Source organism: Rhinoderma darwinii, chromosome 1 (genome assembly GCF_050947455.1).
Source record: "Rhinoderma darwinii isolate aRhiDar2 chromosome 1, aRhiDar2.hap1, whole genome shotgun sequence".
Lineage (NCBI taxonomy): Eukaryota > Metazoa > Chordata > Amphibia > Anura > Rhinodermatidae > Rhinoderma > Rhinoderma darwinii.
In genome coordinates, this window is record NC_134687.1 from 417,702,504 (window position 1) to 417,774,592 (window position 72,089).

General features: G+C 41.7%; 3 protein-coding genes across 3 annotated transcripts; 2 read left to right on the top strand and 1 right to left on the bottom strand.

Annotated features, from left to right (window-relative positions):
• Window positions 1–3,721: 3,721 nt before the first annotated feature.
• On the bottom strand, window positions 3,722–23,335 carry LOC142646579 (olfactory receptor 5V1-like). The gene is made up of 3 exons (XM_075825297.1): window positions 23,033–23,335; window positions 13,634–14,560; window positions 3,722–3,769 (listed from the first exon to the last, which is right to left on the bottom strand). Exons 1-3 carry the CDS (start codon window positions 23,333–23,335, stop codon window positions 3,722–3,724), a joined length of 1,278 nt encoding a protein of 425 aa, XP_075681412.1.
• Window positions 23,336–41,754: 18,419 nt separating this feature from the next.
• LOC142646736 (olfactory receptor 6B1-like) lies at window positions 41,755–42,702 on the top strand. Its single transcript, XM_075825310.1, has one exon. The coding sequence runs from the start codon at window positions 41,755–41,757 to the stop codon at window positions 42,700–42,702; it is 948 nt and encodes a 315-aa protein (XP_075681425.1).
• Window positions 42,703–69,724: 27,022 nt separating this feature from the next.
• LOC142646892 (olfactory receptor 2D3-like) lies at window positions 69,725–70,660 on the top strand. Its single transcript, XM_075825324.1, has one exon. It carries the CDS (start codon window positions 69,725–69,727, stop codon window positions 70,658–70,660), a length of 936 nt encoding a protein of 311 aa, XP_075681439.1.
• The last annotated feature ends 1,429 nt before the right edge of the window (window positions 70,661–72,089 follow it).

Here is a 72,089-nt window from a genome sequence, read left to right on the forward strand (position 1 = left end):
TTTAGGGACTGGACAACCCCTTTAAGCCTACGACGTAGCAGGCTTAGAGGGCCCATGAGACAGGATCACAGATTGTGTGATCCTGTCTGCTGGGCCCTGTATCTAAGACAATCACATGGTAGGCTTAGATACATGGCCCATGTGTGATCCTGTCTGTGGGACCCTGTATCTAAGCCTACCACACTGTCGGTTTAGATACAGGGCCCCAGCACACAGTAATCTTATACTGTATAAGATTACTGTCTGCTGGACCCTGTATCTAAGCCTACGTTGTGGTAGGCTTAGATACAGGGTCCCACAGACAGTATCACACATGGGCCCTGTATCTAAGCCTAACACACGTGTTACTAATCATTTTTTGTGTGTTTTCTTACAGGTTCGGTCGTTGGACTACGGCGGATTCCAGGACTACTTCGATGACGGCTTTATTTTTGTTATCAATAAAATGGTTAATGAGGGTTGTGTGGGTTTTTTTTTTATTTCAATAAAATATTTTTTCTATGTCTTTGTGTTTTTTTTGAAACTATATTACTACCGCCTTAGTAATGGCCGCCGGCTGATTGACAGCATCCATTGCTAAGGCGGGGCTTAGTGTTAGCCGATGCAGAGGCTAACACTAACCCCCTTTATTACCCCGGTACCCACCGCCACCAGGGGTGCTGGGAAGAGCCGGGTACGATCCAGTACTTGACCATCTGTAGTGATGGTCGGCCACTGGGGTGGCCGCAGGCTGCTATTATCAGGAGGGGAAAGGCCAAAAACAGTGGCCCTTCCCACCCTGGTGATGCTAGGCTGCTGCTTCTTTATTGTATCTGGCTGGTTATGAAAAATGGGGGGGACCGAACGTCATTTAAAAAAAAAAAAAAAAAAAAAATAATTGGAAAGAACGATGTGGGGTCCCCCCCAATTTTCATAACCAGCCAGATGCAACACAGCAGCAGCAGGCAGCATTACAAGGGTGGGAAGGGCCACTGTTTTTGGCCTTTCCCAGCCTAATACTACCAGCCTGCGGCCACCCCGTTGCCTGCCCGTCACTACAGATGGTCGGGTACTGGTTCGTACCCGGCTCTTCCCAGTACCCCTGGGTAATAATGGGGGTTAGTGTAGCCTCTGCACAGGCTAACATTAAGCCCCGCCTTAGTAATGGAGGTTGTCAATCAGCCAGCGTCCATTACTAAGGCGGTGATAATAAAGTTTAAAAAGATACAAGCACATAGAAAAAACATTTCATTGAAATAAAAAAACACAACCCTCATTAACCATTTTAATGAGAATAAAAAAAACGCCGTCATTGAAGTCCTCGAATCCGAAGTCCAACAACCGAACCTGTAAAAAAACACAAACACACAAAAATAATCAGTAACACATAAAGAAGCAAAATTATTATTCTTACCTATCCTGGGTCCAGCGCTGGAGCCGCAATGTCAGCGAGCTGGGCCCTGTATCTAATCCGATCATGTGTGATACTGTCTGCTGGGTCCTATATCTAATCCAATCATGTGTGATACTGTCTGCTGAGCTGTGTATCTAATCCAATCATGTGTGATACTGTCTGCTGGACCCTGTATCTAATCCTATCATGTGTGATACTGTCTACTGGGCCCTATATCTAATCCGATCATGTGTGATACTGTCTGCTGAGCCACTGTATCTAATCCTATCCATAGTTTATAGGGTCGTAGTGCTATAGATATGCTATGCTGTCTCCTATACACACTTTTTTTGGGGCGGACACATATGTATTGGGGCTATTTCCCTGACATTTTAAGCCCTGAGGGTATGTTCACACGGCAGCGTCTGTTACGGCTGACATTACGGTGCTGTTTTCAGGAGAAAACAGCACCGTAATTTCAGCCGTAATGGCATGTGCAGGCGTCTTTTGCTGCGTCCATTACGTAAATAGGGTGTGTGAACCCAGCCTTAGTGACGCCCCCGACTGCTAGTGCTGCATTGTTGGGTCACTTAGGAGACCCAGCGATGCAGCTGAAAGCTGTGGACCGTCGGCCATGAGAAGTTTGCGGCGGGGGGGGCCCAGTAAGAGTTTTTGCATCGGGGCCCATGAGCCTCTAGCTACGCCCCTGCACTACACACAACTTCTGCAGTGGGGAAAATACTGGCCAGGCTTCAGGCCACCTTGAGAACAGTTCTATACATACGAGCACATTTTCATACACACCCACCTTGGGTAGTTGTATGTTAACCCCTTAACGCTCCATGACCTACTATTAGGTCATGCTAACTGTAGCGTTCGCGCTCAGTGACCTAATAGTAGGTCATGGAGTAAACACGGCGCCGTTCGCGCGGGGCGCGTTCATGAGCTGTGATAGCTGCTGTTTCCGACAGCAGACTATCACTGCTCAATGTGCCGGGACCGATCGCGGAGCTCCCCCGCCGATTAACCCCTCAGAAGCCGCGTTCAATAGCGATCGCGGCTTCTTAGGGGTTAATCCGCCATCGCCGGCCTGCTACGCGATAGCGGCCGGCGATGGTGACTATGACACCAAACAATGGCGTCCGGCTATGCCATAGACGGAAGCCTAGTGGGTCCTGACAACGTCAGGACCCACTATGCTTGCTGTCAGTGAGTAGCTGACAATTCTAATACACTGCACTACGCATGTAGTGCAGTGTATTAGAATAGCGATCAGGGCCTCCTGCCCTCAAGTCCCCTAGTGGGACAAAGTAATACAGTTAAAAAAAAGATGTGTAAAAATAAGAAAATAAGAGTTTTAAAAGTAATAAAAGTAAAAGTCCCCCTTTTTACCTTATCAGTCCTTTATTATTAATAAAAATATATAAACAAACAAATAAACTATACATAATTGGTATCGCCACGTCCGTAACGGCCTGAACTACAAAATTATTTTATTATGTATCCCGCACGGTGAACGCCGTAAAAAAAAATATTAATAAACCGTACCACAATCACAATTGTTTGGTCACTTCACCTCCCAAAAAATTGAATAAAAAGAGATCAAAAACTCGCATGTACCGAAAAATGGTACTGATCGAAACTACAGTTCGTTACGCAAAAAATAAGTCCTCGCACGGCTTTATTGATTGAAAAATAAAAACGTTATGGCTCTTAGAATAAGGTAACACAAAAAGTTAATGATTGTTTACAAAACGTATTTTATTGTGCAAACGCCATAAGACATAAAAAAAACTATAAACATCTGGTATCACCGTAATCGTATCGCCACGCAGAATAAAGTGAATATGTCATTTATAGCGCACGGTGAACGCTGTAAAAAAAATTTAATAAAAAAACAATAGTAGAATTGCTGTTTATTAGTCACCACGCCACATAAAAATAGAATAAAAACTGATCAAAAAGTCGCATGCACCCCAAGAAAACTACAATGGATTCCTCAAGGGGTCTAGTTTCCAAAATGGGGTCACTTTTGGGGGGTTTCCAATGTTTTGGCACCACAAGACCTCTTCAAACCGGACATGGTGCCTAATTAAAAAGAGGGCTCAAAATCCACTACGTGCTCCTTTGCTTCTGAGGCCGGTGCTTCAGTCCATTACCGCCCGAGGGCCACATCTGGGATATTTCTCTAAACTGCAGAATCTGGGCAATAAGTATTAAGTTGCGTTTCTCTGATAAATCCTTTTGTGTTATAGAAAAAAAATGGTATAAAGAGGATTTTCTGACAAAAAAAAAAAAGTAAATTTCACCTCTACTTTGCTCTAAATTTCTGTGAAACACCTAAAGGGTTCATAAACTTTCTAAATGCTGTTGTGAATACTTTGAGGGGTCTAGTTTCTAAAATAGGGTGTTTGATAGAGGTTTATGATATATGGGCCCCTCAAAGCAACTTCAGAACTGAACTGGAACTTAAAAAAATAAATAAATGAGGCAATACTTCGCTTCTCACATTATACTGATAATGAGCTGTGCCCACCCCGAGATGACCCCAGTTTTGACCGTTTGTATAAACGGAGACCCCTATTAGACCGTTCCAGTGCCCGGTTTTCCCAAACATACACCCCCGAGAAGTGTATTTCTATTGATGAGTCCCAGGTACATTTTAAAGGGAGGGTTCAATTCCGCCAGTACCTGCCGGGTAAGAGGCCAAGGTATGGCGTGAAGATGTATAAGCTGCGAGAGTGCATCAGGGTATACCTACAGGTTTAGGATATATGAAGGAAAGGCCACCCCCAAACCAGACTGCATCCTGGACTACAATAGGTACATGGGAGGGATGGACTTGTCAAATCAAGTCCTGAAGCCCTACAATGCCATGCGGTGTGGTATAAAAAGCTGGCCGTGCACATCATACAGATGGCTTTGTACAATGCGTACATGCTACGTCGATGTGCAAGGGGAACTTTCCTGGAATTTCAAGATCTAATCTTTAGGGACCAGGAAGGGGGGGCACCCAGTACTTCTGGAAGCGAGGCCACACGCATCGTACCAGGGCAACACTTTCCAGGAGAAGTTCCCCAAACCGGTGGAAAGGGAAAGAGTCAAAAGAGGTGCAGAGTCTGCTATAAGAGGGGGATAAGGGAGGACATATTATACCATTGTGACACGTGTCCCGAAAAACCAGGGCTCTGTATAAAAGATTGTTTTAAAATGTATCATACATCCCTTGATTTTTAATTTACCCTGATGCACTCCGCACAGCTTACCCCCCTCATCTTTCCCTTCTGAGCCCTGCCGTATGCCCAGGCAGCTGATAACAGCCACATGTAGGGTATTGCCGTACCCAGGAGAACCCACATTACAATTTAAGGGGTGTATATCTCCGGTGGCGCATGCTGGGCACAATATATTGGACACTGAAATGGCATATATATATATAAAATTGCAAATCTCACACTGCACCATCTGCTGCGCATTATCTTTTACACAGTACCTGTGGAGTCAAAATGCTCACAACACCTCTAGATGAATGTCTTAAGGGGTGTAGTTTTTAAAATGGGGTCACTTCTCGGGGGTTTCAACTCTACTGGTACCTCAGGGGCTTCTGCATACATGACTTAGCACCAGAAATGCTCCAGTAGGCCAAATGGTGGTCCTTTCCTTCTGAGCCCTCCCATGGGCCCAAACGGCAGTTTATCACCACAAATGGGGTATTGCCGCACTAAGGACAAATTGGGCAACAAAATTGGATATGTTGTTCCTTGTGAAAATAAGAAATTTTGATCAAAAATGACATCTTATTGGAAAACATATAATTTTCTTCATTTCACAGCCCAATTCAAATAGGTGCTGTGAAAAAACTGTGCAGTCAAAATGATAACAAAAACCATAAATGAATTCCTTGAGGGGTGTAGTTTCCAAAATGGGGTCACTTCTGGTGGGTTTCCATTGCTTTGATACCTCTGGGGCTCTGAAAATGCGACATGGCACCCGAAAACCAATCCAGCAAAATCTGGACTCCAACAAACACATAGCGCTCATTTCCTTCTGAGCCCTCCCATGGGCCCAAACGGCAGTTTATCACCACAAATGGGGTATTGCCGCACTAAGGACAAATTGGGCAACAAAATGGGGTATGTTGTTCCCTGTGAAAATAAGAAATTTTGATCAAAAATGACATCTTATTGGAAAAAATATAATTTTTTTCATTTCACAGCCCAATTCAAATAGGTGCTGTGAAAAAACTGTGCAGTCAAAATCATAACAAAAACCATAAATAAATTCCTTGAGGGGTGTAATTTCCAAAATGGGGTCACTTCTGGTGGGTTTCCATTGTTTTGATACCTCAACGCCTTTTCAAACCTGGCATGCTGCCTAAAATATATTCTAATAAAAAAGAGGCCTCAAAATGCACTAGGTGCTTCTTTGCTGCTGGGGCTTGTGTTTTAGTCCACGAGCGCACTAGAGCCACATGTGGGACATTTCTAAAAACTGCAGAATCTGGACAATACATATTTAGTAGTGTTTCTCTGGTAAAACCTTCAGTGTTACACGAAAAAAATTGAATAAAATTGAAATTCAGCAGAAAAAATGAAATTTGAAAATTTCATTTCCACTTTGCTTTAATTCCTGTGAAATGCCTGAAGGGTTAAAAAACTTTCTATATGCTGTTTTGAATACTTTGAGGGGTCTAGTTTTTAAAATCGGGTGTTTTATGGGGGTTTCTAATACATAGGCCCCTCAAATCCACTTCAGAACTGAACTGGTACCTTCAAAAAAATGCTTTTGAAATTTTCTTAAGAATATGAGAAATTGCTGTTTATGTTCTAAGCCCTGTAACGTCCAAGAAAAATAAAATAATGTTCAAAAAACGATGCCAATCTAAAGTAGACATATGGGAAATGTGAACTAGTAACTATTTTGGGTGGTATAACCGTCTGTTTTTCAAGCAGATGCATTTAAATTCTGAAAAATGCTATTTTTTGTAAATTTTCTCTAAATTTTGCAATTTTTCACAAATAAAGACTGAATATATCGACCAAATTTTACCACGAACATGAAGCCCAAAGTGTCACGAGAAAACAATCTCAGAATCGCTTGGATAGGTTTAAGCATTCCGACGTTATTACCACATAAAGTGAAATATGTCAGATTTGAAAAATGGCCTCTGAGCCTTAAGGCCCAAACTAGGCTGCGTCCTTAAGGGGTTATGCAGTCACTGGAACGGGTAATCTGGTCAGGGTGCACTTTTCATAGGTAACTTTGCTGCTTTACCTATGTCATGCTGGTGCACTTTTCATAGGTACCTTTGCTGTTTTACCTATGTCATGCCGTGTGCATATCATGCAGGCTACTACAAACCTAGTGGTGGCATTATTGAAACCAGGGACAAACCAATTTTCTGTTACCTGGCTGCACATGCTCTCCATGCTAGGTCTGCCATCTCTTTCTCTCTCAATATGCTTACCTGATGATCCAACAAAGGTCCTACTACCAATGGGCCCATAATTGTGGGGGATGCTAAAAGTGTACCTAGAGTCAGTAAAAATGTTGGCCGGCTTACCTTTTGCCAGGTTACAAGCCTCAGCGAGCACCTCCAGCTCTGCTCCTTGAGATGAACAAGCAGGCGAGAGTGGTTTCTGGATGATTTACCTCATGCATCGTGACTACCGTGTATCCTGTCATGTACATACTGCATATGATGAAGTATCTTTACATTACAAATTTACATTGGAAACCCATGTTGAATATAGATAGACTATGTCAAAAGGGTGGAGTTTTATTTTCCCACAATCATCTGATAATCCAGAACACTTGTAAATCCCACCCCTATCAGGTCCTGTAAATACCTGATTAATACAAAATCAAACAAAAATAATTTTCACTAAAATCTAATGTTCAGGCAATTTCCACCTCCTTTCCTACTAAATCTGTAAAGACTCATCTGTGAGTGACATCACCTTGACCTCCTGTGTAGATTTGCTGGAGGGGAATGGTCTGTTACACAATATCTCATATTGGGTGGAGACTACAGCACAGCATACCTAGTGCTATATTTACCGTTCTCGAAGGATCTGGAACCATCTACACAGACAAACTCAAAATCTGGGTTACTCTCTTACACATTTAATCTGAATTACTCATTGGGGTCTCATACACATTTTGTGACCTCCTAGAACCAAATTTATTAATTCAAAACAAAATTCAAAACAAAACAAAAGTCAAAACAATACAAAATTGTACTTGATCAGTCTCATCACTACTCTCCCTTTTTGGACTCTGCGGAAGTAATTTAGCAGGGTGCAAAACGACATATCTCAACATAATAAGGCTGGGCACTCTAACTGGGGGCACTGGTTTGGTCCCATGTAATACACAATAGCCTGGAACAAAAATGAATTTCTCCTGACAAAACTACATTTTATCTATTCAATAACTAGCAACCATTTACTCTTAAAACATCATACATTTTAAAAAATAACATTAGGCAGTACTATACCACTTGCCTGCATATGTAAAAACAAAAATAACAATTGTAATTCTTTATCCAATAAAACAGAAAATAATATATCTGCTAATATTAATTACTGCAAATCAATAAACTTAATGTGGGAGTAGGGAACAGTAGGGGTACATACATCTTCAAGACCCCGTGTCTCACAATATCTGTATTTTAATTCATTTGAATTAACTTTAAAACATTACAACATGAAATCATATCATATCATAACACATGAATATGTAACGTAACTTTTATATTTTTTGCAAATTCAGCCTGCTGTAATATTTTATTCCCACTATACTTACGGACCACAGCGCATGCACAGAGATAAGAAACATTCCTAATCACTGCAACCAGCCATGCAGCCTGATTCCGCCTGTCTCCTCACATACAACCCCCCATTTCTTCAGACCAATACTTTTCTGTAATGACTCTAATTTAACCCCATACACAAGACACTAAGAATTTTACACAGTACTGCTGTTAAAAACAAGAGCATAGATCTAAAAATCAATGCAATATTGTCGTCACTTGTCTCATCAGTCCATGCTCAATGTATAAGCTTATATCAATGTGTTTTTCAGACTTCACACTGCAAACGTTACATCACACAGCCGCCTTCCCCCTGTCACAATCTACATTAGTTATCATCATCAATTCCTTACACACAGCACTGCAGATTAATTGTCTGTCTCTGTCTATTCACAAACAGCCATTTATTAACATCCACACAGCCTACATTTTAGAACAATCAACTTATTTGATCACATATATTTCATCCTCCCCACTCAACCATTCACTTTGTGGGTTATAGTCTGGGGATTTGCTACGTATGTTGGTGATTAATTATTTTGGGGCCCTGGGTGTGCACCAATACCAATGTCCTTCACTGTAATTTGTGTAGGTAGTTATACTACTACGACACTCTATATGCTGAATTATCAAATGCGTGCTAGAAATCAGTCTGTACCGATTCCTACATTATGTCAGTCTGACAATGCATACAACTGTATGTTTTTAAGGACCCTTACACATAATATTACAAGCTGGCAGTGTGTACTAGAAGCATATAAATTATTACTCAATACAACATTCAAAGTTTTCCCTATTATACTGTGTAATGGTACATACACAATTATCACACTTGTCACATACACTTTCATATATATTCATTTGACTACTACAATCCTGACAAAGGACCTGATTATTACAGGACCCATTTTTAGTTGTTATAGCGTCTTTCTTTCCCTGTTTGTCACAATAATTTTTGTCTGTACATCACACTACAGGGCTTCCCCTGTTGCTTTTCTCTCCGAGTTCTCCATTATCAGGACTACCAGAGAAGTCCTTGACGGTAATACAAGTTCTACAGCATATTACCTACAAATATCCAAACTCTGTCATCTACAGAAAGTCTTTATCTCTGCTGGGTTAGTAGTCTGTAAATCTGGTCAGTGGTCTGTAACGCTCAGCTTTGCCACCTACAGGCAGTTTGTAGTACATATCTACTGGGTTAATGTTCTGTAACTCTGGTCAGAAGTCTGTGACTCTCAGCTCTGCCACCTACGGGCAGTTTGTGTCACCTATGGACACATAGTACCTCGCCGAGCCAGGCGTCCCCGACACTCAACTATCTCAGAGCAAGTGGGCAACAGGATAACATAGCTTTTAATCCTTAACAGGTTACACAACAGCCAACAATAAATTACATTTCCAACAAACCTGTAACAATACACAAATCCAAACAGCACAGTTCATTGCAGGTTCACTACACAGCATTCAGCTTTCTCATCTTACACACAGACAGATGTATGCAATGGATTCACACTACTTCTGCACAAGTTTTTTCACTGACACTTTAATAGTTCCTCTTTTCCTCTTTTTTTCCTCACTACATCATCATATTCCAAAGGGGGGGGGGGTCACGCGCTCACTCCTCACAGCTTCTATTTCATACAATCTTAACAGTTTCAATGTTCAATACCAGCAAAAATTCTCTCATACCATGAACCTCAAGATGCACACATCTGCAACAAAAACTAAAGATGACATACATATATGTAATCATTCATTACACAAAAAGATTTCAACATACCACATACTTCTGGCTAAATTACTGCATTCAGGAGATGTGAGGTGATGACGGCTAATTCCAGCCTCGGCAATGGATGAGCGAAAAAGGTTTTGTAAGAATAAGCTTCTTACGTACCGGACGTTTTTTAATATTCACTGATGCAATGCCGCCCGACCTCCAATGACAGCTTCTCAGACGAGTAATCTCCTGGGTTTCGGCACCAAAATTGTTGATACAACAACTGAGTCAAAATATATTAGACTGAAATTTGTAATGGGTATATCAACCGATACCCGACCTCCAGTGATTTATCCAGTTTCAAATCATGTTTTATCGATATATGGAGAGAGGAATAACACACAGACACTGCTGGTATGCTCAAAATACTCCTCTGAGGTCTATTGCCAAATTCAATTACAATAATATCACTCAAAAGGGGTGTAGGCTTGCGGTTAACCAATCGGAGGCAATGTGACAATATTTCAAATACAGCCAATTACAGACATACAAAACATTTCAAATGTAATATTATAATTCTTCATACATCAGGGTTTGCGGGTGGCCTATCGCTCTTGGCAAGGATATAATAGATCATTCTTTTAAGATCGGGAGAAATACTCACATACATATGTGAATGTGTCTCCCTCTCCCATCTTACTCCCTCCCTGTTCCTTCTTTCCCAGCCTCGTATGGGATCCAAGGTCAAAGATAAACATGCAAACTTATATTCCGAAATATTCAGTGTGTAAGGTACATATTTAATTAGATATGAAAATACACTGCCTGTCTAAACATTTAAAAATACAGTTTATTAAAGATTTAATGTGAAAAATAGGGCACTAATTGCCAAGGATCTGAATACAGGCGTTGGCAACACAGATCATAGATGCTTTATGGAGTGTAAATGGAAGCCAACCACTGAAAACACTAAGTTGAAAGTGTATATGACACATAGTTTGTCTGGTTGTTTGTGGCAACTAAACAAACTATTATTTATTCACTACGTTTGTGGAGTGTTGTAGCGATGGGCTAATCATGTTTAAACTGTCATATACACTTTCAACTTAGTGTTTTCAGTGGTTGGCTTCCATTTACACTCCATAAAGCATCTATGATCTGTGTTGCCAACGCATATATTCAGATCCTTGGCAATTAGTGCCCTATTTTTCACATTAAATCTTTAATAAACTGTATTTTTAAACGTTTAGACAGGCAGTGTATTTTCATAAACATACAAACTTGTCTTAAAGGAGTAAGGACTTTCTTATTCATTACAAAAGAAACAAGATGAAGACTCCAGACAAGATGGCCGCTGCACAAAATTAAATCATTGAAACATTATTTTAATCACTTTCACAAGTAACAAATAAAATAAATATATGACATAAATAAAAGGTGTGTTTAGAAGAAAATAATCTTAGAAATCAAATATTAAGCAAATAAAACTTAATCCCAAGTTATACGTATTAAGAAGATCTAAAAACTAAGCGAGTCATAAAAAAACATTTTTTAATGGAATTATCTGGAACTTCTGAAATAAATATGAGATTCTTACAGAGACCATATTTTCATAAAACTGTAAATGTTTACTTATTCAGACAAATACACTGCTAAGTTGTACTGTTTATTCTACACTATATGCGGTACTATATTAATGCAATATTTCATTTTTGCTAGTTACTGGAAACATTCTTCACAAAATATTGTGATTCCAATTTTACAGGGAATACATACAATGGAACCATGGTTACTGTGTATGTAGCATACATATAAGGTCTGAATAAAGTTTGGTGGAGACCCCTGGTTAAAAACATTGTATGGGGGTCTCCCTTTCCCTTTCTTGAAAGTAGAGAAACAGAAAAGTTCAGAGAAATTATCCTTATAGCACAGTCATATTGTGCACAATAAAAACCATCATACTGTCTAAATAACAGTATCATACAATAACAAAAAAGACTTAGAAAACAATGATTGTGAATAAAGAGTTTGGGCCTGATGGGTTACACCCTTATATTCTTAAAGAGCTTACATAATTCCAAAACCATTTTTTTTATATATATATATGTTTAAGGATTTCTGACATATATGTAAGAATCTAGTGAACTGGTGAATAGATATTTATACTGCTTTCAGTTCCATTTATTGAAAATGCATAGTGAAGTCTCTGACACATGCTAAGTGTTTTGTTGGGAAAGGGACTTAAAAGGACCTACAATCTGTTGGATCCTTCACCAGTCCCCATGGCTTGTGGACCATAAAATCTGGGTTCAAATTTCTAGTGGCCCACTGCCTATGGCGGAGACCTGATTATGGAAGACCCTGGAGAAGGTCTGTTACAATTGCCCCTTATTGCGCCCTGCATGTGTCACACATACTATATCATCACTAAAAGTGGTTGAATCTGTAGAAAACCTCCTCTCAACTGATACTGCTCGGGATTGAACAAATTTCGTTGAAAATCTCTAACTTAGATATTTATGGTTTAACTTAATCAGGACATTATGCATCTTGATGATATGGTTCACGTAGATCCAAATTGGTAATTATTGAGACTTAAGAACAGCAATATTATTTCCACATTTTCTTCAAATAATCTGATTGTGAGTGGGCTCTGTGAAGATGAGAGCAGATGAAGTAATGACAAACCAGCTCCTGAAGCTACTGTACTGTCCCTACACGACATTAGAATTGAGCCTATTTACTCATTATTCATTAGTATATGTGCGATATATGTGAGAGTATATATCGAGAGGATTACATCTCCAATGAAACATATGCCACTTTATAGGCATACATCACCTATAGACTCCCAATAAAAGAAAAACAATATTCTGAGCGGTGTATGTTTTTTTTGAATGCCTCTCTATAAGATAGCGCAGCAGACTACACTTTCCTATACAGTTAAAAAAAGGAATGCCATTGCATACCAACCTGACAGAGGGCAAAATGACACTCTTTTGGTATCCGTTGGGTCAAGGGGGCTCTATGAATACATTGGGCATATGTGCCGTACGTAGATGAGAAATGTAATGTGAGAAAAGCCTTGTTAGTTGGATGCCACACAGCATTAGATATGGGGGCTCATGCCAAGTCTGTATCGGAAATTGATATCTACACAATGAATATAATAAAATAAGTGGAGATTTACAATAAGTGTTAAAAACACATAAATTGTAAGTAAAAATGAAATAAAACAATTAACAAAACAGATCACTTTGTTTTATTGCACTAAGAATTGTATTGAATTGTGTAAAACTTCAGATATATGGATTACATAAGGCAAATATTGTTTCTTGTCATGCATGTTTGTGTTGTAAGGCTGGGTTTACACCTGAATTGGTGTGTTCTGTTGTTCTGTTCCATCAGAGGAGCAGAACAAAGGAATAATGGAAGCAACGGATACCGACCGTTGCCGACGGAACCTGTTGACTTTAATGGGTTCCATCGGTTTTCAATCGGGGTGTCTGTGATTTTACCGGACACAATAGCACAGCATGCTGCGCTATTGTCTCCAGTAAACTCCGGCAAACCCTGCCGGATCTGTGACGAAAGCCCATAACGGAGCCTCGGATGCAGACGTGAACATAGCTTTAGTTGGTATTCATTGTGTGAAAGTAAAATTAAATGACACTGTATCTGGTCAACATTAGGAATTTTGAGGAGGACTATGCTTTCTAAGAATGACTTTTGTCAGAGCTCCATGTACTTCTTTATTTCTCAAACTATAAATGATTGGGTTCAACATGGGAGTAATGATCCCGTAAAGAACAGGAACAACACGATCTTGGTCAAGTGAATAAGTAGATGTAGGCCGTATATATGTGAAGACAATGGTTCCGTAGTAAAGTATGACCACTATCAGATGAGAGGCACAAGTCGAAAATGCTTTTTTTCTTCCTATCGCTGTCCTAATTTTTAAAATCGATGTAACAATCAAAATATATGACAAAATAGTTAACAAAAAAGATCCTAAGATCACTGACCCCCCAGCAGTATACACCACAACTTCATTAATAGTAGTATCAGCACATGATAATGCAAGAAGCGGTGGTATGTCACAGAAGAAGTGGTTGAGAGACCTAGACCTGCAAAAAGGTAACCGAAATGTAAAGACAGTGTGAGCAAGAGAGTTAAGTAAGCCAATAATCCAACATACTGTAGCAAGTATAGTGCACATCTTCCAACTCATTACTTCGGTGTAGCGCAGTGGCATGCAAATAGCCACATAGCGATCACCTGCCATAGCAGCCAGCAGGACACATTCAATCCCACCAAAAGTTATAAACGAATATAACTGTGCAACGCAACCAAAGAAAGAAATGCGTTTTACATCTGACAAAAAATCCAGAAGAAGTTTAGGAACGGTGGAAGTTGTATAGCACATGTCTACGATGGAGAGATTACGCAGGAAAAAGTACATTGGTGAGTGAAGAGCGGAAGACAGAGTAATAGTTATGATCATCAGAGAATTGCCTAGAACTGTGATGACGTAAACCAATAAAAAGAACACAAAGAGGATTAATTCACTTTTAGCATTGTCAGTCAATCCGAGCAGGGTAAATTCATTGAGCCATGTGGTCTTGTTATTTGCCATGCATCTGTCTGAGTAATTCTGTGGGAAAAGAGACATTGTTATTTGTATCATTAGATATTAATGTAACATACTTCTACTTAGAGAGATGGATAAATACAATCAATATATCAGACAATAGGTAAAACTTTGTAGATCAAAATCATTGTCAAAGATTAGTCTGTTAATACCCATTCAATGAGGATCCATTGTCAACAAACCAAAGCATATCAACCTTATGTCTCTTGGATCAGTATTATACTATGTATATGTTTGAACATGATATTTATATTTTCTTTAATGTTAGCAGAAGATAATAGTCTAAAATGAGATATATATGTCGTGCTTATCAGTTCTACAGGTCATTGCAATTTTACCTGCTGATGTGTGTGGTGCTATATCCATCCAAGAGACTGCAATACAACTACATTGTATGAGAGAAGCATATTTATAGACAGCTGTGTTTCCCAATAGGGATTTCTTATTGTACCTTTGTGAATGAGTTCTACGATAAAGCTTTCCATTTCTTAAGAAATACTCTAATACATGGAACTTTAATAAGTTTGCTTTATCTTTTGTAAAGATCAGAATGTTCTTCCACTTATTTTATTGATAAATTAGTAACAATATAAAAGTAAGCAAACAAGGGTTTTATCAACATCATTTAAATGTTTGTGCACAACTATATTACTGTGGCTATTTATCGATATTACATTTTTTTACACCAGTGTTTCTCAAACTGTGAGGTGGGCATCACCAATAAGGTGGCCCCAGTTGTTGGTGGGACACAGCTCAGGAAGCTGTTTTGATAGAAGTGATCATGTTACACCAATCTCTGGTTTATCAGCATAACAGATTCCTTTTGTGCTTATTTTAATGTTCTACTTGGTTCAGGAGACAAATTTTATGATAAATTTAGGTAATTTTTAAAACTTTTGGCATGGACTAAGGCCAATGGTGACACCAAGTCATCACCATGTTCTTGCTGGTGAGGCACCAAAAGAAAAACATTTAAAATCCTTGATTTAGACCGTACCATATCTACTAAACATTTTCACACCTCCAAATTTCACCAGGAATGAGCACCTCACCAGGTGTACAGTATATACAAGGAAGAATAACTATATAATGTATTAATCACAATAGAAAATGTAACAATTTGTGCAATATGGTATCATGAAGTCATGTGGAAATCCTGATAAAGTAGGGTCAAAACAAGACATTAATCGTTCTCTTTGAGAAAGAAGTTCCAAACGACCTTACAACTATATTACTGATAATCCTATATTAATCATAAATACCAAAAAATAAAAGAGTACCATATGCTACACTACAACATGTAAAATCCCAAGTCAACTTATTAAAAAAAATGATATACACACATCATAAATTACTATTGCAACAGTAATTTTGATATTGCTCATACAATATCACTAATGTTCTGTAGCCACGTGGTTAGTATTTTTGTTCCAAAGTTAAATCCCACAACCATTTAAAAACTATTTAAATTGTACTAATTCATATTTTATAATTTAAGAAACATAGATAATAGTAAGTGCAATATCTTTCATCAGTCTGCTCTACTTCAGTAGAAACTGACGCGCAGTGTTCCAAAGTTCTGTGGATATGTCAAAAATGTGCAAGATGGGTATACCCCTTTATTTTTTTAACAAACTGTTTATGGAGTTTTGTCATATAAAGTAAAATACAAGCAGTTTGTACAAGACTAATAAGTGACATACATTAAAGCCTACAAATTTTCAGAACAACAATCACCTGTTCAATATATGAGCCAGAACGACATATTTATACGTAAACCTCTAAAGTTAATTTGGTGTTATTCAAAACAATGTGTTGTCTGTAAGGCAGGACAGGATGTCCTATAGAGCTTTTTGTAACCACTCTTCACTCTGCCCAAGAGATGAGGATCCTGAACATTGAATCTCCCTCTGTTAACCCAGAAATCCCTAATACAGTATATGAAAATCAGTTTTCTAAAGTGGACAACCTCTTTAAGGGGCACCTCGCCCAGGTAACTTCGATTGACAAGTTAAACACCTTTTCCGCATCCGAGGTTAGGAGCAGAGAAGGCGTTCGCCAGTTGCTCACCTTCGATATAATATCGAAAAATTGTGAGTGCCGTCCAAACTTTGCCTTCCGTTAACAGGTTCCCGACCGCTGGCTGTGTTTGTACGGCCAGCGGTCAGGGTCTCTGAAGTCCGCCGTATAGGCTAATTGCAGCGGCACTTCAGAGAGTGTGCATGCGCGATCGCGTGCACATAGCCCTGTGCCCTGGCTGTTTCTAATAGCCCTGGGTACTGGGCAGAGTATCAGGGACCAATCTTTTGGTCCCCGAACATGTGATCGCTGTGAGAACCAATCACAGTGATTAGATGAATTTCTATGTAAAATATAGTGTGCACATAATCGCGTGCACACAGCCCTGTGCCCACGCTGTTACCAACATCTCTGGGTACTGGGCAGAGTATCAGGGACCAATCTGTTGGTCCCTGAACATGTGGTCACTGTGAAAATAGCGATCACATTTGTTTTTATTTTGACATTTCTGGCAGCAAATCTCCTGCCTCTTTTCTTCTACTCACACATTGTTTCAATGTGAGGAGAAGAAGAGACTCAGGCCTCATGCACACGACCGTAGTGGTGTGCACAGACCGTGATTTGCAGCTCGGATGGCCGCGGGAGACAATTGTCTCCAGCGGGCCGCCCGCAAATCACGTGCCGTGTATATGACCGTGTGCATTCATTTCAATGAGCCTAGACTGCAAAATGCAGCCGTAATAAGACATGACCTATATTTTTGCGGTCTAGGCTCCCAGACAATGCATGGACCGTGGAAACCACAGTCATGTGCATGGGTCCATAGAAATGAATGGGACCACAATTCACCTTCAGATTTGCGGGTGAATTGCAGCCGCAAAAACAGGTTAGTAATGCAGATTAGGAAGAAAAAGCTGCTCCTCTGAACGGGCGCTCAGGTGTGGATTGTACTGATATCTTCACAAAATCGTCAGGGTGTATTTTCAACGATTTTATTATTAAAAAAGAACAATATAAAATTCGATTGCTGCAACGCGTTGAAAATACACCCTGACGATTTTGTGAAGATATCAGTACAATCCACACCTGAGCGCCCGTTCAGAGGAGCAGCTTTTTCTTCCTAATCTGCATTACTTCAAAACCGCAAGGAGAGGAGTTCCTGATACGAATTCACCCCATGCGGTTATGGCTCCAGAGGCAAGCACAGTGTGATCAAGCGTGTACAAGCTACAAAGTTAAGTTGTGCTGGCGACATTGCACAACTCACCAAGGTGAGCTCCATTCATTAAGTTACTCATTATCTTACAAATACCAGAACGATATCACCTTAGAGGAGCGCCGTTTTTTTCTCTTTTTTTTTCTCTTTTTTATCCCCCCTTTTTATCTTAAGAAAAAACAGCTTAGTGTGCATGAGGCCCTAGAGAGAATTTGCTGCCAGCAGAATTGTTGCAAAAAAAAATAAAAATACACAGTCTTACACACCAATACATTCTCTGTATAGATAGATTTCTATCCATACAATCTATCTATCCATCTATCTTTTGTTCTATCCATCTAACTTCCTATCTTTACTAGAATATTAGAATAGGCAGGTAGGAAATATATAATTATATATATATATATATATATATATATATATATATATATATATATATATATATATATGGATATATATATAATATATCAATAGCGGTTTATTTTTTTGTTAGCGGTAGTGTAGACAGTCTGTTCGATTATATATATATATATATATATATATATATATATATATAAAATATATATCCGTTAGTTTGTGCATATATATATATATATATATATATATATATATACAGTGAAGGAAATAATTATTTGATCCCTTGCTGATTTTGTAAATTTGCCTACTGTCAAAGACATGAACAGTCTAGAAATTTTAGGCTAGGTTAATTTTACCAGTAAGAGATAGATTATATTTAAAAAAAAAACAGAAAATCACTTAGTCAAAATTATATATATTAATTTGCATTGTGCACAGAGAAATAAGTATTTGATCCCCTACCAACCATTAAGAGTTCAGCCTCCTCCAGACCAGTTACACGCTCCAAATCAACTTGGTGCCTGCATTAAAGACAGCTGTCTTAAATGGTCACCTGTATAAAAGACTTCTGTCCACAGACTCAATTAATCAGTCTGACTCTAACCTCTACAACATGGGCAAGACCAAAGAGCTTTCTAAGGATGTCAGGGACAAGATCATAGAACTGCACAAGGCTGGAATGGGCTACAAACCCATAAGTAAGACGCTGGGTGAGAAGGAGACATAATATTGGTGCAATAGTAAGAAAATGGAAGACATACAAAATGACTATCAATCGACATCGATCTGGGGCTCCATGCAAAATCTCACCTCGTGGGGTATCCTTGATCCTGAGGAAGGTGAGAGCTCAGCCGAAAACTACACGGGGGGAACTTTCTTAATGATCTCAAAGCAGCTGGGACCACAGTCACCAAGAAAACCATTGGTAACACATTACGCCGTAATGGATTAAAATCCTGCAGTGCCTGCAAGGTCCCCCTGCACAAGAAGGCACATGTACAGGCCCGTCTGAAGTTTGCAAATGAACATCTGGATGATTCTGAGAGTGATTGGGAGAAGGTGCTGTGGTCAGATGAGACTAAAATTGAGCTCTTTGGCATTAACTCAACTCCCGTGTTTGGAGGAAGAGAAATGCTGCCTATGACCCAAAGAACACCATCAATGGGAGAATGGATGGAGACATGTACCGTCAAATCCTGAGTGACAACCTCCTTCCCTCCACCAGGACATTAAAAATGGCTCGTGGCTGGGTCTTCCAGCACGACAATGACCCGAAACATACAGCCAAGGCAACAAAGGAGTGGCTCAAAAAGAAGCACATTAAGGTCATGGAGTGGCCTAGCCAGTCTCCAGACCTTAATCCCATCGAAAACTTATGGAGGGAGCTGAAGATCCGAGTTGCCAAGCGACAACCTCTAAATCTTAATGATTTACAGATGATCTGCAAAGAGGAGTGGGCCCAAATTCCATCTAACATGTGTTCAAACCTCATCATCAACTACAAAAAACGTCTGACTGCTGTGCTTGCCAACAAGGGTTTTGCCGCCAAGTATTAAGTCTTGTTTGCCAAAGGGATCAAATACTTATTTCTCTGTGCACAATGCAAATAAATATATATAATTTTGACAATGTGATTTTCTGTTTTTTTTTTTTGTTTTTTTTTATATAATCTATCTCTCACTGGTAAAATTAACCTAGCCTAACAATTCTAGACTGTTAATGTCTTTGACAGTGGGCAAACTTACAAAATCAGCAAGGGATCAAATACTTATTTCCTTCACTGTATATATAGCTATAGATACATATATATATATATATATATATATATATATATATATATATATAGTTGTTTGGCGCTGTGGAGGCATACGCCATGCTGTGGTCAGAGTCTGAGACCGCATCAGAGATGGCGTCAGAAATAGAACCTGTTTTAGGCAGTGACGATGATAGCGTCACTTCAGGTTCCTCTTCAGGGGACATTATCCCTGATGCAGTTGAAACTGCAGACCATGGAAGCACAGGGCCTAGTAGTGCCGTAGCACAGGACAGCTTGGTCCCCCCAGTTCAGGCTCTCGTATGGGCACCTGCTCCATCTTTTGGGCCTAGAATCCACTGATCTACTGCCACTCCTGGCATAACTGTGGACAAGGCAAATTTTGTCCAAATGGATTACTTCCATTTATATGCCACTCAGTATAAAAGGCAGAAACCTTCATCCACCCATGCCAGAGATTGGATGCCCACCAATTTGCCAGAATTAAAAACATTTTTGGGGCTCACCCTAAATATAGGTATTGTAAAAAAGCCCTCCATTAGGTCTTACTGGTCAACAAGACCCGCCCAAGCCACCCCAGTGTATTCTGCAGTAAGGCCCAGGTCTCGTTATGAAGCAATAATGAGGTTCCTCCACTTCAATGACAATGCACAGGCTTTCGCCAATATCTACCTTCCAAAAGGGCAAGATATGGCGTTAAGCTTTATAAACTGTGCGAAAGCGGATCAGGATATACTACCATCTTCAGAATTTATGAATGGTGGAACTGCTCAATAAATGTTTTTGGATGCCCCCTCTGATCTTTCCACCAGCAGAAAAATTGTGTGGTATTGTGTGGGATATAATGCAGCCTCGGGGCTTGTGCCCCATATCTTATTTTTTTTTTCCACATTTTTTTTTATTTTCGTCAAGTTATACAAAACCATACAACAAATATGGGCACACAGGCCCAAAATAATAAACAATATTACAACAATAAGCAATACAACAATCAAAGAAATTGCACATTGTTTTGTATCAAGAAAACATGAAGTAGTAAAATGAAGAGACAAGGAAAAAAAATGGGGGCAGAACCCCCCCCCCCCTCCCGGGAAAAAGGAAAATCCTAAATAATCTTGATAAGAATTTTAGCTGTCACGTAAATGCAGATGACCCAGCGTATCCTTTAAAGTTTCCAACAAGTACCATGTAGTTAGCGTGAAGGGAAACCCCGCCTGTTGAAGTTCCGAGTCAGATAAATGCCTCACCAGAAATGCTTTCCATTTTCAAAAAATTTTTTTTAGTGCGTTTGGTTTTCATACGTTCTGCGTCTAAACGTTCTATGTGCAAACATTGTTTGAGTTGGTTCATTACATTTTGCATAGTTGGTAATGTCGACACCAACCAGTGTTGTAACAGTAATCGCTTAACTACCAAACAGATCAGGTGAAACAATTGAGGCAGGTGTCTCCCCTCCACTCTGCCACAATCCGTCTCCTCCTCCCAATAGTGGAAAAGAAAAAGGACAGGAGACATTGGCAAAGTCAATCGCCACAGTGTATCCATCATGTCACGGATCCGAGACCACAAGGGCTGAACTTCGGAATATTGCCACAAACCATGGAAGAGGTCTGTTCTACTAATATGACATTTGGGGTAGGCAACCAGGCGATCAGGCATGGCAGGACTCGGTGGTAGATTAAAAACGAAGATCCATATCATTCGTGATCACTTCTCGACCAACATCCCTTAGTGCATTTCCAAAGAAATGTTGGACCTGAGCATATTGAATACATTGAAAAGGTCTCAGCCCAAATTTATCTATCAACTCTTGACCAGTAAGCCACCTCAGATCCGTGTCATGGAGAAGATGTTCCACTCTAAGAATACCCCTCGCCCTCCATTCTGCAAAGAGACTGTTGTGCCTACCTTGAACAAATTCTGGATGATTCCATAGGGGAAGATACTTGGAAATTCGAAAAGATAAACCATAGCTCCGTCTCATAGCACTCCAAGCCATGAAAGTATCCCTACATATCCCAGATTGCTTTATGGACCTAGGCATGGCTGAGAGGGACGAGTGTAGAAGCATGCAGAGGTCCCATGGAGCACAAAAATGTGATTCAAAAGCATGATCAGAATGATAACTAGTATGTGCAACCCAATCTCTTACATGTCACGCTAAACAAGCCAAATTGTATCCCCGTACATTAGGCAAGTTAATACCACCCCGCCCCTTAGTAGCCATAAGCTTGTCTAGACGAATTTGTGGCCTCCCCCCTTTCCATAAAAAATGACCAAAAGCCGAATGTAACCTTGATACATCTATATGTTTCAAAAGAAGTGGTAGGGTTTGTAACGGGTACAATAATTTAGAAAAGCACATCATCTTAAGAAGTTGGTTTCTTCCCAACAAAGAGAGTGGTAAACCATGCCACCGTTTCAAGTCATGCAGAATTCTCGTAAATAAGGGGAGATAATTCAAACGATAAAGGGAGTCTGAGGTGCGCCCAATATGGAAACCCAGGTATTTGATAGATCGTTTAGCTACAGGAATATTATACAGATGAGTAGGTAACCCCCCCCCCCCCGTGGGTCTTTGGTCCCCAGAAACAGGGCCTCACACTATGAGACATTCAATTTAAATCCAGAAAAAAAAACTAAGTCCAAAATGACATCTAATACCTTAGGCAACTCCGAGCCTGGATTAGCCATAAATAAGAGGATATCATCCGCAAAAAGGGCCAGTCTCGAAATACTCTTAAAATCCGGTCTGTATCCAGAGACCGGGCCAAAGGCTCTAAAGCCAGATCAAATAATAAAAGGGACAAAGGACATCCCTGTCTCGTCCCCTTTAGCAATGGAAAGGACGGGGAGATAAAACCAGGCGTGTGTACACTAGCCTTAGGTTGCATGTAAAGAGCTCCTAGAAACCTTCTAAAAGCCCCCTGAAAACCCATAGTATCCAGCACCTGACCCAACCACCCCCATCTCAAATTGTCAAATGCATTTTCTGCATCCAGGGTGATCAGGGCGGTGTCTCTCCCCCTAGGCCATCCCCAACCATATCCATTGCCAAAACAACTCTACGGAAATTAGTCACGGCTAAACGGCCTTTCACGAAACCCACCTGCGACGGGCCAATCAGTGAGGGCAAGATCAGAGCCAAACGATTTGCCATGAGCTTGGCCAGAATCTTGAGGTCCTGATCAATCAGCGAAATCTGCCGATAAGAAGAGGGACAATCAAGATCTCGACCCTCCTTAGGTATTAGCTTGATGTAGGCTAAATTGGTTCGAAACGCCTGATCCCGTCCTGACAGCACATTATTAAACAGGCTACTTAAAACGGGTACCAGTTGCGTCCCAAGGACTTTATAAAATTTGCCTGGATATCCATCAGGGTCTGGGGATTTACCCGAGGGCAGGGCCATAATTACACTCCGCACCTCCTCCGCAGTTATCGGCGCATTGAGGGCAGTAAGTTGTTCTCAGAAACTTGAGGTAAAGAGATATTTTGCAAAAAGGCCCCACCCTCAGGCATCTCCCCCGGGTCATCCTGATACAAAGAAGCATAATAGTCCCCCAGTAATGTATTGATGGACTTTGGGTCTTCCGTAATGTTTCCCCAAGGGGATCTCAGTCGTTGAATACAATGGAAAGGTCTCTTTCCTCTAGCCAAATTTGCTAACAATTTACCAGGTTTATCACCAAATCTTCTATAAACTACTTCCTGCTGGGTCCTAATAAAGTCCTCACAACGCTCAGCCCATATATCGAAATCTCCCCTGGCTGAGATCCATTGTGTTTTAGAGAGTGGGGTCTGAGTCACGAGAAAGTCGGTATATGCCTGTCGCAACGCGGCACTCGTCTTCTCGTATTGCAACCGTACAACTTTTTTAAGTTTACTGACATGAGCTCAAAACTGCCTTTGCCGTATTCTAAAATAACTGAGGATCGGATACATGTTCCCCATTTGTAGCCCCATACTCAAGCCACCAACCTCTCAGAAGTGTCAAAAAGCTTTCATCATTGGTCAAAAAAGATGGAAAGCTTCACAGTTAAGCGTCTCCTTTAGGGTATGTATCAAGCAAGTCTATTAGGACGGGTGCATGATCCGAAATAACGAAGTCTGCAATAGAGACCTCTCTGACCTTTGAAAGTAGTGCATGGCTAAGTAAAACATAGTCTATACGTGACCAAGAAGAGTGGGGGTGAGAAAAATGAGTATACGCTCGGTCACCAGGATGAACATGTCTCCAGCCATCAATCAACGATGCAAACGACAAAAGACCTAGCGGCAGGGGCCGTAAGATCGGCAACTTGTCTGAACGATCTATCTTCATACTGCGACACTACCCCATTGAAATCACCTCCCACCACTATATCCGGAAATGAATCAAGTAGCAAAGTATCACGGAACTTATCATAGAAAGATTTTTGCGAGCTATTCGGGACATACACATTATACAAACTCATTGTAGCCTGTGGGCTATGTAGCTGGAGATGTATCATCCGACCTTCATCATCCGTAACTACATCAGTAATCGTATGAGGAAAGGCCTTACGAATCAGTACCAGAACCCATGCTTTACGTTCTACTGCAGGAGAGCCATAAACTTCCCCAACACAAAGTTTAAGCATACGTGAAAAATACTCCTTAAGAAGATGGGTCTCCAGCAGCAAAGCGATATCTACCTGAAGTCTTTTCAAATGATGCAAGACTATCATGCGTTTTGCCGGGGACCTAAGCCCCTTAAAATTCTAGGTGACGATTTTCATGTCACAGGCGTACTATAAATATGATCAACTGAATAGGTCACTAATACGAGGGCACTAATCTCAGTTAAAGGACCAAAATGATGACAGCTAAATAGGATTTCCCGGGAGAGTAACTTCAAACAGAAATTGCAGCAGTAGTTTTCAATGAGGAGTAATGCATTAAGAGGCACAGTGGACAAAGTGAAACAGGGCTTAAAGAGGCTCTGTCACCAGATTTTGCAACCCCTATCTCCTATTGCAGCAGATCGGCGCTGCAATGTAGATAAGAGTAACGTTTTGTTTTTTTTAACACGAGCATTTTAGGCCAAGTTATGACCATTTTTATATTTATGTAAATGAGGCTTTCTAAAGTACAACTGGGCGTGTTCAAAGTTAAAGTACAACTGGGCGTGTATTGTGTGTAACATCTGGGCACTTTTACTTCTTTTACTAGCTGGGCGTTGTGAATAGAAGTATCATCCACTTCTCTTCACAACGGCCAGCTTCTGGCAGTGCAGACACACAGCGTGTTCTCGAGAGATCACGCTGTGATGTCACTCACTTCCTGCCCCAGGTCCTGCATCGTGTCGGACGAGCGAGGACACATCGGCACCAGAGGCTACAGTTGATTCTGCAGCAGCATCGGCGTTTGAAGGTAAGTCGATGTAGCTACTTACCTGCAAACGCTGATGCTGCTGCAGAATCAACTGTAGCCTCTGGTGCCGATGTGTCTTCGCTCGTCCGACACGATGCAGGACCTGGGGCAAGAAGTGAGTGACGTCACAGCGTGATCTCTCGAGAACATGCTGTGTCTGCACTGCCAGAAGCTGGGCGTTGTCAAGAGAAGTGGATGACAGTTCTATTCACAACGCCCAGCTAGTAAAAGAAGTAAAAACGCCCAGATGTAACACACATAATACACGCCCAGTTATACTTTAACTTTAAACACGCCCAGTTGTACTTTAGAAAGCCTCATTTGCATAAATATAAAAATGGCCATAACTTGGCAAAAAATACTCGTTTTAAAAAAAACAAAAACGTTACTCTTATCTACATTGCAGCGCCGATCTGCTGCAATAGGAGATAGGGGTTGCAAAATCTGGTGACAGAGCCTCTTTAACAACAAATAACAAATTTACCCAACAATCTGTATATAGGACTCCCATAAATCTGGTACTCAACGTTACACATCAACTCCCCTCCATATTGTATAACTAAGGATGGGAGGAAAAACCAGTAAGATATTCCCCAGAACATGACACTTAAGAGAACAGTCTCATGCCCTACCCTCCCCCATCGTTAAAGCCAATTCTGACAATTTGGTAAGTATACTCAGGTGAACACAAGAACCCATCTCACTCAGGGACAGTCCTCAATCTGGTATCCGACGTCCTCGATGCATAGTGCGCTGTGATTTTGGACTAGATGGTGACCCCTTTGATTCGGTCAGAGAAGAAGTGCTATGCGGCGATTGGGCCAGTAAGTGTGACCGGCAATTAGCAGAGGAGATGGATGTCCCAACGTTGGAAATCACCGATGTTATTTAACCCGCACGGTGAATGCCGTAAAAAAAAAATTGTTAACGCCAGAATCTCTATTTTTTGGTCACCTCATCTCCTACAAAGAATGAAATACAAAGTGATCAAAACGTCGCATGTACACCAAAATGGTATTATTAAAAACTGCAGCTTATCCCGCAAAAAATAAGCCCTCATACCACTTAATCGACCGAAAAATAAAAAAGTTATGGCTCTCGGAATTTGGCGACACAATAAATTTTCTTTTTTACACTTAGGTTTTTACTTGTAAAAGTAGTAAAATATAAAAAAAAAATATATTTATTTGGTATCGCCATAATCGTATTGACCCATAGAATAAAGTTAACATGTTGTTTTAATTGCACAGTGAATTCCGTAAAAACTACGCGCAAAAAACAATGGAGAAATCGCTGTTTTTTTCATTTTCTACTCCGCAAATAATTTTTTACCGTTTCCTAGTACAATATATGGCACAATAAATGGTGCTAAAAACTACAACACGTCTCGCAAAAATCAAGCCCTCACAGGACTATATAGACGAAAAAATAAAGAAGTTATGGCTTTTGGAAGATGGGGAGGAAGAAACTAAAATTAAAATCTGAAAAAGGGCTGCAGTGGGAAGGGGTTAAAGGAGTTTTCCCATCTTAGACATTTATGACATATGCACAGGAAATGCCAAAAATGTCTGATAGATGCTGGTCCCAGCTCTGGTACGCGCAGCTATACCTAGAATCCAGGCGGAGACCAGCGGAGAGAGGGTCACACGTGCACGCAGCTCTCTCTATTCTGTTGTATGGTTGTTATGGAAACAGCCGAGCAGCCGAGTAGCCGAGCATGGCCGTGTGGCAGACGAAGAGGGGCCTCTTCCCTCCATGTGCACTTTCAGCAACTCACAGATCGGGCCCCTTCATTCACATATTTTATTGATGCCATTAATATGTTAACCCCTTCCTGCTCCTGGACGTACTATTAGGTCATGGCAGCTGTATCGTTCGCGCTCCATGACCTAATAGTACGTCTCGGGAGTAACGGCCGTTTCGGCCGTCCTCCCAACACATACAGGAGCTGTGACAGCTGCTGTCTTGTTCAGCAGCTGTCACAGCTTCTACAGCGGGGACCGATCGCTGTGTCCCCGCTGATTAACCCCTTAAAAGCCTATAGAGATCGTGGCTTTTTAGGGGTTAAGCTGCCATCGCTGGCCTGCTATAGAGATCTATAGAGATCGTGGCTTTTTAGGGGTTAAGCTGCCATCGCTGGCCTGCTACACGATAGCGGCCGGCGATGGTGACTATGGCAACCGGACACCAAACAATGGCGTCCGGCTATGCCATAGACGGAAGCCTAGTGGGTCCTGACAACGTCAGGACCCACTATGCTTGCTGTCAGTGAGTAGCTGACAGTTCTAATACACTGCACTACGCATGTAGTGCAGTATATTAGAATAGCGATCAGGGCCTCCTGCCCTCAAGTCCCCTAGTGGGACAAAGTAATAAAGTTAAAAAAAAGTTAAAAAAAGATGTGTAAAAATAAGAACATAAAAGTTTTAAAAGTAATAAAAGTAAAAGTCCCACTTTTTACCTTATCAGTACTTTATTATTAATAAAAATATATAAACAAACAAATAAACTATACATAATTGGCATCGCCGCGTCCGTAACGGCCTGAACTACAAAATGATTTCATTATTTAGCCTGCACGGTGAACGCCGTAAAAAAAAATATTAATAAACCGTACCACAATCACAATTGTTTGGTCACTTCACCTCCCAAAAAATTGAATAAAAAGAGATCAAAAAGTCGCATGTACCGAAAAATGGTACTGATCTAAACTACAGTTCGTTACGCAAAAAATAAGTCCTCGCACGGCTTTATTGATTGAAAAATAAAAACGTTATGGCTCTTAGAATAAGGTAACACAAAAAGTGAATGATTTTTTACAAAACTTATTTTATTGTGCAAACGCCATAAGACATAAAAAAAAACTATAAACATCTGGTATCGCCGTAATCGTATCGCCCCGCAGAATAAAGTGAATATGTCATTTATAGCGCACGGTGAACGCTGTAAAAAAAATAGACTAAAAAAACAATAGTAGAATTGCTGTTTTTTTAGTCACCACGCCACCTAAGGCTTTATTCAGACGAACGTGAAAAACGTCTGTGCAACGCGCGTGATTTGCACGCGCGTTGCACGGACCTATATGTGTCTATGGGGCCGTGCAGACATGTCCGTGGTTTTTGCTCAGCGTGAGTTCGCTGAAAAAAAGTCACGACATGTCCGTTCTTTGGGCGTTTTGCACGCATCACGCACCCATTGAAGTCAATGGGTGCGTGAAAACCACGCATGCCGCACGGAAGCACTTCCGTGCGAACTGCGTGATTCGCGCAAGAGCTGTCAAAAGGATGAATGGAAACAGAAAAGCACCACGTGCTTTTCTGTTTCCAAGCATCCAAACGGAGTGTCTTTGCGAGGAGCGAACCCCGACAACCGAAGCTAACTTCACCGGGTTCGGCCAAACTCGTTTTGGCCGAACCCGGCAAAAAAATTTCCGGTCCGCGAAATCGGGAGACATTCACTGTGCATGGTGATGAAAGAGTTAAACTGTTTCAGCACCATGGACAGTGACTTGCGATCCCAAAATACATGAACCTGTAAAAAAACCCGAAGTTCTAACTTACCGATTACTCCTGTCTCCTTCCTGCAGTCCGACCTCCCGGGATGACACTTCAGTTCAAGTGACAGCTCCAGCCAATCACAGGCCAAGCACAGGCTGCAGCCAATCACAGGCTGCAGCGGTCACTTGGACTGCCGCGTCAACCAGGGAGGTGGGGCCCGATGTCAAGAGAGGCGCGTCACCAAGGACGCGTCACCAAGGCAACGGCCGGGAAGTTCTCGGTAAGAAGGAACTTTATCTTTTTTTTTACAGGTTTTTCGCTGTTGTGTTCGGCATTCACTGTCGAGGGTGATGAAAGATTTAGCTCTTTCAGCACCTTGGACAGTGACGGGCGTCGACAAGCCTCATCTCTATGATGCCGGCTGCGCGAAAATCACGCAGCCGCGCATCATACACGGATGACACACGGAGCTGGCAAGTGATTTTTGCGCGCGCAAAACGCCGCGTTTTTGCGTCCGCAAAAACGCCACGTTCGTGTGAATCCAGCCTAAAAATAGAATAAAAACTGATCAAAAAGCCGCATGCACCCCAAGAAAACTACAATGGATTCCTCAAGGGGTCTAGTTTCCAAATTGGGGTCACTTTTGGGGGGTTTCCAATGTTTTGGCACCACAAGACCTCTTCAAACCGGACATGGTGCCTAATAAAAAAGAGGCCTCAAAATCCACTAGGTGCTCCTTTGCTTCGGAGGCCGTTGCTTCCGTCCATTACCGCCCGAGGGCCACATGTGGGATATTTCTCAAAACTGCAGAATCTGAGCAATAATTAAATGAGGCAATACTTCGCTTCTTACATTATACTGATAATGAGCCGTGCCCACCCCGAGATTACCCCAGTTTTGACCGTTTGTATAAACGGAGACCCCTATTAGACCGTTTCAGTGCCCGGTTTTCCCAAGCATACATCCCCGAGAAGTGTATTTCTATTGATGAGTCCCTGGTACATTTTAAAGGGAGGGTTCAATTCCGCGAGTAGCTGCCGGGTAAGAGGGCAAGGTATGGTGTGAAGATGTATAAGCTGTGCGAGAGTGCATCAGGGTATACCTACAGGTTTAGGATATATGAAGGAAAGGCCACCCCCAAACCAGACTGCATCCTGGACTACAATAAGTACATGGGAGGGGTGGACTTGTCAGATCAAATCCTGAAGCCCTACAGGGCCATGCGGTGTGGTATAAGAAGCTGGCCGGGCACATCATACAGATGACATTGTACAATGTGTACGTGATACGTCGATGTGCAGGCCAGATGGGAACTTTCCTGGAATTTCAAGAGGTGATTATCAAGAACCTAATCTTTAGGGACCAAGAAGGGGGGGCACCCAGTACTTCTGGAAGCGGGGCCACACGCATCATACCAGGGTGGCAACACTTTCCAGGAGAAGTTCCCCAAACTGGCAAGAAGGGAAAAAGTCAAAAGAGGTGCAAAGTCTGCTATAAGAGGGCGATAAGGGATGATACAATATATAAATGTGACACGTGTCCCGAATAACCAGAGCTCTGTATGAAAGAGTGTTTTAAGATGTATCATACAGTCCTTGATTTTTAATCTACCCCAGTTTTACTTACCCTGATGCACTCTGCACAGCTTATCCCCCCTCGTCTTTCGCCTCTGGGCCCTGCTGTGTGCCCAGGCAGCTGATAACAGCCACATGTAGGGTATTGCCGTACCCAGGAGAACCCACATTACAGTTTATGGGGTGTAGGTCTCCGGTCAAAATGCTCACTACACCTCTAGATGAATGCCTTAAGGGTGTCGTTTTTAAAACGGGGTCACTTCTTGCGGGTTTCAACTGTACTGGTACCTCAGGGGCTTCTGCATACATGACTTCGCAATAGAAAATCCCCAGTAGGCCAAATGGTGGTCCTTTCCTTCTGAGCCCTCCCATGGGCCCAAACGGCAGTTTTTCACCACAAATGGGGTATTGCGGCACTCAGAACAAATTGCGCAACAGAATGGGGTATTTTGTTTCTTGTGAAAATAAGAAATTTTCAGCCAAAACGACATATTATTTGAAAAAAATAATTTTGTTTTCATTCCCAGCCCAATTCAAATAAGTTCTGTGAAAAAACTATGGCGTCAAAATGGTCACAACACCCATAAATGAATTCCTTGAGGGGTGTAGTTTCCAAAATGGGGTCATTTATGGTTGGTTTCTATTGCTTTGATACCTCTGGGGCTCTGCAAATGCGACATGGCACCCGAAAACCAATCCAGCAAAATCTGGACTCCAAAGAACAAATAGCGCTCCTTTCCTTCTGAGCCCTCCCATGGGCCCAAACGGCAGTTTATCACCACAAATGGGGTATTGCCGCACTCAGGACAAATTGGGCAACAAAATGGAGTATTTTATTTCTTGTGAAAATAAGAATTTTTGAGCTAAAATGACATATTATTGGAAAAAATATATATTTTTTTAATTCCCAGCTCAATTCAAATAAGTTCTGTGAAGAAACTATGGGGTCTAAATGGTCACATTACCCATAAATGAATTCCTTGAGGGGTTTAGTTTCCAAAATGGGGTCACTTCTGGCGCGTTTCCATTGCTTTGATACCTCTGGGGCTCTGCAAATGTGACATGGCACCCGAAAACCAAACCAGCAAAATCTGTACTCCAAAGAACACACAGCGCTCCATCCCTTCTGAGGCCTCCCATGGGCCCAAACGGCAGTTTATCGCCACAAATGGGGTATTGCTGCACTCAAGAGAAATTGGGCAACAAAATATATTTTGTTCCCTGTGAAAAAAAGAAATTTTGATAAAAAATTACATCTTATTGGAAAGAATTTCATTTTTTTAATGTCACAGCCCAATTGAAATAGGTGCTGTGAAAAAACTGTGCAGTCAAAATGCTAACAACAACCATAAATGTATTCCTTGAGGGGTGTAGTTTCCAAAATGGGGTCACTTCTGGTGAGTTTCCATTGCTTTGATACCTCTGGGGCTCTGCAAATGCGACATGGCACCCGAAAACCAATCCAGCAAAATCTGGACTCCAACAAACACATAGCGCTCCTTTCCTTCTGAGCCCTCCCATGGGCCCAAACGGCAGTTTATCACCACAAATGTGGTATTGCCACACTAAGGACAAATTGGGCAACAAAATTGGGTATTTTGTTCCCTGTGAAAATAAGAAATTTTGATCACAAATGACATTTTATTGGAAAAAATTTAATTTTTTTCATTTCACAGCCCAATTCAAATACGTGCTGTGAAAAAAATGTGTGGTCAATATGGTAAAAACAACCATAAATGAATTCCTTGAGGGGTGTAGTTTGCAAAATGGGGTCACTATTGGGGGATTCCTACTGTTTTGGCACCTCAACACCTTTTCAAACCTGGCAGGCTGCCTAAAATATATTCTAATAAAAAAGAGGCCTCAAAATGCACTAGGTGCTTCTTTGCTTCTAGGGCTTGTGTTTTATTCCACGAGCGCAGTAGAGCCACATGTGGGACATTTCTAAAAACTGCAGAATCTGGACAATACATATTTAGAAGTATTTCTCTCGTAAAACCTTCTGTGTTATACAAAAAAAATTGAATAAAATTGAAATTCAGCAAGAAAAATGAAATTTGCAAATTTCACCTCCACTTTGCTTTAATTCCTGTGAAATGCCTGAAGGGTTAAAAAACTTTCTAAATGCTGTTTTGAATACTTTGAGGGGTCTAGTTTTTAAAATGCGGTGTTTTATCAGGGTTTCTAATACATAGGCCCCTCAAATTCACTTCAGAACTCAAGAGGTACCTTAAAAAAAAGGCTTTTGAAATTTTCTTAAAAATATGAGAAATTGCTGTTTATGTTGTAAGCCTTGTAACGTCCAAGAAAAATAAAAGAATGTTCAAAAAACGATGCCAATCTAAAGTAGACATATGGGAAATGTGAACTAGTAACTATTTTGGGTGGTATAACCGTCTGTTTTACAAGCAGATGCATTTAAATTACGAAAAATGCTATTTTTTCAACATTTTCTCTCAATTTTGCAATTTTTCACCAATAAACACTGAATATATCGACCAAATTTTACCACGAACATGAAGCCCAATGTGTCACGAGAAAACAATCTCAGAATCGCTTGGATAGGTTTAAGCATCCCGACGTTATTACCACATAAAGTGAAATATGTCAGATTTGAAAAATGGGCTCTGAGCCTTAAAGGGAATGTGTTGCCAGCAAAACATGTATTTTTTTTTTTTAGTTAAACATTTAGTGTGTAGGTGATTAAACATTGTTCAAATTTTTTTTATTTTTTTCACGAGTTAGGAAATATTATAAATTAGATTCTAATTTATAATATTTCCCAGTGCTGGTCACTAGATGGAGCTATTCCCAAAATTGCAGCATTGCATGTGGTAAAGCAACCACATTGCTTTTTGCTGCAAAATTGGGAAAAAAGCACTCGCTCTAGTGAGCTCTGAGAATCCCCCCCTCCTTTATCCTGGCTAGTGCCGGGATAAACGAGGGGATTGAACGGTCTAACCTCCTACACTGTGTGTCGCCATTTTTTGAGCTAACACACAGTGTAGTAGGTTTACATACAGTAGTAAACACACACAAACACGAACATACATAGAAATCTCTTACCTGCTCCTGCCGCCGTGGCTCCCTCCGGCCCGTCCGCTCCGTCTGCTGCCGCTGGTCCAAGTGCACAAGTCCGGAAGCCGCGACCGGAAGTAGTAATCTTACTGTCCGGCCGCGACTTCCGGTCCACAGGAAAATGGCGCCGGACGGCTCGCATTTCAAATTGGACTGTGTGGGAGCGGCGCATGCGCCGTTCCCACACAGACGGCGTACACAGAAGTGGATGGGACGGGCCCCGTTCGCAGTCCCTATGGGACTGTGGCTGCCGTATTCCATGTCTGTATGTGTCGTTAATCGACACATACAGAAATGGGAAAAAAAATGGCAGCCCCCATAGGGAAGAAAAAGTGAAAAAATAGAAAAAAGTAACACACAAACACACAAATAAATAAAAACGTTTTTAATAAAACACTAACATAAAACTGACATGAAAAAAAAAAATTTGGTGACACTGTTCCTTTAAGGCCCAAACTAGGCTGCGTCCTTAAGGGGTTAAAGAAGGGGACCCGTTACGTGAGTTGCCGAAAGTGCACAGGGTTGGAAGAGGTGGGAGGGGGCCCGCCAATCTATTACTTAAAAAACGTATTAGGAGGGGAGGCTTGCTCTGTTTGGTGGTCTTCGTCACCTAGTAACCAGCGTCACTGTCAGATGCAGTGCAACATCTGACAGTAACGTTCACTAGGTGACCAAGACCACCAGATAGAGCGAGCTGCACCTAGACAGCATCGCTATCTTCGGATGAGTAATTGATCTGGGATAGCGGCGCTGCTGAAATTTAGCCTGATACTGGTTGGCTGAGCCTTTCTTGGCAGCGGGAGCCAAGAAAGGCAGAACAGGGTTTAGGGGGCCTCGTTCTAGAGACAGGTGCGGGTCCCAGAGGTAGGACCCGCATCTATCGGAAGTTAATGTCGTATCCTGTGGATATGCCATAAATGTCCAAGGTGGGCAAATCCCTTTAAAGTTTTCACTCACTGTGTGGTCACCACACTGTGGTGGTCTCCTCAAACACTGTATGGGGTGCCACCCCCACTTCACCACCACAAATACACTTATTTTATTATTGGTTTACTACTTTGGTTATAGTATTTTGCTGTATAAAGTATGTTTATTTATACTAGTGTTTTGGTTATTAGAATTGCAAGTATTTATTTAAAAAGATTTAAAAAAATTAACCTTTCAGTCATCACTTCCTCGGTTCAGCACTATTGCATTCCTACAGGTGAAGTATTACAAGTTAGTCCTGCTTGAGAAGTGACAGCGCAATGAGCAAGATAAAGTCATTATAAGTTAGTTACATGAGTGCTTTGTGTTATACTCAGTTGTTAAATATGGAAACTATTAGCATTATTTATGTTTGTTACTGTGTTCTAAACTAGTAATAAATTGTGCAATATAGATTTGTATAGTTTTATAGGCGCTCAGGCGTGGTTAAAGAGGCTCTGTCATCACATTATAAGTGCCCTATCTCCTACATAAGGAGATCGGCGCTATAATGTAGGTGACAGTAATGCTTTTTATTTAGAAAAACGATCTATTTTTACCACTTTATGAGCGATTTTTAGCTTTATGCTAATTAGTTTCTTAATGCCCAAGTGGGCGTGTTTTTACTTTAGACCAAATGGGCGTTGTACAGAGGAGTGTATGACGCTGACCAATCAGCGTCATGCACTTCTCTCCATTCATTTACACTGCACTAGCGATATAGCTATATCGCTATGTGCAGACACATAAACACACTAACATTACTGCAGTGTCCTGATAATGAATACACATCAATACCAGCCAGGACGTCATGTGTATACAGAATCCTGACACTTCTGACTCTTTTCTGTGAGATTCCAGCAAGGCAAACGTAATCTCGTTTACATCGTAATCTCGCGAGATTACGTTTGCCTTGCTGGAAATCTCACAGGGTCGGGGAGTCCGGTACATCCACAGAGAAATAAACGGGCATGGTCGGACCATAAAGTGATTGGACAGTGTCAGAGCGGAGACATCACGCCCCCTAGCCTTTTAGTTAGTTAGTTAGAAACGCCCCATTGACTGTTCAGGGGCTTATTTACATATTGGGCGCCAAATATAACGGCACCGATATGTAAATAACGGAGGGAGTTAGAAAAATTATTTTACGTGAGACAGGGTTTGTGAAGCCCTGCCTATGACATGCTGCACTCAGCTGCACATGTTTGGGGAGGTGAAAGGTTCTCTTTAAGTCAGCATTTAAAAAACGTGTGTGGGGTGGGAGGCAAAGCAAGAGTAGTTACCAGGGATTGTCCTGCTCAAAAGCCTCGGGTGGGGCCAGTGGCGGATTAAGTAGACCATGGGCCCTGGGCTGTTACCCAAACTTGGGCCCCCCTTCCTCACCGCCGCCCTGCCGCGCCGTAACTATTTTTGACACTACTTTTTTGGGCAAGCATTAACAGTGTTACGATTTCCCTTGTCACAGGGCTGTGTCCCTACATACTGAGAGTATCACACTGTGCAGGGACACAACCTCCTGACAAGGGGAATTGTCTATCAGTCCTGGACTGCAGAAAGACTTTTTGTGAAATACAAGGATTCCTATAATAAACATGTCAGGAGAGGTGACAGATTCTCTATAAATCTAGTGACTCACAGGTGACGACGTCTCAGATTCAAGTAGTTTTTTTCCTCTTTTCTTCTCCATCCGTTCTAGCGATCATGACGACTTCTCCCGGCCATGACTCATTTCTGCAGAATTTGCCACTCAGACATCTCCTCACTTTTCCAACATTTCCACACCTATAAACGAAAATAAAGTTATCATGGTGCCACATACTGTGCCCCTAAATATAATAGCACCAAACACTGCGCGCCTGAATATAATACCACACACTGTAAAACACCACATACACGCAGACCCCTGTACATAGTGCCACACACAGCCCCTGTAGATATTACACACCCCCATAGATATCGCCATACACAGCCCCCTCTATATATCACACATCCCCCCCCCCGTAGAGAGCGTTGCACACAGCCCCTATAGATAGTGCCATACAGCCCCCTGTAGAGAGCGCCACACAGCCCTCCCCCTCTTGTAAATAGCACCAAAAAGCCCCCCCTATAAAGAGCGCCACACACATACCACTGTTGATAGCACTACACAGCCCCCCCTTGTATATAGTGCCACATAGCGCTCCCCCTTGTATATAGTGTATAGTGCCACACAGCGCTCCCCTTGTATATAGTGCCACACAGCGCTCCCCCTTGTATATAGTGGCACACAGCGCTCCCCCTTGTATATAGTGCCACACAGCGCTCCCCCTTGTATACAGTGCCACACAGCGCTCCCCCTTGTATATAGTGGCACACAGCGCTCCCCCTTGTATATAGTGGCACACAGCGCTCCCCCTTGTATATAGTGGCACACAGCGCTCCCCCTTGTATATAGTGCCACACAGCGCTCCCCCTTGTATATAGTGCCACACAGCGCTCCCCCTTGTATATAGTGCCACACAGCGCTCCCCCTTGTATATAGTGGCACACAGCGCTCCCCCTTGTATATAGTGGCACACAGCGCTCCCCCTTGCATATAGTGGCACACAGCGCTCCCCCTTGTATATAGTGGCACACAGCGCTCCCCCTTGTATATAGTGGCACACAGCGCTCCCCCTTGTATATAGTGGCACACAGCGCTCCCCCTTGTATATAGTGCCACAAGGTTATGTACACATTTAAAAACTTTATATCATAATTTTATATATATATATATATATATATATATATATATATATACTACCCAATTACCCTAATATAGACATGTAATATATTACAATTTACGGTAAACAATGACGATTACAAATAAAAGGTCTATTTTAGGGTAAAACTATGTTATTACCAAAAAAAATAGCTGAAACGTAAAAAAGCTTATTTGTTTACTATTATTTTCAAACTTTATGAATAAAAATTGTAAAATAGCAAAAAAGGTGTGTATAAAAACGATAAAAAATGAAACCTGCATTGTCTACGGAAAAAACGTCGCAAAAATCACGTAGTTTTTATTTATTTTTTATAAAAATGTGTGTTTGGTGCAACTTTGTAATTACGTTTTATTAAAAAATATTTTCACTTTTTGAGATACAGCTGCTTTGTATCCTGTATCCGTCAGGTCAGCAGGACTGACAGGATCAGTGACACGCAGGATCCACCTCAAATCTATCACCTCTAAGATTATAATTTAGCGCGGGGCCCGTTTCCTGTATCTGAAAAAGTGAAAATATTTTTTAATAAAACGTAATTACAAAGTTGCACCAAACACACATTTTTTTAAAAAAGAAATAAAAACGACGTGATTTTTGCGACGTTTTTTCCGTAGACAATGCAGGTTTCTTTTTTTTTATCGTTTTTATACACACCTTTTTTGCTATTTTACAATTTTTATTCATAAAGTTTGAAAATAATAGTAAAAAAATACGCTTTTTTACGTTTCAGCTATTTTTTTTGGTAATAACATAGTTTTACCCTAAAATAGACCTTTTATTTGTAATCGTCATTGTTTACCGTAAATTTTAATATATTACATGTCTATATTAGGGTAATTGGGTCAGCGCTAGCGTTACAACAATGATTGGCGGGGGGGACGACGGTTTTTATTGGGGTGGGTATTTTATGTGTATTTATTATTTCATTTTTTTTTTGCACTTTACGTTCCTATTTTTTTATTACTGTGGTCTGTTCCTCAAAGGTCAAAAAAGACCTTTGGGGAACTTTATATATATTTTTTCTTTCTTTTACACCATGTTTTTCCACTGTAACTGGAGCTGCACAGCAGCCCCAGTTACAGGGGAAATCAGCCCTCTCATAGTGACGATTGTCACTAATAGGGCTGTGCTGGGTCTAGTTAGACCCAGCAGCAGCCTGCCACTAACGGCACCCGGCGATCATGTGACCAGTCACATGATCACCGGGAGGAATAGAGACAGCGCCGCTGCTGCTGTCTCTATTCCTATACACAGCGTTCATTGAACGCTGTGTAAGAAGACATCGGAGAAGACAGAAGCAGCGAAAGCTGCTTCTGTCTTCTCCTCAGGGTCCCCGGCAGTCACTGACAGCCGGAGACCCGACATTCAGCTGCCCGATCGCGCGGGCAGCAAGTTAAAACCCGAGCCGTAGAAAGTCTATGGCTCGGGTTTTAAGGACCCGTCCCTGACCGCTGGCCGTAAAAATACAGCCAGCGGTCGGGAACCAGTTGGGCAGGAGGATAAGCCTGCTGTACTGACCTCAGCGCCGGTGACCGACCGCCCTTCTCTTGTCTTGCAGATTCGAAGTAACAGAACAGCCGTCCGTCGCTGTTCTGTTACTCAATGGCGGCGGCCCGCACTTGTCAGGGAGGCGTGTCCTACCCCTTTCCCTGCTCCTCCCCTCCTCATCTTCGTTAGTTAGCAGTGCTAGCGCGCTGAATAGGTACCTTTGCAAGATTATGTGCGGTTCAGGCTGCCATGGGCCCCCTGGGAGCCTCGGGCCCCGGGCGGCCGCCCGAATAGCCCATATGATAATCCGCCACTGGGTGGGGCTGCTCTACCTAATCCTAGGCTTTGCCATACAGCAGCAGTTTTTCATGGCAATTCCACAGGTTGACAAACCAATGGGTGGTGAGGCGGAGATGGCACATATAGACATATTGCATTGGCTTTAAGCGCATAATAGGCCTAATGGCAAAGCTCATTCTCTTTTTTTCCTTCTTCTAGCCTATTAGATACTTGGGATAGGCTCTTGGCCTTTTCTGGCTGCATTGTAATCAAACTGAATGTAACGCCGGCAGCGGGACCCACTTCTGCGGCGGTCCCCGTCACCGGGTCTCGTACCTCCTCCTGTGACCTGGCTCTCTCCCAGGCCACCATCGTCTTCTGTTGTCCTTCGTGGCGGCCGCGATGTCACAAGTGCACCACGCTCCGGCCGTCTCTTAAAGGGCCAGCGTGCGTGAAATTGAAAACTCACTCACCCATTCCAGGACTAATTAAGGCACTCCTTGCCTGGTGCCAGCATTGGAACAACCTAGTTGTATCCTGCAAAAGTTCCTGTGTGCAACTGATTCAAGTCCGCTATCGCTATCTGTTGTCAGTCTGTATCCAGTCCGCTTTTGCTGCCTGTTGTCATAGTATCCAGTCATCTGCTACCAGACTGTATCCAGTCCGCTATTGCTGCCTAATGTCAGCCAGTATCCAGTTATCTGCTACCAGCCTGTACTCAGTCCACTATTGCTGCCTGCTGTCTGCACCAGGCCAAAGATTTGGGGCTTATGCCACGGATATCCGGTGTTAGCGACACACCTGGTGGCTGCAGCGTTTTTGGCCAAAACATAAAAGTGCAATAAAACACCAGTGTAAATAACAGCTATCTGAAGCTGCCTAATGTCATTGATAACATGAAAAGCATCAGCAAAGGACAGCAAAGTTTCATAGTCTTTTAAAGGTTTTCGCTATGCAAGATTAATTTCTTTTGGGATGCAATTAGTCTACATGTTATTGCTGTAATTACTTAAGATACTGTATAGCTGGTGTACCCTTGTGTATATAGCTTAAAATACTTATACTTGTAAACATATTTTATAAATATAGCAATATCTTTCTGGGATAAGGATAACAATGATATGATATGAAAGCCTAACCACAATACAATGCATCCCCGTCCATACTTCTCTCTCGGCTTTGTAAGTGTACAGTTAATTGGACAAAGAAAACATGCATGTGACTATAAGAGGAAAATCGGGACAGTCCGGTAATGTTACTTTCAGTAAGAAATTGCAGGATAATGGAAATTAAAATTGACATGCTAGACAGACACACAGAGACATACATTTGCTGCAAATTACTTTGTAGCAGAGCTAAGTTCCTCACTAGGCTCCCTGTTATATTATGTACTATCACAAATATTTATAGTGGAATTGTAGGTAAATGTGATGCAATATTTTTACAGAGGATATTTTACTTACATTTTATTTTATATTTAGAAGTCTCAATATTTTAAATCGGATTTCCACCTCAAATCAAAAAACCCTCACTTTTTAAAAAAAATAAAAAATATTTTATTCTATTTAACCATTTCTCAGTTTTAACTATTTCTCCTAAACAAAACCGACAACAGAAATTCAGCTGTTACACCTCATAAGTATGGGTATGGGGATTGTTTGTTTAATTTTGCTAGGCTTCTGAATGATAGTTCTTCTTAGAATTGCAAAGATACAGATGTGTTCACTCTTACATTAGCTTGAATTTGGCAAAAGATTCCAATTTCTCATTAAACTAATTCAATACAATATCGCAACTGTAATGGTGATATTATTGTTTTTCTCGGAAGAAAGTTATAACTAAAGTTATAACTAAGCAATGGCTGAACAGAATTGAGGTAAGAGAACAAACTAGGACTTATATATATATATATATATAAAACTTTTGGGATATTTAATTTTGTGAACTGTGCTAGAAGAAAATTAAAATTCATTATGTAAGGGGAATTCAATTGATCTTTTAATCTTTTAATGTTGTATTTAATTTCAATTTATTATATACCAAAATATAAAAACTCAGTCAGTTTTAGTTACTAGTATTTAAAAAAAAAAATATTACAAAAATTAGATTTTTTTACAATTTCCCATAACTGCACAAATCGCTATTAAATATCTTCTTCTGACACATTATTAAAAATTCTATTACTAACTTCTTAGCTATGATATTGCTGTCTTGTCTTGTTGTTTTCAGAAAATATCTAGAGAAACTTGCTCCCATTACAACTCCCATAGAGGTTTTTGATTCAATTTCATATAGACCATTGAAAGATAAATCTACCAAGTTATGCAGTGGTACAGCTCCTATCCCTATATCGTAGAATCTATATACGACTTTTCCAGTTAAGAGACTTTTCTAACAAGAGTTGACTAAAGAGTAGGGAGAAATCTGTGGGCGGAGGGAGCGGTAGCTCATAAATAAGCGTGACTCATCTCTGGCTGTGCGCTGCATGTAAGTTCTACAAAACGACTTCACTTTAGCAAATAATTGACAGACCGAAGAAATCTGCGTGTCTGTCACTACTTTATGCTGCCCTTGACTCTGCTGTGTGCATGAGGCCAAAAAAAGGATTGACCCAAACTCAATACATTGTCACCAGAACAGTTCTACTAATATTATGAAGTGGGTTCTTTGCAGAATAGTGATGTTCTATATTTGTTAAGCCAATTCACAATTTTTTTTATGTACAATATTTCAGTTTTGGAATACATATTAAAAATGTATCTAGATTATAATAGTTTCTTTTCTACTTCCTAGTAAGATGAAGATACAAGTATGAATAACACTCAGGTCACCGAATTTGTCCTCCTGCAGCTTTGGGATACTCCCGTTGGACAAGTTGTATTTATATTATCTTTCACTCTCATTTATGTATTAACCTTATCTGGAAACCTCATAATTATCATCATCTGCAGGTTTGATAGAACGCTTTACACACCAATGTACTTCTTCCTCAGTCACCTCGCTGCTTTGGAAATTTGCTACATTTCTGTCACCGTACCCAAAATGCTTTATGGCTCAGTGACTGGCAATAGTTCTATATCATATGTCGCTTGTCTTACTCAGTTATATTTTTTTGGATCCCTAGGGTCTACTGAATGTTTTCTTCTTGCTATAATGGCCTATGATAGGTATGTAGCAGTCTGTAAGCCTTTACATTACCACAATGTCATGACTGCAAAGCTTTGTACTGTTTTAGTTAGTTGTTGCTGGTCATCGGGTTTCATATCCACTATGTCCTCTATCCTCTTCATTTCCACATTACAATTTTGTGGACCTGATCATATTCAACATTTCTTTTGTGACATCACTCCACTTCTTAGGTTGTCATGCACCAATGTCCATCATACAGAGACTTTAATTTTCCTCTTAGCTTCTTTGATATTGGTGGGTTCATGTCTGGTTACATTGTTATCTTACATTAGTATCCTTACCACTGTGTTGGCTGTTGCTTCTGGAAATGGTAGAAGAAAGGCAAACTCAACATTTGCTTCCCATCTCACAGTTGTAACTATTTACTATAGCACAATGATATTTGTATATGTCCGTCCCACCACCAGTGGAGTTTCTAGCTTCAATAAGATTCTGTCTGTGTTGTATACAATCCTTACTCCATTGCTTAATCCTTTTATATATACTTTGAGGAACAAAGAGGCTCAATTTGCACTTAGGAAAACAAGGGACAAAGCTGTATTACATTTCAAAAAGTCTTTTCCATTGTAGATACTGTATATCATTGAAGGAAACTATGAATCTACTCACATATGATTTCAGATAATACGACTGACTGTAATAAGATTGGCCATTTCCTTTTCTTTAACATATTTAAATACATTGTAAATAAGAAATATTATTAATTCAGACATTTACATTATTAACTGTCTTTGTTCATCTTTCTTAATCCATATATATCGATGTCAATCAAGTTTTAACTTTTGCTTGTTCATTTGGATAAGCATTGAGTCACAATGATACACAACATGGGTATTTTAGTGAGCAATAAGTAGACATATGAGGTACCAGCTGGTACTTTATATTGTAAGTTTAATGCTTAAAGAGGCTCTGTCACCAGATTTTGCAAGCCCTATCTGCTATTGCAGCAGATAGGCGCTGCAATGTAGATTACAGTAACGTTTTTATTTTTTAAAAACGAGCATTTTTGGCCAAGTTATGACCATTTTTGTAGTTATGCAAATGAGGCTTGCAAAAGTCCAAGTGGGTGTGTTTAAAAGTAAAAGTCCAAGTGGGCGTGTATTATGTGCGTACATCGGGGCGTTTTTAATACTTTTACTAGCTGGGCGCTCTGAAGAGAAGTATCATCCACTTCTCTTCAGAACGCCCAGCTTCTGGCAGTGCAGACACAGCCGTGTTCTCGAGAGATCACGCTGTGTCGTCACTCACAGGTCCTGCATCGTGTCCGACGAGCGAGGACACCGGCACCAGAGGCTACAGATGATTCTGCAGCAGCATCAGCGTTTGCAGGTAAGTAGCTACATCGACTTACCTGCAAACGCCGATGCTGCTGCAGAATCAACTGTAGCCTCTGGTGCCGGTGTCCTCGCTCGTCTGACACGATGCAGGACCTGTGAGTGACGTCACAGCAGTGATCAGGCAGAAGCTGGGCGTTCTGAAGAGAAGTGGATGATACTTCTCATCAGAGCGCCCAGCTAGTAAAAGTATTAAAAACGCCCCGATGTACACACACAATACACGCCCACTTGGACTTTTACTTTTAAACACACCCACTTGGACTTTTGCAAGCCTCAATTGCATAACTACAAAAATGGTCATAACTTGACCAAAAATGCTCGTTTTTTAAAAATAAAAACGTTACTGTAATCTACATTGCAGCGCCTATCTGCTGCAATAGCAGATAGGGGTTGCAAAATCTGGTGACAGAGCCTCTTTAAACTCACTGTAACAATGTTGTATGGCGTGAACTAATAGGAAAACAAACATCTCAATTCAGTGATATTGATATAAGTTTTATAAAATGGCATTCCGGTTGTAAAGCCAAAAATACACAATCTCACACTGTTGGGTCAATTTTTGATGGACAACTATCATTCAGCCATGACCATGCAGAGTAGGCTCTTATTTGTAGAACTGCAATTTGGCATGGGCCTAGTGTGTATAATGGAAAACCCATCCTTTACTGAGAGGGAATCCCTATTCCCTAAATCAATCCTGTTGAGAAAAGAAAGCAATTTGGTTAATATTGCCTATGGAAATTTGAACCTTTAGCAGAATTGTCTTCAAAATAATGTTGTTTTATGTATTTCGACCAATACCACTGTTGGCATATGGGAATATACCCAAACACCGAAATCACACATGTGAAGAAGTACTTGCCCACCTTTAGGATGTATTCACAAAAGTGTGTAAAAAGCGGTGACAAACACGTCTTGTGTGAATATAGGTTGAGGGTATGTTCACGCGGCCTATATTCAGCCGTTTTTCGGGCCGTAAACGCCCAAAAAAATGGCCGAAAAATCGGAAGCAGAACACCTCCAAACATCTGTCCATTGAATTCAATGGGAAAAATGGCGTTCTGTTCCGACGGGCCATTTTTTAAGCAGCTGTTATGAAGAACGGCCGCGTAAAAAACCGGCCATGAAAAAGAACTGCATGTTACTTCTTGGGACATTTTTTGAGCTGTTTTTCATAGACGTCAATATGTAGACAAAATACAAAATCTTTATTAAGAACATTTGTACATATTGTTTAAAAACACCCATAAAAAACATATGTACATAAAGTAATGCAAAGGGACAGTGTATGCACTACGGCAGGGCATAAATGGTGGCAGCTCAGGTCATTGTTTACACATGTCAAATCATACTTTATATTCAAACACTGTGCAAATACCAATTACTCCAATACTGCAAATACTTATTCCAGTAGTCACATTTGCTCCATAGCAATATCAATACAGGTGGTTTTACAAAGAAAACCTAGAGCCATATATGACACAGGACCTCACCCACCATAAGCCATATTTGACTGCCGATACACTGTCCAAAACCCCAACACGCGTTTCGGACCTGGCTTCGTCAGGGGGTGCTAGATCCGTGCAATAGGAGTATTTAAATAGTCAGCACACAGCTGAAATGAAACAAAATTAGAGTAAGACCTATTACCCTGTTTTGAAGATGACTGTTGGCGCATGCGAGAGGGGAGAGGGCACCTCGTGGCGCAGAACACGGTGTCCGGAAGTGAGTAGTGCGCAACTGCTCAAAACTCAAATCCATGGTGCGCCGTGAACTACGTCATGAACGGCCCCTCACCCCTCGCATGCACACTGCATCCATAGATCGACCGCAGCCATGTTGGAAAGTGGCATCGATAATATACAATGCCAGCAAAGCACAGAGATGCCTTATAAAGGTATGTACTCAATAAATGCTATATAGGGAATGCACATTAATCATATCAGCAGTGTATCATCATTCTACATGAGACAAATGCTCTCTACCCTCAGGGCGCAATATCTATCGGTGTGAATGTGGTTGTTGATCCCCATAGAGATCAACCATAAGGTGATCGCTGTTAAATGGAAGCCACATATCCAGCAGACAACCATATCTGTCCCTGCAGTACATTATTTGTGTCTGATCAGATTATAATGTGCCAGTTATGTATAGAAGGAGGCCCAATGCATGCCTAGGGGCTCGTTATATATACACATGGCAAGTCACCACAAAATTGTAGAGACTATGCGATTTATAAAAATAATAAAATAAAATAAATAGTGTAGTGAATAAATGAATATGCATAAAAAATAAATAAGCAAGAATATTATTCATGTCGGAATTCCCCAAGGGACAAGGAGTACCATGCGAAATGAGATAGGTGGGGTGCTCAAAAGATAAAGTGTAAATATGAATATAAAAATATATGAGCATACCAGATTTCAAAAATAATGATCTCATGGTATGCAGAACTATATTTGTATAATATCGTGCATATCAAATAAACAGTGAAAGAATAATAAATAAATATATGGGTATAAAAAAGCCATATAGTAGTGAAAAACGAAACGATATATAAAGGTGATCAAATATCCACCAACAAAAAATGCCTTAAATAATTGCATAGACCCATCTCCATAGGGATGCACATCACAAAAACACAATATGAATCCGCACATTGCACATATCACACATATCAAATGAAAGTCAGCGTTCGTCTCCACATGTTTGAATATCACTAACACGTGCATTCCCATGCAAAATGATGAAATAATTTCCAATTACATAGCCAGGTCACGTCCAGGGTACCATTGTCACGTCCAGGGTATCATCCGTACCGACAACAAAACTCAAAAACAGGGAGTCCACTCTAAGAATGTAAACAAAAGAATATCTTGAAAACATCTCCTACATACATAAGATCAAACATTACAAAGGTTGGCACTCACTAGTAATTATTACAAAAAAGGGGGAAAACTGACCATCTCATTTAACCCTTTGGGGATAACAGTCTGTAGATTCATAATCCATTTACATTCCCGTTGGGCAAGGATTTTGATTATGCTCTGGAGTGTCCTTGTGTTCTCCAGTGTTTTTGAAAGACATTGCGAAAATTGAAAACCAGAATTGGGAAACATTTATATAATATTTATATTGTTTTGGAAACATATAAGGTGTCAAGGTCTGTAGCAGGTTCGGAGTCCAGTGACTGAAACAATCAGGAAGGAAGGTGATAATGTCAAGTGTAGTCCAGTAACAGTCCAGGTTCAGTACACAGATAAGCGGAAACAGGTTGTAGCAGTTTGTTGAGTGATGCAGAATGGAAATAGACTACAGACAGGAAGTTCAATAGTCTGACAATCAGACTTTTACAGTAAACCAAAAGAGTGAGATCAATCAAGTAATCAAGGCAAGGAATCCAGAGAGGCAAAGATTGAGAGAAACTAGACAATAGAATCAACAATAAAGCTGTCCAAGATTACAGATGGCCCCAAAAACTAGATATTGCTTAGGGCACAGAAGTTTCTAGGTTCAAACCCTAACATAAGGCCTCATGTATCAAAAATGACTAATATAAAAATTGATTGTGTTTTTCCCACACATATTAAAGAACAATATGGTTTCTCACCAGGGTTTAGATTTTTGAGTTAATAAATTATTAATGCAGGGAACTAACTACGAAAAAAATTGTACAAATTAAATGTAATGAGTTTATAAGATGAGTACAATAATACCTAGGGGGTTTGACTATATTATAAATTTGAATTCCACATTTTTTTCAGTGGGATAAATATTTATAGTATCTGACACTTTATTGTGTAGTATAACTACTGGCTAGTGGGTTTTCTAGTTGACACTTTAACCCCGTCCTGACTTCTGCCGTATTATATATGGCCTAGGCCTAGGTCAGGTGGGGGAGTATGGAGCGGGCTCACGAGCTGAGCCCGCACCCTAGAAGGAGTGTGTTGGCTATGTGTTACACCCGTCACTTCAGTGTAACGAGTGGGATTCCACACGTTTAACCCCTTAGAAGCCACGGTCAAATGGACTGTGGCATCTAAGCCGTTAGAAACAGGGGGGCAGCCCCCTGTGACATTGGATCAGATGAAGGCCCCCGGTTTGCCATCTTTGTACTCTTATTAAGCCTCTGGCAGGGCTTCCTAGGAGAGTGCCAGTGTAGTGATATACCGCAATACACTAGTATTGCAGTGTATCATAAAAGTGATCCAGCAATTACTGGTTTAAGTCCTCTAGGGGATCTAGTAAAACAAAATTAAATAACGTTTTTTTGAATATTAAAAAAAAAACGTATTCCCATTTTCCCACAAGCACAATGCAGAAATAAATAAAAATGACACTAGCTATTACAATTCTAAATTACACAGTGAACGTCATAAAAAAATAAAAATAAAAGCCAGAATCGCTTTTTTGGGTAACTTTATCTCCCCAAAAATGGAATAAAAAGTGATAAAAAAGTCTGAGGTACCCCAAAATGGTACCAGCTTGAACTCACCTTTAGATGTGCCCCCAGTGGCCAACTGAGAGCACAAGAGCAGAAACATTTATGAGGTCATTCCTTAATGTGGCTTAGCCTGGCAGCAGGTGTACTTCTGGGCCTCTGGGTTGCTCCCTCTGTGGGTGCTGTATTGTGGTGGCAGGCACCGCCATGCAATTCTGCAACCAATAGGGTAGGGATCCACTTATGGGAGGTCACCGTGAAGTGGCAATCGGGCTTATACAATTTGATCAAAATGTTAACTAAGAACCTCATGTTTATGTACATTGATTAAAATGTGCGGTCCCTAGATTCTCCTCTTCAACCAGTATATTATAGATAATAACATTGATCATCGTAGTTTATGGTTCTCTTCTTTAAATATATTAATATATTTCCCTTCAGGATACCATGTGTGTATATTCGATTTAATCTTATGGAATTTTCTTTTGAAAGTGCACATCTTCTGACATCCACAGACAAATAGGAGATGGTTTTGTAATTGTAAATTTTTAAAATATTTTTTAATGTGTTTTTAGTGAGTATATACTATTAACCGCATTTATTATAATATAAAAATCTGTATTGGTGATGTACTGTACAGGACCATGCCCCAGAAGAAGCTGCAAATGAGCCAAAACTCGAGTGGGGCTTTTCAAATGAATAAAGACTTCATGTGATTTTATAATTGTTTCATATACGATTTCTAGCTTCTTGGATTGCGAGTATGGCTTTATTCAGACGAACGTGAAAAACGTGCGTGCAACGCGCGTGATTTGCACGCGCGTTGCACGGACCTATATGTGTCTATGGGGCCGTGCAGACATGTCCGTGGTTTTTGCTCAGCGTGAGTTCGCTGTAAAAAAGTCACGACATGTCCGTTCTTTGGGCGTTTTGCACGCATCACGCACCCATTGAAGTCAATGGGTGCATGAAAACCACGCATGCCGCACGGAAGCACTTCCGTGCGAACTGCGTGATTCGCGCAAGAGCTGTCAAAAGGATGAATGGAAACAGAAAAGCACCACGTGCTTTTATGTTTCCAAGCATCCAAACGGAGTGTCTTTGCGAGGAGCGAACCCCGACAACCGAAGCTAACTTCACCGGGTTCGGCCAAACTCGTTTTGGCCGAACCCGGCAAAAAAATTTCCGGTCCGCAAAATCGGGAGACATTCACTGTGCATGGTGATGAAAGAGTTAAACTGTTTCAGCACCATGGACAGTGACTTGCGATCCCAAAATACATGAACCTGTAAAAAAAACCGAAGTTCTAACTTACCGATTACTCCTGTCTCCTTCCTGCAGTCCGACCTCCCGGGATGACACTTCAGTTCAAGTGACAGCTCCAGCCAATCACAGGCCAAGCACAGGCTGCAGCCAATCACAGGCTGCAGCGGTCACTTGGACTGCCGCGTCAACCAGGGAGGTGGGGCCCGATGTCAAGAGAGGCGCGTCACCAAGGACGCGTCACCAAGGACGTGTCACCAAGGCAACGGCCGGGAAGTTCTCGGTAAGTAGGAACTTTATCTTTTTTTTTTACAGGTTTTTCGCTGTTGTGTTCGGCATTCACTGTCGAGGGTGATGAAAGATTTAGCTCTTTCAGCACCTTGGACAGTGACGGGCGTCGACAAGCCTCATCTCTATGATGCCGGCTGCGCGAAAATCACGCAGCCGCGCATCATACACGGATGACACACGGAGCTGGCAAGTGATTTTTGCGCGCACAAAACGCCGCGTTTTTGCTTCCGCAAAAACGCCACGTTCGTGTGAATCCAGCCTATAAATAATTTTCTCCTCCTTTTAGCATCAATTGATTCTTTTGGCTAAAAAGAATATAAAACATTACCCTCAAAAATGAGTTGGTTTCAACCACCTTATGTCAATGAGATTTTATACAATCTTATTTTCCAAACAAAAATTAGCAACAATAGCTCATGTGAATACAGCCTAAGGCCTCATGTATATAATCATATTATATCATATAACTCTATTCTCCTACATCCACCAGTAGTATTATGGAGCTATTCTCCACTAGAAGCATTATTCTGTCATACGGCGCCATACAAAGCACGATATGACGGCACAAGAAGTGCCTACGACTTACAAAAAGCTAGGCATTGCCTAATAGGCAGTTACTGAAGGCAGACCTGGGGGCATTTATTAGGCCCCTGGCTGCCATGGAAACCCATCTGTGCCCCGCGATCGCTGGTGTGCCCATGGGGTGACAAATGTTGCTCCCTCCCTCTGTCAAACACCTTAAATGCCGCTGTTGCTATTGATAACGGCATCTAAGGAGTTAAACTGCCGAAATTTGAGAGCGCTTAGATTCCGCCAGTTGCGGTAGGAGCCAGGCTGTGTATAACAGCCGTGCTCCTGCCGCTGATCTTGTGGGTATAGTGGCAGTACCAACGAGATCAGAGTGACGGATATAGCCATCATGATGCGGGTACTAGCACCCGCTTATGACGGATATATCCGTCGCTAGTCGTTAAGAGGTTAATGGGTGGATCAGTTCTGATACTAGTTAGCTAAATGATCATTTGGCCTGCAGTTATCCTATGCCTATGGCCACCTTTAGGCCTCCTTCACACACAATATTTACTCAACTTTTTTTTTTTTTTTAAACGTTTGAAAAAAGGTGCCATGAAATTCAAGCGTTTTTCATAAGGGTTTCTTTACAAGCGTTTTTGGTGACGTTTTTTTATTTTAAACATTTGACAAATTTTCTGGTATTTTTCAAATGCTATAAAGAATGCCTATGGTATAAACACCATAAAAAAAGCCATACGCAGAGTATGTTGTATTTTGAAACATTTTTTTATTGAACCCATAAGCGCCTCCAAAACTAAACAAACCAAAACGCTGTGTATGTAGACTCTCAATATTACACTCTAGACTTTAAAGTAACATCTGGCAGCAAGGTTTTGGACCTAAAAAAATGCAGTTAAAAATGCCAACGAAAATGCCACAAAAATTGCAACAAAATGCTGTGTGTGAATCCAGCCGTAGACATAGCTATAATCATTGTTTGTTTAATGGTCCCTAAAGTTAGTGTTGTTAGAATGTATTACAACATACATTGTAAGTCTAGGGTCAAACCACGTATGGGTGGCTGTGCTTGGTACTGCAGCTCAATCCAATTCCTTCGAGCGATAAAATCCTGGAGAATTCCTTTAACCTCAACAACATGTACTGTAATCTTTTGGCATATATCTGCACCATAGAAACCTATGTCACAGTATATATCTGGATCCTTACTACTTTTTTATTTTCAGCCCTGTATTGTCAATTGCATGGCCAAACATTGTGAGAACCTAGCCTTATGCCATTCTCAGACGGCAGGATTTTAGATCACTATTTGGAAGCCAAAACTACAAGTGGAACCTACACAGAGAAAAAGGATAATAGAAAGATTTGCACCTATTCCATGTTTTGGACCCACTCCTGGTTTTGGCTTCCAAATACGAACGCAAACCACTGACCATAATACTGCCGTGTGAATGTGGCCTTAAATTATACGAAACTGAATGCATTCTTTATACTCCCTGGCATTAGCCAATCTGGACTGATAGGGAAGCCATGGAAATATAATTTGTCACATTAATATGAAATGGTTAACTGATAGATTTCTACTTCAAGGTCTGTTTACACATTTAATTGGCATTGAGACGAACGGTTCAATTGTGCATCTCGTTCCCTAGACCTTTCCTACAATGGACACATTCAGCGGGAAAGAGAGCTGTAATGAGAGGAGAAGCAATTATCTGGGTGAAGTTTACGATCATTGGCATCCACTGGGAGTCTGTTCTTTACCTTGTAATTGATGTATTTACCAGTTACCTTATTAATGAAAGAAACATGACGCTTTTCCCACAAGACACTGAACAATTAGGAAGAAAGTTTGAAGCTAAATCAACTCTTAACACTAAGCCAGTGTACCATCCCTGCATCTACAGAAGATGTTACCCAGAATATAACAATACATAAATAATTTTGATGTACAATAAGGTTTAACTGTTAGTATTTTGACAACATAGATTATAAATTGCAAACATACAGTATTCGGTACATATCTTTATTTTCCTATATCGATACGGATAATAGTAAAGGGATTTTTCAGTCCCTAAATATTGATGGCCTATCCTCAGGATAGGCCATCAATAGCTAATTGGTCATGGTCCGACTCCAGCGACCCCCTGTCGATCAGCTGCTTTGAAGGGGCATAGCACTCGTAAGAGCACTGCTTCCCCTTAATTTCTACTTGCTCACTGTGAAACGTTGACACAGATGTAGTGGCGATTCACAGTATTGCTGCCTTCTCCCATTCACTTCAATAAGAGATGAAGGCTGCAATACCTGTGAATGGCCGCTACATATGTGTCGACGATTCACAGTGAGCCAATAGAAATGAAGGGGAAGCAGTGCTTGTACGAGCACTGCACCCCCTTCAAGACAGCTGGTCCCGGGAGTCGGACTCCGACCGATCAGCTATTGATGGCCTATATTGAGGATAACTACAGTGAAAGGAGAAAAAACAAAGAGTGCCCGGCGCACATCGTGCATCATCTCTTGTATATGATTCCAAGGGGTTAGGGGTAAGCGGTTATGTTTACCTGATGGTGTTGAGCTTGGAGCACAACACCCTGGTGGGCCTGTAGGATGAATAAAAGACTGCAGCTAGTAAATCCGTGCGGGGGTCGTCAAGACTACATCAGTAATGTAGAATTAGGTGAAGAAAAAAGGATTAGATCTCCAGCGCTGTTCAATGTTATTGAATTCAGGAAATTGATCCAATTTCAAACATACATGTATGTTTTTCTTGCCTGATGAAGAGATTGGTCAGATCTCGTAACGCGTAGCATTTTACCTATTAAAACATATATCTTATTCCATACCTCATGCCTTGGATCAATTTCCTGAAATCAATAACACTGGAAAGCGCTGGAGATCTAATCCATTTTTCTTCACCTAATTCTACTATCCTGAGGATAGGCCATTAATTTTTAGGGACTGGAAAACATCTTTAAAAAGAGGAAAGACATACAAAAATTTAATACACAGCAAAAATACATGTTTATAGCTATTCTGTTATCAGACTATGCGGCCTTATATAAGAGAAGCATAGTATGAGGACAGGTGTACTCTCCTATTGGCCAAAACGGCACAAAAAATATTGTTCCGTCTGGCTAATAGGAGCGATCAAAGAATACAGCGGACTCATAGTTATAAGTCCGATGTATTCATGAGGTCATTGCTCCCGCGCCTCTCTCTTTGGTGATTGACAATTGACTGCTGTGTATCTGCATACACAGCAGCCAGTCAATTGCTATGAGACCAGTGTATTTTTTGATCGCTCCTATTAGCCAAACGGCAAAATAATTTTGTGCTGATTGGCTAATAGGATAGCGGACCTGTCCATGTAATATACTGTTATTTTTCACACCAGATTTCCACAAGATTCTCCAAAAAAACTGTGGGGTAAAAAAAAGTTATCACATCCCTAAATGAGGGGTTTAGTTTTTGAAATTGGATTATTTCTGGGGTTTTTTCATCGTTCTGTGGGGTCAGAGTCTCTTCAAAGATCATAGGGGGCTGTTAAACCAATCATGCAAAACTTGGGCCCCGAAAATCTAAGGCTACTCCTTCACTTCCAGGCACTGCCATGTGTCCACACAACATATTTGGACCACTTTGGGGGTATCTCTGAACTCAGTACAAATAGGCCAATAAATTTTGGGGTCATTTCTGGGGTTTTTCCATCATTCCAGCACCTCCAATGCTCTTCCAAAGTGGCTGGTGCATAAAAATAAGTTCCTACTAAATTTTAGAAGACATAATTTTCTAAACCATTGTGATATACCCAAAAAGTGACAAAAAGGGTTAAATATTGTGGTCAAAATCTAGTAAACAAAGGGTAAAACACATTTATACAATATATTGCATATATATGTTCCATGTTGGAGTCAAAAGTAGATTTTTTTAAACATTTTTTACCATTCTTGCCAGTTTTTAAAACAAAAATGTAAACCAATACGGTTTACATTTTTGTTTTAAATTTTACATCAAAAGAAAGTACAATATGTGACGAAAAAACAACGTCAGAATTACTTCATTGGCGAGTTATTCTCAGATAAGCTGACACATACCAGATTTTTTTTTTGTCTTAAAGCTCTATAATGGCTCAGTCCTGAAGGGGTTCATGGTAAAATTTATTATGATATTTTTTGTTATGAATTACCTTATTTAAATTTATTTTTTATTACGTTTTTTTAGAATATATACTGAAGCTTATTCTTTTTTGTATCTATTTTTATTTTCAGTAGGTAGAAAAAAGCAGCACTTCAGAGAGTTCAAGTATCACGGTGCTATGCATCCTTGACCGTCATCCACACGGTCCTGAATTGGATGCACAAACGAGGAAATAGACGCAGCACTCCAAAAGTAGTTGCAAAGATAGTGGTTTATTCACCCATGTACAGAAATAGCTACGTTTCAGTCCTCTCAGCAGGACCTTTGTCAAGCATTTTTATTTTCAGATTCTTTTTATATTCTATTTTATTTTCATGATAAAAAGCGACACCTAGACATAAGAAAAGAAATTCAGAAAATAGCTTATTTTGTTTCATGGTAGAAAGCTCTGTGTCATGTGCAGCAGATACCGTACAGGGAGGGGATAAGGGGGAGCAGATGAGCTGTCTCCATCACTTAATGTCATTGCTGTGAGCATCTGTCTCCAGTTTTATAATAGACTACTTACCATACATGCAGAGTCAGGATACAGCCTAGGTCATATACAAAATAACAAACAACAAACACCCTCACAAATGGACAAGAACCTTCTTGCTCGGGCAGTAGTGGCAGTTCTGAGTAGGTTTAAGTAATCAGGCTGGACCAGCCACAGGCTTAGCACTGACCAGTTGACATAGGCCTGTCCCTTTAAGTAGTAGAACCTGCTATGTTGGGAGCAGAGGGTGCGGTGGCAGTGAGACACGGAGAGGGACATTGAGAATTGAACCAGTAGGGTCATTGGCCAGTGTCCTGTTATATTAAGGAAATGTCTCATGTATTTAATTTTAGTTCTACTTATAAGATGTATGTCTATAGAAGAGAAATAGTTTGTTGTAGCTTTTTATTTTTACTTTCCTGGCAGTGGTCATAGGTGATACGGATTTATTTTTAGTATTGTCTGTATAGACAGTGCAGCAGGATATGTGCTTTATGGCAGCTGAAATGAATTGGAGTCAATGGAAATTGACAGGCAAATGTCAGACGATAACAGTCTCTAGGAAGTGATGGTGTAGTGACGCTCCACCAGAGACCAGTGAGCAACAGGGGAGATGTATACACAGTTTTATTTATGTCTATAGTGTGACTGTACTGCCCCTCTAGCAGTATAATAGTACTGGTATTAAATCCCTATCCTTTGATAATGAGCCATTTTTTTCTAATCCAATTTCAGTCTATACTGCAAAGCAGGAGCAAAACCAGGAAAGACTGGGCCCAATAGCAAACTTTTGACTGTGCCCCCCTCCCCTAGGTGCCCCACACAGCCTCCCTTGTAGATAGTGCCCCCCTGTGGATTCTGCCACACAGCACCTCCTTGTAGATAGTGCCCCTTGTAGATAGTGCCATACAGCCCCCTGTAGATTGTGCTATACAGCCCCCTATAGATAGTGTCACACCCACTTGTAGATAGCGCCCCCCACCTCCCCCTTGTAGATAGTGCCATACAGCCCCCCTTGTAGATAGCACCATACAGCCCCCCTTGTAGATAGTGCCATACAGCCCACTGTAGATAGTGCCATACAGCCCCCATGTAGATAGCGCCATACAGCTCCTATAGATAACGCCACACAGCTCCCCTGTAGATAGCGCCATACAGCCCCCTCCTGTAGATAGCGCCATCCAGCCCCCCTATTGTAGATAGCGCCATACAGCCCTCCCTTCTGTAGATAGCGCCATACAGCCCCAACCCCCCCAAAAAAACAGCCTGTAGCCTAGTTAAAGGGGTTGTCCCACAAAACACATGTATGTGGATAGGGGATACATGTGTGATCGCTGAGGGTCCGACCGCTGGCACCCCCAGCGATAAGAAGAATGGGGAACCGAAAGTCCCCCAAAGTGCTCCATGAGAAGCATGGGACTTCCGGAGTCTGTGTCCAGCTTGTGTCCGGAAGCTCCATAGGAATGAATGGTGCGCTGGCCATGCATGCGCACAAGCCCGCTGTAGATGATGCTACACTGACCCCCTGTAGATGATGCCACAGACACCTAGATGATGCCACACCCCGCCTGTAGATGATGCCACCCACACCCTGTAGATGATGCCACACACAGCCCCCTGTAGATGATGCCACAAAGACCCCCTGTAGATGATGCCACACAGACCCCCTGTAGATGATGCCAAACCCACCTGTAGATGATGCCACACACATCCCCTGTAGATGATGCGACACACAGCCCCCTGTAGATAATGCCACACACAGCCATACGCAGTCTCAAGGACGCAATAGTATCTGTGTCCTAAGGACGCAGATACTATTGAATGTGGAGTCGCTACTGCTGTAGCAGCCATAACAGTTGCTAGCAGAACCACCGGGCATGGGGTGCCCATGACAGCAGGCGGCACTGGCCTCCTCATGCCGCGGTCCCCATAGCAGCTGCTATGGCTGCTACAGCGGTAGTTACGCCACTGCTGCAAAGCTAGCAAGTGAGTTGAAGAAAACAGGAAATAACTTATTGTGTCTGCTCTAGTGGCCAGTGTGAGTATTTAAATAGTTCAAGATGTTTTTTTTATTTGGATAGTCACCTAAAAATTAAAAAAAATCACCACAAACAATTAAAAAATAAATTTTATAATAAAAACCTGATTTAAATAATATGTCATTTTCTGCTGAAAATACCACACAAAGTGCAATATGTATTTGTTATAACATTATAAAATGATTGGTCCAAAGTTACACATAAAAAAACCCATTATGAAAACAGATGTTGTTCAAAGTAAAAAATGCAGCTATCACTGATATTACATGCAGTAGCTGCACTATATGGGTTGCTCCATGGATAGTGCTCTAAGTATTGTACAGTATATTACAGCTGACACTCTGCTGTAATGGCAGGGACCAGAGATAGCTCTGATCCCCACCGATTAACCCCTTAGATGCAGCGGTCAATAGCGACCGCGACATCTAGGTGGTTCGTAGCCAATCGGCACCATGCTAATGGTTGCTTTGGCAACTGGAGGCATGACAATGACCTCTTGGTCTGCCAAGTACGGAAGCCTATTTGTCCCCACTGGAGACGGGGTCAAATAGGCGTCCTGTCAGTGTAAAACTGACAGCTCTAATACATTGGACTACGTAGATGCAATGTATTAGAAAAGCGGTAAGGGCTTCATGCCTTCAAGTCCCCTAGAAGGACAAAAAAAAGTTTAAAAAAGTTAAAAAATCTAAGTTTCAAGTTAAAGAAACAAATGTCGTCTTTTTTCCCATAATAAGTCTTTTATAGGAAAAAAGTGAAAACAGTGCTAACCGTATACATATTTGGTTTTACCATGTCCGTAAAGACGGAACTTTAAAACTTTCATGTTATTATTCCCGAAAGGTGAAAGGCGTAACAAATAAAATAAAAAATCTATGCCAGAATTGCTGTTTGTTTGGTCACGTCATCTGACAAAAAATAAAAAATAAAGTGTTAAAAATTTACCCCAAAATTGTACCAATAAGAACTTTTGCCCATCCCGCAAAAAGTAAGTTCTTACACAGCTTTGTCGATGCAAAAATCCAAAAGTTTAGGCTCTTAGGATATTGCAACACAAAATTTATATATTTTTTTTTAAAAAGTGATTTTATTGTGTAAACGCTGTAAAACAAAAAAAACACAAAAACAGCTATATACATATGGTATAGCCGTAATCGTATCAACCGGCACAATAAAGTTTATATGTTATTTATAGCCCACGGTGAAAACGGTAAAAAAATGAATACAAAACATTGCCAGAATTACAGTTTATTGGTCACCTTGCTTTCTCAATTAATCAAATAAAAAGTAATCAAAAAGTTGCATGTAAACATATTCGAACTGTATAATGTGCTGTTTGATTCTCAAACTCCTATTGAACCTGCCATTGGACTATTGTCCCTTTTGCCAGGCAATTTCACAATTCTGAAAAAAGGTATTTTCAGATATTTTCTCACTGCAGCTAGGTGTGTGATCACAAGACACTGGAAATCTACGGGTTGCCCTTCTCTTCGTGAATGGGTAACCGAATTGAATCACATCATGAGAATGGAGGGCCTCTTGGCAGGAGACAATGGCAAACGAGACAGATTCATAACTACATGGAGGAGCTGGATTCTGTTTGCGGAGAGTGAGGCCCTTCCATGCTGGCTGGAAGAACACACCTACATTTCTTTTGTCAGTCCTACGTCTTGGGTAGCGCCCATCCCTCTCCACTCTCCACCTTTTACCTGTTCTGCTTTCCTTCCTTTCTTTCCCGCTCCCCCCCCTTTTTTTCATATTTTTTTCCATTTATTTATATTATTATTTTTTAAATTTTTTTATTTGCTTCCCATTTGATGATTCATATGCTAATGTACACTTCTTGATACTAACATTATATATACTCTTTCTGTATTGCATTTTCATTGTATTCAAATGTTTTATATGAAGAGGTTCAGTTGAACTGCCACCCGTTTATGTGCAATAACACTGTTATATGTTTGTACTGAAAAATTTAATAAACTTTGATAAAGAAAAAAAAAAAAGTTGCATGTACCCTAAAATGGTACCAATGAAAACTAGAGATTGTCTCACAAAAAATAAGCCCTTATCCGGCTCCATCGATGAAAAAATAAAGTTATGGTTCTCAGAATATGGCGACATAAAAGGTGCAGAGTATGTTCCGGAACTACTACCAACCAAAATCTACACTCCAAAAGCCAAATGGCGCTCCCTCCCTTCTAAGTCCTTCTGTTTAACAGTTTATCAGGTATTTGTCTTCAGTGGCACAAACTGGGCATAACATATTGCGCACTAAAAAGGCATATGACTGGAAAATTGCAATTTTTCATTTTGCACCATCCGCTACGCATTAATTAACACCTGTGGGATCAAAATGCTCACTACACCTCTTGATAAATGCCTTGAGGGTTGAAGTTTCCAAAATGGGGTTACTTCTTGGGGGTTTGCTTTACTATTTGACCTCAGAGCCCTGCAATTGTGGGCCAATCCTGTGAAAATCACCAAAATAGGCCTCAAATGCGCATGGTGCTCTTTCACTCATGAGCCCTGTCATATGTCCAGGCAAATTATAAATGCCTTGAGGGGTGTAGTTTCCAAAATAAGGTCACCCCTCAGGGTTTCCACTGTACTTTGGTACCTCAGGGGCTTTACAAATGCAGCATGGTGCCAAAACTCCAATCCAGCAAAATCTGTGCTCCAAAAGCCAAATGGAGCTCCCTCCGTTCTTAGATCTGCCATGTGCCCAAACAGCAGGTTAGGGCCACATATGTGGTATTGCCGTATTCGGGTGATATAGAGTAACACATTTAGTATTTTTTTTCTCATACTACGCCTTGCAAAAATGAAAAATTGGGACCTAAAAGTACATATTTTTGGGGAATTTTTTTTTTTCATTTTCACTTCCTAATTCTAATAAAATCTTTGAAACACCTGTGGGGTCAAAATACTCACTACACCCCTAAATGCCCTGAAGTATTCAGTTTCCAAAATGGAGTCACTTCTCAGTGGTTTTCCCAATACTGGTACCTCAGGGGCTCCACATTGCGACATGGCACCCAATAAAGCAATTCAGCAAAATCTACATTCCAAATATTGCTCCTGCCATTCTGAGCCCTGCCGTATGTTCAAACAGCAGTTTATGATCACGTATGGGCTATTACTGTATTCAAGAGAAATTGCTTTACAAATGTTGGGGTGCTTTTTGTTCTTTAGTCCTTGTGAAAATGCAAAAATTCTACATTTTAGTGAAATCAATTAAGATTTTCATTTTCACGTCCTTATTCCAATAATTTCTGCAAAAGACCTGTGGGGTCTAAATGCTCACTATACCCTTAGATAGATTCCTTAAGGGGTGCAGTTTCCCAAATAGAGTCACTTTTGGGGGTTTCCACTGTTTTGGTCCCTAAGGGGCTTTGCACATGCAAAATTTGAGCTCCAAAACTGCAGAATCTGGGCAATAAATATTGAGTTCTGTGTTACAGAAAAAAATGAATTAAAATTGAATTTCTGCCCAAAATTTTTCAATTTGTATATTTTACCTCCACTTTGTTTAAAGGGGTTTTCCCATCTTAGATATCTATGGCATATTCACTATATGTAGAACGGGGCCCCCTCAACTCTGTTCTACCTTTCTCGGCTCCCGCTGCCTCCCAGCCATTTCCTGATTAGATGGTCGGGAGTTATGAATTCATCATAGCTAGCTGAGCTACGCTGTTTCCGTAACTCCCAAAGAAGTGAATGGCAGTTACAGAAACAGAGTAGCACAATTGGCTAAAGCGATCACATGGGACAGCTACGTCATCTCAGCTTCTGACAGGGACGTGTCACTACAGAGGACCAGGGAAGGTGGTGAGTTTGTCCACACAGCAGACTGTAACGTCTATAGCCGCGGACCGTCGTTCTGACTTACCCCCTGACGGCCGCGGCCATGGACATATGAGTTCTCGGCGGCATCTCCCTCCTGAGAGACGCCGGCACTCACTTCCTGGTTCAGTGACTGTCTCCCGCAGGGCATGCGCGCCCGCGCGTGCAAGGCCTTAAAGGGCCCGTACGTGTCCAGTTGCAGTGAATCTGCAATCAGCCCAGAATGCTGCTGGACTATAAAAAGGGCTCTGCCCTCTTGATCATTGCCTGAGCGTAGTTGTGTTACCTTAGATTGTCTTGCCGTCTAGAGTTGTAGTCAAGTTGTGTCTTCCGCTGTATCTACTGTGTTACATCCACCGAGTGTCTGCCTTCTGCCGGAGACTCATCTTAAGCCTGAATCACTGCTACTGTCTATATTACCACAGGTAGCCTTTCTGGACTATAGACATTGTATTGTACCTGGTTGGCCAGCTGCCTTTCCGCTACGTGGTACAGCCCAGTGGGTCCACACCCCGCACCGTGACACAGACGCTGTAAGATTCAGATAGTCCCCCCCGTCAACGCTGTGGACGGGGATACCACTTCAGGAGCTGCCCCTAATGTCACTGTCCATATATGGATAGAGACATCAAGAGTAGCGCTCCAGGAGTGGAATCCCCGGCCACACGGGGATTCCGCTCCTTCAGGGAGCTACGGTGGCACTATCTACAGGAAGGGGGTGGGTGCTATCTACAACGGGGATGTAGGCTGCGTGGCACTACCTACAACAGTGCTGTGGGCTCTGTGGCACTACCAACAAGAGGGCTGTGGGCTGGGTGGTACTACAGAAAAGGGGGCAGTGGGCTGTGTGGCGCTATCTACAAGGAGGCTGTGTGGCGCTATCTACAAGGGGGCTGTGTGGCGCTATCTACAAGGGGGCTGTGTGGCGCGATCTACAAGGGGGCTGTGTGGCACTATCTACAAGGGGGCTGTGTGGCGCTATCTACAAGGGGAATCTGTGAGTGGGGGGCTGATGGTCATTTTACTGTGAGTGGGGGGCTGATGGTCATTTTACTGTGTATGGGTGGATGATGGTTTTCAAGTGGTTTCCACCACTGACCTCAAATTGAACCTGCAGCGCCTGTTTGGAGCTTTTTTGCCTGCACCTTTTGCATTAGCTTCAACGGCTTAAGAAAAAACGCAAATAAAAAAAGGGTCAAACAACGCTGTCAATTCCTGAAGGAATTTTGAGGCAGATTTTTTTTGCCTTATAAAAAACTCTGTGTGAACATACCGTATGAGTTTAGTGCTTGTTTATAGCTGTTTTCTGTCTTTCTCTAAACAATTTTTGGTAGGGGTGCCCTGAGGAAATGTTATTTTTCCAGTGCTGCCTCGAGTCCGAAAAGTTTGAGAAACTCTGTACTAGGCTACAAGATCACGCCGGCCTACGCAAGGATCCCATTGTGGAGCAGCTCAGTTCGTTGTGGGAACGGGGCCTAGGTGAGTACAATTTTTGTTTTTGTTTGGGGGCACTGTCTACAAGGGGGAGGTGGGGGGGGGCTGTATGGCACGATCTACAAGGAGGAGGTGGGGGATTATGGCACTGTCTACAGGGAGACTGTATGGCAAAATCTACAGGGGGTACTATACTGTGCAGAGGCCACTAAGCGGACATTATACTGTGTAGGGGTAATACAGAGGGCATAATACTGTGGGCACAATTAGAGGTCAAAATACTGTGTCCTTCAAGGGGATGACAGAGTAGGTAGACATACAGGTGAGCCCTAATCTACCCGCCACTCAGTCCCTGCCTACTTGCAACGACCCGTCTTAAGCGACGGGGTACAACTGGGCGACGGTCCCTACGCTCAGTAAGTGCAAGACAGACAAACAGACAAGGGTACACAGAAGCTAGGGAAACGGGGCAGCTGCCCACGGAGACAACGTGAGCAACAAGAGTAGTGAACGAGCCGAGTCAAACCAGGAGAGAACGAGGTACAAAACGCTGAGCAGGAGAGTGGTCAGAAAGCCAAGGTCAATAACAAGCAGATGATGAGTAGTACAAGCAGCAGCAGCAAGCCAGGAAACAAGCATAGAAGAATCACAGGCAAAGGAGGAACGGGAAAGGCAGGTATAAATAGACAGTGGGCGGGAGCTAGCTCTGTCTGGCCAGGCTGTGATAGGCTCTCCCACTCCTAAGCCTGCCATCCTGAGTGGTGGAAGATGGAGTCAGTCTCACAGACATAGGAGCAGGTGCAGACTGATTGCCAACGGGCGTCGACACAGAAGCTGTGTCTGGCAAATACTTAACAGTACCCCCCTTTTTATGAGGGGCCACCGGACCCTTTCTAGGTGGACCTGGTTTATTGGGGAAACGAAGGTGAAACCTCCTGAGCAATACCCCAGCGTGAACATCCCGGGCGGGTGCCCAAGTCCTCTCCTCAGGCCCGTATCCCCTCCAATGGACCAGGTACTGGAGGGAGCCTTGGACCTAGCACAAAGCTCACAAGCGGCGACGTAGGCCTTAACGTCTTTAAGCAACCCAGGCCACCAGTAGTTTCTGGCAATGAGGTGCTTGGTACCCAGGATGCCTGGATGGCCGGATAGTGCAGAGTCATGATTTTCCCTAAGTACCCTTAGCCGGAGTTGCAGGGGAACAAACAGCTTGTTCTCAGGAAGGTTCCCGGGTGCTGAACCTTGATCAGCCGCAATTTCGGAGACTAAATCAGAATCAATAGAGGAAATTATTATACCTGGAGGCAAAATACAAGCAGGATCTTCCTCCGAAGGAGGGCTGGCCATGAAGCTACGCAACAGTGCGTCAGCCTTAATATTTTTAGACCCAGCCCTATAGGTGACCAAAAAGTTGAATCTGGTAAAAAATAACGCCCATCGAGCTTGTCTCGGGTTTAGCCTCCGGGCAGATTCTAAGAAAACCAGATTCTTGTGGTCGGTAAGAACCGTTACCTGGTGCCTAGCCCCCTCCAGGAAGTGGCGCCACTCTTCAAATGCCCATGTAATGGCTAAGAGTTCACGGTTGCCAATATCATAGTTACTCTCAGTGGGTGAAAGCTTCCTGGAGAAGTAGGCACAGGGACGGAGATGGGTGAGGGAACTGGTACCCTGGGACAAGACAGCACCCACTCCCACCTCGGAGGCGTCAACCTCCACGATGAATGGCTCCATTTGGTTGGGCTGAACCAGCACTGGGGACGAGATAAAGCAGTTCTTAAAGGACGAGTGTCGCGAAAAATGTTTTTTTTATATCAATTTGCTTTTATTTATTTATTTATTTTTTTATTTATTTGTGTGTTTGTGTTTTACTTTTTTTTATTTTTTCACTTTTTCTTGTCTATGGGGGCTGCCATTTTTTTTTCCATCTCTGTATGTGTCGATTAACGACACATACAGACATGGAATACGGCACATACAGCCCCATAGTGAATGCGAACGGGGCCCGTTCCATCCACTATGCTGTACGACGTCTGTGTGGGAATGGCGCATGCACCGCTCCCACACAGTCCAAATTGAAGGTCTTCGGCCGAGCGACGTCCGGCGCCATTTTCTTGTGGACCGGAAGCCGCGGCCGGAGAGTAAGATTACTACTTCCGGTCGCGGCTTCCGGACTTGTGCACTTGGAGCGGAGGGAGCAGACGGAGCGGACGGACCGGAGGGAGCGGTGGCGGCAGTAGCAGCTAAGTTAGGTCTGTTTATGTACGTGTTTTACTGTGTGTTTACTACTGTATGTTAACCTACTACACTGTGTGTTAGCTCAAAAAATGGCGACACACAGTGTAGGAGGTTTGACCGTTCAATCCCCTCCTTTCTCCTGGCACTAGCCAGGATAAGGGAGGGGGGAATCTGTGAGCTCACTAGAGGGAGTGTGTATTCTCACATTTTGCAGCATAAAGCAATGTGGTTGCTTTACCACATGCCAATGCTGCAATTTTGGGAATTGCTCCATCTAGTGACCAGCACTGGGAAATGTTATAAATTAGAATCTAATTAATATTTCCTGACTCGTGAAAAAAAAAAAAAAATTAGAACAATGTTTAATCACTTATACACTAACTGTTTAACTAAAAAAAAATTTAAAAAGAATTCTAGCGACACATTACCTTTAAGGAACTCAAAAGCCTGGACAGCCTCAGGAGGCCAGTGGAGGAGATCAGCACCTTTGCGAGTGAGATCCGTAATAGGCTTAGCGATGACCGAGAAGTTAGCAATAAATCTCCTGTAATAATTAGCGAATCCCAGGAAGCACTGTAATGCCTTCAGGGAGGCAGGTTGGACCCATTCTGCCACAGCCAGGACCTTGGCGGGGTCCATGCGGAATTCATGAGGAGTGAGGATTTGACCCAAAAATTGTATCTCTTGCACCCCAAACACACATTTTTCGGTCTTAGCAAACAGTTTGTTTTCCCAAAGGACCTGGAGCACCTTCCTGACCTGCTCAATGTGGGAGGACCAGTCCTTGGAAAACACAAGTATGTCATCAAGGTACACTACAAGAAATACCCCCAGGTAGTCTCTTGAAAATCTAATTTATGAAATTCTGGAAGACCGCGGGAGCATTACACAACCCAAAGAGCATGACGAGGTATTCGAAATGACCTTCGGGCGTGTTAAACGCAGTCTTCCACTCATCCCCCTCTTTGATGCGGATAAGGTTATAAGCCCCCGTAGATCAAACTTAGAGAACAATTGGGCCCCCTGAACCTTATTGAAGAGATCAGGAATCAAAGGAAGGGGGTACTGGTTCCTTACAGTGACCTTATTCAAGTTCCGGTAGTCGATGCACAGCCTAAGACCACCATCCTTCTTCCCTACGAAGAAGAAGCCAGCACCTACCGGAGAAGTAGAAGGGCAAATGTAACCCTTGGCCAGGCATTCCTGGATATACTCTCTCATGGCTTCACGTTCGGGACAAGAGAGATTGAATATCCTACCCTTAGGGAGCTCAGCTCCTGGTACCAAATCGATTGCGCAATCGTATTCTCTATGAGGAGGTAACACTTCGGAGGCCTCTTTAGAGAAAACATCAGTGAAGTCCTGAACAAACTCAGGTAGAGTGTTCACCTCCTCAGGGAGAGAAATAGAATTAACAGAAAAACATGACGTCATGTATTAATTACCCCATTTGGTAAGAGCCCCAGTATTCCAGTTAAACATGGGATTATGCATCTGCAACCAGGGAAGGCCTAAAACCAAATCGGACGATAATCCCTGCATCACCAGTACAGAGCACTGCTCCAAATGCATGGATTTAACAAGGAGTTCAAAAACAGGGGTATGCTGTGTAAAATAACCATTAGCAAGAGGAGTGGAGTCGATACCCACTACCGGGACAGGTTTAGGCAAATCAATCAATGGCATAGCTAGAGACATAGCAAATTCCACAGACATAATATTAGCAGAAGACCCTGAATCCACGAAGGCACTTCCGGTAGCAGACCTACCACCAAAAGAGACCTGAAAGGGAAGCAAGATTTTATTAGGTTTCATCTTTACGGGGAATACCTGTGCGCCCAAGTGACCTCCCCGATGATCACTTAGGCGCGGAATTTCTTCTGGCTGCTTATTCTTACGCCTAGGATAGTTGTTTACTTGATGCTTGTCACCCCCACAGTAGAAGCAGAGACCATTCTTCCTGCGGAACTCACTACGTTGTTGGGGGGACACGGATGCCCCGAGTTGCATAGGTACATCCGAGTCTTCCGTGGATGAACGAAGCAACGGAACCTCGGGAGGCATCATGGGGGATTCAGAGGAGAAGGCACAAAAACTTTCAAATCGTCGTTCCCTGAGACGTCGGTCAAGTCGCACCGCTAAAGCCATAACCTGATCTAGGGAGTCAGCAGAGGGATAGCTAACTAGCAGGTCTTTCAGGGCCTTCGACAGACCCAATCTAAACTGGCACCTCAAGGCAGGGTCATTCCACCGAGAAGCTACACACCACTTCCTAAAGTCAGAACAATACTCCTCTACAGGTCTCTTACCCTGACGTAAGGTCACCAGTTGACTCTCGGCAAAGGCAGTCTTGTCAGTCTCGTCATAAATGAGCCCGAGAGCAGAAAAGATCAACGGAGGAAAGTTCAGGGGCGTCAGGAGCCAAGGAGAAGGCCCATTCTTGGGGCCCGTCCTGGAGCCGGGACATAATTATACCCACCCGCTGGCTCTCAGAACCTGAGGAGTGGGGCTTTAAGCGAAAATAGAGCCTACAACTCTCCCGGAAGGAGAAAAAAGTCTTCCGGTCCCCTGAGAACCGGTCATGCAACTTGAGGTGGGGTTCGAGAGGTGAGGTGGGGGGCACTACCAGGGAAGCATCACGCAGGTTGTCCCTCTGAGCCAGGGCCTGGACCTGTAGGGAGAGGCCCTGCATCTGCTGAGCCAGGGTCTCAAGGGGGTCCATAGATGTGTCAGGGACCAGGGTAGACTAGGTATATGGGCCTGTGATTATGTAATGACAGGGTAGGGAGACAGAGAGGTGAGCCCTAATCTACCCGCCACTCAGTCCCTGCCTACTTGCAACGACCCGTCCTAAGCGGCGGGGTACAACTGGGCGACGGTCCCTATGCTCAGTAAGTGCAAGACAGACAAACAGACAAGGGTACACAGAAGCTAGGGAAACGGGGCATCTGCCCACGGAGACACCGTGAGCAACAAGAGTAGTGAACGAGCCGAGTCAAACCAGGAGAGAACGAGGTACAAAACGCTGAGCATTAGAGTGGTCAGAAAGCCAAGGTCAATAACAAGCAGATGATGAGTAGTACAAGCAGCAGCAGCAAGCCAGGAAACAAGCATAAAAGAATCACAGGCAAAGGAGGAACAGGAAAGGCATGTATAAATAGACAGTGGGTGGGAGCTAGCTCCGTCTGGCCATGCTGTGATAGGCTCTCCCACTCCTAAGCCTGCCATCCTGAGTGGTGGAAGATGGAGTCAGTCTCACAGACATAGGAGCAGGTGCAGACTGATTTCCCACGGGCGTCGACACAGAAGCTGTGTCTGGCAAATCCTTTACAATTATTATTATTATACTGTATGGGGGCACTAAAGGGGCATTATACATTTTTTATGGGGAATTTTTTTTTCATGATGGGGGTGGGGTGCCGAAAGATCATTTTGCATGGGGCGCCATCTATCCTAAGTCCGGCCCTGCATGTGACCCAGCGTCAGCCAGGAACAGAGGTTGAAACTACAACTTAAAACCATCCGTGAGTTTTTTAACTTCAGTATAGTTTATGCCACCTCAATTACAAACAGGAGGGGACAAAGTATTTTTGCTGGGACTGCTTCCTTAATCACAATGTCACACAGAAAAATCCAGAATAAGCCACAGTCTTTTTAGAAGGAAGGTCCAATCCTACAATCATCACAGAAATCATAGTATAAAAACCCCTGGATTGCTCACTCACTAACTCATCACACAGAGCGGACGCTCATCTCCTAGATTCTCGCAGCTCAGTCAAGATGTTGCAGTAAACTCTACTTTGCATCTTAATGTAGTGGCTAGTAAAGTTAAAGGCTGGGTTCACACAACCTATTTTCAGACGTAAAAGAGGCGTATTATGCCTCATTTTACGTCTGAAAATAGGGCTCCAATACGTCGGCAAACATCTGCCCATTCATTTGAATGGGTTTGCCGACGTACTGTGCCGACGACCTGTCATTTACGCGTCATCGTTTGACAGCTGTCAAACTACGACGCGTAAAATGACTGCCTCGGCAAAGAAGTGCAGGACACTTCTTTGCAACGTAATTTGAGCTGTTCTTCATTGAAGTCAATGAAGAGCAGCTCAAGATTACGGGCGTCAAAGACGCCTCGCATAATGCGAGGAGGAGCTTTTACGTCTGAAACGACGCAGCTGTTTTCTCCTGAAAACAGTCTGTAATTTCAGACGTAAAAGCCAGTTAGCGTGTGCACATACCCAAAGGGATGAAGCCTCGGAAAAAGCCAGGATTGGCAAAACTTGAGTTGGGTAGGAGTATCTTGGCATCTCTCATGGTTGATTTTCGATATGCGATACATGTCTCTTTATGAGTATAAAAGCTATTAAAGGTTTTGAATTGCGGAAGATGTTTTTGAACATGTGGAGCTTTTTATGCTTATAGAATCAGCTGAATGGTGGAGAGAAATCTATAGCTCAAGGAAAAACTAAACCTGCACAAGTTCCTAAGTTGCTGTCTGTTTGTATATTTTGTATTTTATTTACATGATAATGGGGTGGCCATCTTGTCTAAGTTTCTGCAAAAGCAACTGCAAAGATTTGCTTTACTACAGGCCCCTTTATATAAAATAAAAAAAGACTGAGTGAGTAATATCATTCTGACATGATTTATAGTTAGTTATTGATCAGCAGCACGGCTTTATTAAGTCAAGTACAATCTCCACTAGGTGCATATGGCATAGAGTCCTGACCCCTAGAATCCACATTATACAAGAATTAGAAACAGACTGCCACACTTCAAATCTCGCCAAAAAAGTATTTTCTATTCACCAAACAACTGCAACGTTTTGACCCCAACTGGACCTTATTCTCAATCAATAAATTCACTGTTTTGGCGAGATCTGAAGTGCTGCAGACTATTTCTAATCCTTGTATTCTAGAATGATAGTTCAAAATGACACATAAAAAAACATTATAAAAACAGATGTTGATAAAAGTAAAAAATTCAGCTTTCCCTAATAGGTAAAAATGCAAGCAGTATCTGCACTCTATGGATTCATTCTTGGAAAGTGCTTTAAACAACACAATCTATCTATACATACTAGAGTGGTAAATTGCTGTAAAATCTCTGGAGAGATCTGGGGGATTCAATTGTCAAAGGGCACAGATCATATAAATTACAGGCACCAGTCTTCTTATTGTCTTACATGCTTATACTTGAATTAAACCACTTGTTTTTTAACAATATGGTTAACTTATAATTTAGTAGTAAGTTCATTTTCCAAACACTCTTAGAAATGGAGAAAGTTCAACATAATTTTACTTTATAAAATATTGCTACTATATTTTTTGTACTGTAACATTTTTGAGTTATTTCAGGACATTTATTTCCTATTATAGGACCTGCATTCAATGCTCAGACAGAATTAATGTCATGTCAACTCTATTAACTGCGACTTACTACTCCAAGCCTGATACATACATCAAGGATACTGTAGCAAATCATTCATATGACTAGGAAAATCATGAAAAATGGCACAAATATAAAAGTGTTCTACCTCCATGCCTTTGCCGACATGAGATTCAAGGGCTTGTACTTTGCTTTGTTCCTGACTGTATACCTTGTAACAGTGATAGGTAATATTGTTATCATTGTTCTTACAAAAATGGATCATCTTCTTCAGACACCAATGTACTTCCTCCTTCGAAATCTGGCTTTTTTAGACATCTGCTATACCTCTACAACGCTGCCACAAATGCTTGCCAATTTGTTAATAGAAGATTTAGCCATTTCTCTACCGGCATGTATTGTCCAGCTATACGTCTTCCTCACATTAGCGGCTTCTGAGTCTTCTTTATTGGCCACCATGGCATATGACCGATATGTTGCTATATGTAATCCATTGAGATATTCAGTCATTATGAGTAGAGATGTTTGCCTCCGTATGGTTGCTGGGAGTTGGGTAATTGGGGGCATTTTTGGTGCCATTCATACTACAAATACTTTTAGATTGCCCTTTTGTGGCTCCAATGTTCTCAATCATTATTTCTGTGACATTCCTCCTTTGTTAAAGATTTCTTGTATTGATACACTAGCTAATGAGGCTACTGTTTTTGCAGTGGGTGGTTTCCTAATGCACGGCTGCTTCTTAATGATATTTGGATCATACGTACAAATTCTGTTTTCAGTCCTAAATAATCCAAAAGGATGTGGGAGAAAGAAGGGCTTGTCAACATGTGTGTCCCATCTCATTATTGTATTGCTGTTTTATGGAAGTGGTAGCTTCATGTACTTCCGCCCCAAGTCTAATATGCTTGCAGATAAGGAATGGCTTCTGTCATTATTTTATACAAGTATTACACCTCTCTTAAACCCCATCATATACAGTCTGAGAAACAAAGACATCCAAGGGGCATTTCAGAAACATTTTAAGAAATCTTTAACACACAGACATTTCTGAGAATTCAATTTTCAATGAGTTATATTTTGTCAAACCAAGTTCCTTCTGAATAAAAAAATATCTATCTATCTATCTATCTATCTATCTATCTATCTATCTATCTATCTATCTATCTATCTATCTATCTATCTATCTATCTATCGTTTGCACAAATAATGACAAAACTTAAATACGTAAATATTGCTGAATCATTCAAAATTATGTAGTTACCACTTTAACTCTTTAATGCTAGTGAAATATTATTAGATATTACTAACATTGTGACGCTTTAAGAAATGCACCCTGGCGTCACAAAAGTGGCTACTAACATTTACCCTATTTTGCTTATTAAAATCTATAAAATGCTCAATATAAACAATAAAGTGTAGTTCAGAAAATAATCCTGTCTGTTCTCTTGTGTACACAATATTAATTGAAGAGTGAACCAGCTGTTTTATCAAGGAAAATCGGTACCATTTTATGGTGCCATGACTCGGAGCAGAAAGCCGTCTGAACAAAAGCCGCAAGGACCAGGGGCAGGAGGACTGGGAGACAAAGTGGCCACGATATTAGGTAACCTTTTATACCTATACTTATACTTTCCTACTGCTCAAGTATGGCATGGTGTAAGTTGTCTTCTGTAGCCATGATGCTGATGTCACTCTCAGAATTACAACTTGGTTAATCAGGAGAAGAGTTGAGGAGGATCTAGCCCGAGACTGAATTTTGTTGTCCAAATTTCTTCCATGCTTTTTATCCCATAATTGAGGCGTTCGTCCAAAAAAAGGGTGCCCCAACAAGTTAAGGCCCACTGACCATTGGGGCAGATAAGAATTGGCAACCAGTTTGAGGAGCTGGATCTGCGGGCTAGAGGCACATAATCTGCGGGCTCTGGCAGGAGTCAGGCACATACTTTGCAGGATTCAGACACAGACATAGAAGGGGCCGGGCTCGGACGTTGCAGGAGACAAGCACAGACACAACAAGGCAAAGTGAGTCACTTGCGGTGCTAGAGGAACAGGAAACTCGCCCACTCACAGTGGTAATATTTCAGGTATTGATAACTAGATAATAATATAAAGTATCAATTAGCCAGACAATAGCAAAAAGAATTGGCAGAGAAACAGTAAAGAAGATAGGTCCCTTAAATAGAAGACTTTGATTTGACTGGAATAATCAGTTGCCGAGGAGACCAGCAGAAAATTAAGTATGAGGGTGGGGGGCTCACATGGATTATGGTTTTGAAATACAGATTCAAAATATTTTGGAAGACTGAACCAGATAGAAGAAAAAATATATATAAAAGAGATGGGGGAAATAAACACATTTAATTCAGAAAACTCAACCTCATATCTTTCCATGCACTCCTACCAGATTTAGTCAACTTAGCAGTAGCTCATCAAGCAAATATTGGGACTAAAAAAAGAAAAATTGGACAAAATTTTTTTTT

What these genes read in the sequence shown, in the direction of transcription:
- LOC142646736 (XM_075825310.1), top strand. Translation starts at nt 41,755, where the DNA reads ATGAATAACACTCAGGTCACCGAATTTGTCCTCCTGCAGCTTTGGGAT.
- LOC142646892 (XM_075825324.1), top strand. Translation starts at nt 69,725, where the DNA reads ATGAAAAATGGCACAAATATAAAAGTGTTCTACCTCCATGCCTTTGCC.
- LOC142646579 (XM_075825297.1), bottom strand. Translation starts at nt 23,335, where the DNA reads ATGGCCCTGCCCTCGGGTAAATCCCCAGACCCTGATGGATATCCAGGC. An exon ending in CACTGATTGGCCCGTCGCAG is followed by an intron (nt 14,561 to 23,032) that starts GTGGGTTTCGTG and finishes CTTTTCCCACAG; the next exon opens with AATTACTCAGACAGATGCAT. An exon ending in TACATGGAGCTCTGACAAAA is followed by an intron (nt 3,770 to 13,633) that starts GTCATTCTTAGA and finishes ACCCTATTTTAG; the next exon opens with AAACTAGACCCCTCAAAGTA.